The sequence below is a fragment of the Bos indicus genome, chromosome 2, assembly GCF_029378745.1.
Source record: "Bos indicus isolate NIAB-ARS_2022 breed Sahiwal x Tharparkar chromosome 2, NIAB-ARS_B.indTharparkar_mat_pri_1.0, whole genome shotgun sequence".
In the NCBI taxonomy this organism is placed as follows: domain Eukaryota; kingdom Metazoa; phylum Chordata; class Mammalia; order Artiodactyla; family Bovidae; genus Bos; species Bos indicus.
In genome coordinates this window covers 120670491-120731821 of record NC_091761.1, presented here as the reverse complement: position 1 = coordinate 120731821, position 61331 = coordinate 120670491, and the positions used below count along the sequence as shown (strand labels likewise).

General features: G+C 43.9%; 1 protein-coding gene across 3 annotated transcripts; it reads right to left on the bottom strand.

The window, feature by feature from the left end:
* Window positions 1–18044: 18044 nt before the first annotated feature.
* Window positions 18045–41700, bottom strand: RNF19B (ring finger protein 19B). Of its 3 annotated transcripts, none has more exons than XM_070774300.1 (9): window positions 40945–41696; window positions 29531–29736; window positions 28207–28351; window positions 25730–25892; window positions 24960–25074; window positions 23573–23713; window positions 22441–22648; window positions 19858–19989; window positions 18045–18877 (listed from the first exon to the last, which is right to left on the bottom strand). In XM_070774300.1, the coding sequence occupies exons 1-9, from the start codon at window positions 41562–41564 to the stop codon at window positions 18409–18411; spliced, it is 2199 nt and encodes a 732-aa protein (XP_070630401.1). In that variant the 5' UTR covers window positions 41565–41696; the 3' UTR covers window positions 18045–18408. The 3 variants fall into 3 exon arrangements, with proteins under 3 accessions (XP_070630401.1, XP_070630409.1, XP_070630413.1); XM_070774308.1 differs by having other exon boundaries at window positions 28207–28348; XM_070774312.1 differs by lacking the exon at window positions 19858–19989 and having other exon boundaries at window positions 40945–41700.
* Window positions 41701–61331: the final 19631 nt, after the last annotated feature.

Genomic DNA, 61331 nt, shown 5'->3' with positions numbered 1-61331 from the left:
AAATATCAATAATGTAACCCACATCAACAAAAATCTCTTTCAGGTCTTCAATTTTTCAGAGTGTATAGGGGTCCTGAGACCAAAAAGCTGGAAAACACTGCTATAGATGAGCAATAAATCTGATCAGTCTCTAACACCTTGGTACATTGACAAAGGGGTAACAAAGTCATTGTAAGTAAACAATCTCATTTTGAACAGAAGAGGAGGGGCAACGACACCTACTGGTCTGCAGTGTGCACTGGGTGTGGCAACCTGCACATTAAGAGCAGCCAGAATCCCCTGCCCCGGTAGAATGAGGCAGACTGGGTGCTCTGCCATGCTGAGAGATCTCTCTGGCTAACATAACTGCGGACACATCTCACGAGGATTTTGAGCATTTCTAGTATTGTTTGGAGCCAGGACACTGCCTCAGGGATTGATCAATTACAGGATTCCATGTGACAACGAAATGTAGCCGGACACTATGTTCCTTCCCCAGACGGCCTCCATCTGCCTTTTGTCTGTAGAAAAACTTTGGCCTAAGAATGAGTTTAATATAACTACAGAAAAATTAATAATCATAATCAAATAAAACCAATGAATTAAAATAAGTAAGTACAAATGGGCTTCCCTGGTGGCTAAGTCAATAAAGAATCTGCCCACAATGCAGGAGACCTGGGTTTGATCCCTGGGTGCAGAAGATCCCCTGGAGGAGGGCATGGCAACCCACTCCAGTATTCTTGCCTGGAGAATCCCCATGGACAGAGGAGCCTGGCAGGCCACAGTCCATTGGGTCGCAAAGAGTCGGACACAAAAATAAAACTATATACGATCTAAATTTCTTAGAAAAGGAGTAAGTTTAATCAGAGAAGTGAGAAAATGAAAGAAAGGAAAACCATCAAGGGAGACCAGATAATAATAGTTTAGTCATTAGGCAAAGTCAAGGACCTTTATTCCTTCTCAAGGACTGTAGATAAAATTCTGAGCCATATCCTGTGAACTGTCTTGTAAATACTGAGACTCCCACCAGGTGGAAGAAGTTAACTACATGATGCCCAGACTGCAGCCATGACATAAAGCTGCCACAATGCAGACAGTTGGCATTCAGAAAATGGAAACAAAAGAGAGCCTGGAACTGAAGATTAGTTGTACTTAAAACAATCAAAACGACGCTGGTCAGACCACCACGTGACCAATTTCAAGAGGACTGTCAGAGCTGACTGTACTGTGTCTACATGTAGCCCCTCCCTCCATCTATAAAAGCTTTTGCCCCCGATTGTCAGTGGGGTGGGTTCTGCCTTTGGACGGGCGTCTGCCCTCCCCCTCCTTCCATTGCTGGCTTTGCTGAGAAAGACAGCCTGAAATAAACTTTCCTTTCCACCAGCCTTACCTCTTTATTGGCTTCTGAACGGTGAGCAATTAAACCCCACTTTCAGTTATACCAGGACTGGGGTTTCTCTCACAGAACCACTCCTTTAAAAGATGTATAAGTTTTCTGGGTATTCGCATTTGGGTAATTCCATGGGTTAATAACCAAGTCAGAAGAATGATGAGGGGCTTTTCTGGTGGTCCAGTGGCTAACACAATGGGTTCCCAATGCAGGGGGCTGGGGTTCGATCCCTGGTCAGGCAACTAGATCTCACAAGCCATAACTAAGATTCTGCATGGCACTATGACCCAGCAAACAGCCAAATAAATAATCTTTTAAAACAGAATGATAAATTATAGCCCCTGAATCTAGACTTTGATCTTGGTATACAGGGTCTTAGCAACAGGAGCTCCCAGTCCTCAGCTCAGAGACTCCAGCTTCACCTCTGCCTTGGAGCCATTGAACACCAGGCATGGGGGCTTGGCACAGCTGGCTGCCCCCATCCCTAGGCTGCATCCCATTGGAAGGCTCTTTACATAGGGAGACTGTCTTTTTAGTAGGCAGGTAGGAAGGGCTTGGGAGGGGTTGTATTTCCTGCCTCCCTGTCTTTATTCCCACTCACTTTAGCTTTGACATGAATAGATGAGCTTTTTCAGTCTTGCAAAGCATGTGATCATCAGACTCTGCATCAGCTTGGATCGCTGGCTACAGGCTGTCTTTCTCAGCAAAGCTGTAGGCACTTAAGTTCAGAGGTCAGGCTGCCTGGATTCAAGGCAGAGCTCTAGCCCTGTCTAGCTTTATGATCTTGGGCAAATCCTTTGCACCTCAGTTCCTCAAATGTAAAATGGGAAATAACAATGGTATCCATTTCTTTGTGTTCTTATGAAGATTAAATGAGTTAATGTGTGTGAAGCACTTAGAGCCTGGCACATGATGAATGCTTCAGAAATGTTAGCTTTTATTCTTGATTATTCTTTCTGCAGAATTTATCTCTTTGGCTCAAGGCTTGGGAAAATAGCCAACACACACAACCTCCTGACATCTCTTTACCAAGTCTCCTGAACTCCTGCCTTTGTTAAACACATGGTCTGAGATTCAGGGGCCCTTGGCTTTGCAGCTGCATTACAAGGAATGCTTACCTCCTAGCCTCCTGGGAATGGAAAATCCCAGGTTATTCCCAACAGTTGGAAAATCTGATCTGTACCCCACCTCAGCTCGGTCAATTCTGCGTGTCAGGGACATCACTAGCAACACTCCACTTCTTATAATAGTCAGAACTTCACTTGCAGGTGACAGAATCTTGACAGAAACGGGCTTTGGGTAGGAGGAAGGAATTTGTTGGATTACAGGAGGCCTTAAGCATGGTTAGATCCTGGCATTAAAACAATGTCATCTAGGGAGTTCTCTGCTGGTCTGTTAGGATCTCGTTTTCACCACTATAGCCCAGGTTCAATCCCTGGCTGGGGAACTGAAATCCTGCAAGCCGCACAGCACTGTCAAACAACAACAATAACCAAAAAAATCCCAGTGTCATCTGGTGCCTCTGTCTCTTGTCCTCACTCCATTTCTCAGCTCTGCCTTCCTCTGTGCTGGTGGCAAGATCAGGCTGTCCCTGTCCATGAAGTGAAAGATCTATGCTTACAATTTCCCAGATTTGGAACCTTAGCAGCAAGCATCCTCTATTCCCCTGGAATTCCAGAAAAGCTTGGGACTGACTGCCTTTAACTTCTCCAGCTAGAGGTGTGTTCCTTAGCCTTAGTAACATCCCAGAATGACATCATATGTGGCCTCAGAGGACTGAAACAGCCAGGGAAGGGAGGAAAACTTGATATTTGTCAACCATTTATTCGGTGGCATCTCATACCTTCTCATGGTGAAGATGATCCCTTTTGGGGAAGGAAACTAAACCCCATGGTGGTCTCCACCTTCCTCCAAGCTGAGAGCAGATGGGCTCCTTCTCTTGTCCATGGCCAGCCCCTCTGCCTGTGCCCCTGGTCCCATTCTATCTTCCTAAAGACAGAGCATCACCAAATAGCTTCCTCTCTGTTTTTATTTATTTATTTTATGGCTGCGCTGGGTCTTCGTTGCTGCTCGGACTTTCTCTAGTGGTGGAGAGTAGGGGCTACTCTTCATTGCAGTGCTCAGGCTTCTCAGTGTGGTGCCTTCTCTTGCTGCAGAGAACAGACTCTAGGGATCTGGGCTTCAGTAGTTGTGGTGTGTGGACCCACTCGCTGGGGCTCCCAGGCTCTAGAGCACATGGGCTCAGTAGTTGCGGCATATGGACTTGGTCGCCCTGCAGCATGTGGAATCTTCCTGGATCAGGGATCAAACCCATATCCCCTCACTGGCGGGGGGATTCCTAACCACTGGACCACCAGGGAAGTCTTCTCTGATATTGCCACTCTCTCCATTTCTCCCCTATTTTCTCCTGAGCCTCCAAACGTGCTCAAGTCTCTTACTTAAAAAAAAAATTCTCCTCTTCTTAGGGAATAGTTGTTTACCACTCCACCTCCTCCCCTTTCACTCACGCCTCAACTAAATGCAATCAGTTTTCTCTTGCTGCCGTCTTCTGAAGTTGCTCTTTCTAAAGTCACCAATTACTTCCCCCACGACAAATCCAGTCTTCAGCCAGCCTGACCTGTCTCCAAACCAGCCCTGTTCTCCTTCCTGAAATCCTCACCCTACTTGGTTTTCGTCATTTTCTTTATTCCCGGTTCTCCTCCTCCCTTTCCTGGTTGCTCCTTTCCTGCACTCACTGGTTAGGTTTTATGAAAAGAGGAGGCCAATCGCCCATTTATTCCTGGCTATAGTTTCAAGAGCCATTTTTTCATCAGTGATTTCCCATCTTCAGGGCCTGGGTGTCTCCAGATGTCAATTTCTGTGCCTTGACACAGAGCCTGAACAGAGCAGCCATCCACATAGAGTGGATTTCCTTAAAGACTGGTGCCTAAGGAATGACAAGGCAGTACCCAGAGCTGGAACTCTGTCCCAAGCCACTCACAAAGGCAAATGCTCAAAAGTAAGAGGAGGAGAAATTCCCTAGTGGTCCAGTTGTTAGGACTCCAAATTTCCAATCCTGGGTGCCCAGGTTCATTCTCTGGTTGGGGAACTAAGATCCCACAAAATGTGTGACACGGCCTCCCAAAAAAAGTAAGAGGAGGGGTGGTTATCCCACCCTTGCTGTATCCTGATGACAGTTCAGCCACATAGCGCCCTTAGTCTTCTCTCCTTGTCACACTCCATTCATGAAGCCCTGTTCCTCATGTCTGCATGTGGGACAGCCATGTCGGAGTGGGAAGAGCATGCTATCTGAAATTCCAGATTTGCGTTTGTGGCTTGCTTCTTTTTCTCTTTTTTGATCAGGCTTCAGTCTCCAGAAAATCATCGGCTGTGGTTGGGTACATTCATTCATGAGCTTCTGTAGGTGCTCAGGTGATTTTCAGGAATGGGAGCCATGGTGCAGATTCAGAGGAAGTGGGGTGTCAGGGGAAGTCATCTTAGGGGGCCCCAAAGCAGGTCCCTGGAGAACAGGAATAATGACACTCTGGGTATGCTCCTAGCACTGCAGCCTCTTACACCAGACGGTCTTTCACGGGTGCGTGGCCACCATCACATCCAAGTGGTTCACAGCAGCATCTGGCTCGGGCCCAGATCCCGTGTCCAATCAGCTGCAGTAAGGTTGGCAGGCCTAGCCTCACTGGATTTACGTGACCCACGTCCCACTGATTTCATGAAGCAAGGTCAGCTGAGGTCTGCCAGCCCTGGGAGATGGCAGACAGAGGTGCAGGCCCTCAGCGTCAAGGTTTTTGTGTCTTCCTCCTTGGGTCTCCATTTCCTTCCAGTGTTTGACAAACGAAGGGTTCGGACCAGTCGATCTTCAAAGGTGTTTCCAACTTTGACTTTCCAGGAATGTATTATTATTATAGTTTGGCTGTACATCAGCTCCTACAAAATGACATGTCACATCTCTGCTCGAAGGTTTCAAGTTGTGAGATTTATTAACCAGAGAGCAGCTGCAGGAAACAGAAACCTATTTTAAGCAGAAAAGGCTTTGATACAGGGAATCAGATGTTTAAAAAAAATAGTTGGGAGGGCTGGAGGAGTGGGCTCCAGGGATGAGCCCCAGAAAAAGACCCCAAAAGAGCTGCCAATTGGTGCAATCATGAAGTTGGTGAGACAGGAGGCCGCTTCTAGAATTCTTGTGTTAAAGAATGCACCAAGTAAAAAGACAACCCACAGAATGAAAGCATTTGCAAATCATATATCTATCAAGGGACTCATAACCAGAATATATAAAGAAGTCTTTATAAATCAACAATACAAAAATCCAAATTAAAAATGAGCAAAGGATTTGAATAGATATTTCTTAAAAAAAACTTTTTCTTTCTTTATGTTTCTCTTTGGCCGTGCTGGGTCTCATTGCTTTGTGCAGGCTTTCTCTAGTTGCGGTGGGCAGGCTTCTCATTTCGGGGCTTCTCTTGCTGCAGAGCATAGGCTCTAGGTGCACAGGCTCAGTAGCTGCAGCAAGCAGGCTTAGTTGCCCTGAGGCATGTGGAATCTTTCTGGGTCAGGGGTCAAATGGTGTCCACTGCATTGGCAGATGGAATCTTATCCACTGCACCACCAGGGAAGTCCTGAATAGATATTTCTTCAAAAAAAGATATACAAATAGCCAAGGAGTACATGAAAAGATGTCAACATTATTAGTCATTAGGGAAATGTAAATAAAAATCACAGTGAGGTACCACTTCATGCCCAGTAGGATGGTTATGATGAAAAAGACAATAACAAGTGTTGACAAGGATGTGGAGAAATTGCTGTACTGCTGCTGGGTAAAATGGTATAGCCCCTGTGGAAACAGGATGGTGGTTCCTCAAAAAAATAAACATAGAATTTCCCTCTGATCCAGCAACTCCACTTCTGGGGTACATACCTGTAAGAACTGAGAGCAGGGTTGAACAGATGTCTGTGTACCCATATTCATAGCAGCATTATACACAATAGCCAAAAAGTGGAAACAAACTAAATGTCCATCAACCGATGAATGGATAAGCAAAATGTGATGTATACATACAATAACTTTACGATATCCAATGGAGTATTACTCAGCCAAAAAAGAAATGAAGTACTGATAAGTGCTACAGTGTGGATGAACCTTGAAAACCTATGCCAAGTGAAAGAAGTCATACACAAAAAGCTACCTAATATGATTATATGAAATGCCCAGAATAGGCAAATTCACAGAGAAAGTAGACTAGCTGTTGCCAGGCCTGGAAAGAGGGGGGAAATGGGACTGACTAATAGCAAGCTACTTCAGGGGGTGATGGCAATGATCGGGAATTAGTAATGATTGTTGTACAACTTTCTGAATACATTTAAAATCTGAGTTGCACACTTTAAAATGGTGAATTTCAGACCTTCCTTGGCAGACCAGTTAAGCCTCTGTGCTTATACTGCAGGGGCCTTGGGTCCCATCCCTGGTCAGGGAACTAAGATCCCGCATGCTGTGCCAAAAAAAAGTAAAGTGGTGAATTTCATGTTAGGTGAGTAATATCTCCATCGAGAAATAGGATGGTTAGCAAACACACACGGCACTGTGGCTGCAACCCGAGGATCAGGGGTCAGAAAGCTACCTCTGCTGCTGCCGCCGCTGCTTCCCAACGTCACGAAGCTAGTGTTTGGACATCAGGATGCTCTGTCGTTACTCAAGGTTGCCACAAACACGAAGCAACAACCACACAGCTGGGAGATGGCCTTCGCCTTACTTTTTCCTCCCAGCTCTTATATAAGTGGATGCAATTTATAGACCCTAATTTGCATGTAAAATGTTAACTGCAAGGGATTCTGGGAAGTGCAGCATTTAACTCTGTGGCTTTGGCAGTATGAGAAAAAGATTGGAATGCATGCTGATAACCAACTCACCACATCTACACAAATTCATCCTTTGACCAGTTAGGAGTCTAAACACCCTTCCTAGAAGGAGAGATCCAAAATTCTGTTAGTCCTGTATCCAGCTCTGGGTGATAGTCATTCTAGCTCTGTTACAATCCTGCCTCGTCAATCTGTAACCTAGGGCTTCCCTGGTGGTCCAGAGGTTAAGAGTTTGCCTTGTAAAGCAGGGGAAAGAGGTTCAATCCCTGGTCTGGGAAGATCCCACTTGCTGCAGGGCAATGAAGCCCATGTGCCACAACTACTGACCCCGTGCTCTAGAGCCCGTGCTTCGCAACAAGAAAAGCCTCTGCAATGAGAAGACCCCGCACCACAGTGAAGTGTAACCCCTGCTCACTGCAACTAGAGAAAGCCTGTGTGTAACAACAAGGAGCCAGCGCAGCCAGAAACTGACTTAAAAAGAAACAAGCTGCAACCTAAAGACTAACTGATCAAGTTACCAACACACTTGATGATACTAGGCAAAATGTGGTGGGAGTTGGGGGGAGAGAAATGGGTGGATATCTATAAATATATATATGCCAGAGAAAGGTAAAAATGTGAAATGCTAATATAGTCCTCACTTCTCTACCTTTCATGAATTCTTTACATTCATAAATATCTTTCTTTACTACTTATGAAGTTCCTTTTCCCACAGTCAGTACCTCAGCTGGATGAGGCTCTTTATCTGGTGTGGTGACCCAAGTCTTCATTTCTAAGGGACTTAAGCCCTCACTGGAATAGCCTTTTAACCTTGACTCCTGAATACAGCAGTACCAGAAGTAGCCCTAGTGGCTCAGTTGGTAAAGAATCTGCCTGCAATGAAGGGGACCACTTGCAATGCAGGAGATAAGGGTTCGATCTCTAGGTCGGGAAGATCCCCTGGAGAAGGAAATGACAACCCACTCTACTATTCTTGCCTAGGAAATCCCATGGACAGAGGAGCCTGGCAGGCCCCAGTCCATGGGGTAACAAGAGTTGGACACGACTTAGCAACTAAACCACCAGAAGTAGCCCATAGGGCCCTTTAAATTCTAGACATAATCCTTCCTGCCCTCACCGAGCAACAACAAACCTATCTCTCTTGATAATCAGGATCAATGACTGCATCTAACACAATTGTCCTTTTTTAGGCTATTAGTTCAGTGGATGAGGAGCACAGATTTGCCAAAAAAACTTACAGTTCAGTGGACTCATTATTATTAGCCCTGGTGGAAGTATTTCCCCTCTGGGGATTAAGACATCTTAAACTAACAAAGACCAAAGTCACAGGGGCAAGAAGCAACTTCCGTGAAGGGGTTATACGTAGATCACTGTTTCAGAACACATACCGCATTCTATAGGACAGAACTTCCTTCACAAGGTCTTGTCTTTCAATAGTGCCATAAATGAGTCTTTAGTAAACCATTTAACTGTTGTGTGAGGCCAGCTGCTTTGGGGTGATCACATGGGTCTTAGCCCATTGCCTCACTTGATGAGAGGAGGTGTTATGTGGAATACAGGATGAATAGACATTCAGTAAATTCATGGATAGTGATGATGATGACGATGATAAGCATGGTAATAATAAGTGAAAAGAATGACACTAGCTAATGTATATAGCTCTTACTACAGGCTGTGCCTGCTGCATGCTAAGTCACTTCAGTCGAGTCCGACTCTTTTCGACCCTATGGACCATAGCCCAGTAGTTGGCTCCTCTGTTCATGGGGATTCTCCAGGCAAGAATACTGGAGTGGGCTGCCATGCCCTCCTCCAGAAGATCTTCCCAACTCAGGGATTGAATCCATGTCTTTTCTATCTTCTGCATTGGCAGGCAGATTCTTGACCATTAGCTTCATCTGGGAAGCCTACAAGCAAGGCATTGCTATTTGCATTCATTTAATCCTCATAGTTCCAAATGAAGACATGGAGATAGAAAGAGTTAACAATATGCCCAAGGTCATAAGCTACTACCCTGCAGAAGGAAATGGTAACCCACTCTGATAGTCTTACCTGGAAAATCCCATGGCCAGAGGAGCCTGATGGGCTATAGTCCATGGGGCTACAGAGAATTGGACACAACTGAGTGACTGAACATGTATGAGCATAAGCTGTTTAAGTAAATGGTGGAGTTAGAATTCCTACCCAGGCATTCTGGCTCTGGCATCTATCCTCTTAACCACTGTGCTTGTCAAAGTTAACAAATAATCAAATTTAGAATAATTGGGGTGGGAGGTCTTTGGTTTGATAATAATTGGTATTTTTCTCATGTAGGATTTTTTCTTTATATTTGAGGCTCGGTATACATGGAAACAATTCATATCTTGAGTGTCTTTTCCAGTGAGGACAAATTCCTGACTACTCTGTGATGGAAGGGAGCTGATCTGATATTAAGTGCCCAGCTGGTCCCTCCAGAGCTTGGAGCAGGGCTCAGTTGTGAGCCAACATCAGCTTCTCAAAAGGAGAATTGCCAAAAATAGCCTGGCTTGACTCCAGAATCTGAAAGCCCTGTGCTGTTTTTCTCTTATGTTTGCCATGGCGTATATAAAGTAGCCCCATTTGCCAAGGCATGTGCACACTACTGGATGTGCTAGATCATAAAATTCAAACTGCTTACACAGCACCCTATACCAACTGGCGACCATCCTCTTTTTCTGGGCCCATTGAAGTTAGTAGCCCTCATGGGTTACTTGGAAATTGGGTCAGTGCAGCATAATCAAACGTGGTATGCTACCTCCAAAACACAGAAATCCACCAAATGCTTGGGATTTTTCTTAGTGGGAGGCGATGTACAATGCAACAGCTTATCTTTCACTTTAGATAAATTGTGATCACCTAGGATTTCCCTGGTGGTCCAGTGGCTAAGAATCTGCCTTCTAGTGTGGGGGATGTGGGTTTGATCTGATCCCTGGTCTGGGGGGAATTAAGATCCAGCATGCTGTGGGGCAGCTAAGCCCATTTGCTGCAACTAGAGATGGCAAGGAAGACCCAGTGCAGCAAAAATAAAAAACAACAACAAAACTAAAAAACCAACAAATAAAAACTGCCATCCTCCAGATTCCTGTTCTGGATTCCTAAAAATTTCATGGAGGTAGAAGTGCCCTTAAATGTCTCTTATCCTCCAGAACACATGTGTTTTCCATGGCATTTAGATATCTGCTACTTCTTGCTTATTAGGTCCAAAAACACATCATCACATAACAGAGTGATGTTCTGGGAAATGTGAAATGATTAAAATGCCTGCACATTAGATTTCAGCAGAGCTGGAAGGAAAGTTATGACCAACCTAGACAGCATATTAAAATGCAGAGACATTACTTTGCCAATAAAGGTCCATCTAGTCAAGGCTATGGTTTTTCCAGTAGTCGTGTATGGATGTGAGAATTGGACTGTGAAGAAAGCTGAGCGCCAAAGAATTGATGCTTTTGAACTGCGGTGTTGGAGAAGACTCATGAGTCCCTTGGACTGCAAGGAGATCCAACCAGTCCATCCTAAAGGAAATCTCCTGAATATTCATTGGAAGGACTGACGTGGAAGCTGAAACTCCAATCCTTTGGCCCCCTGATGCGAAGAGCTGACTCATTTGAAAAGACCCTGATGCTGGGAAAGATTGAAGGCAGGAGGAGAAGGGGACAACAGAGGATGAGATGGTTGGATAGCATCACTGACTCAATGGACATGAGTTTGAGTAAGCTCCAGGAGTTGGTGATGGACAGGGAAGCCTGGCGTGCTGCAGTCCATGGGACTGCAGAGTTGGACACAACTGAGCGACTGAACTGAACTGAACTGGAGAGGTGCTACTACCCAGAGGTATGGCAGTAAGCAGTACTGTTGACTTTGACAGGTAAAAGTAATCTGCTTTTCACAGTTTCTATTCTTTGGGTGAGAGAAAAACATCATATTCCAGGTCAATAGCTGTATGGCTGCAGGTGCTGGGGCAGGTATTGATTTGCTTCAAAGTGATTATATCTGAAATAACAGCTACAAGTCAAGTCTTGCAAATAATTTAAATATAGATAAGATTTTCCAGGCAAGAGTTCTGGAGTGGGTTGCCATTTCCCACTCCAGGGGATCTTCCTGACCCAGGGATCAAACCCAGGTCTCCCACATTGTAGGCAGAAGCTTTACTGTCTGAGCCACTGGGGAAGTACCACAGATAAGATAGGGATCACCTTTGGAATTTCTCAAGTCTTTGATAGTGGTGGTAGTATTTATCATGCCCTCAGGGATACACTATTGCTTTTGGCTTATAGTTCTGGTGGAGGAGAGTTCCAGGGGCTTTCCTTTGCTTTTCTTCTCACAATAACTTGCACTCTATAGGTCAATGTGAAGATTCTGCCCGGTGCCAAATACACCCATTACAACTGTGCTTATAGGAACTGGGAAATAACCAGGGTGGATATGTGAGATAGATCCAGGCTGAGATTCCTTATAAATTACATGATCCTTGTGTATTACTTTGCTAGGTATGCAACAAAGGACTACAAATTGACTGACTTAAGCAACACGAATTTATTGTCTCACAGATCTGGAGACTAGAAATCCAAGATCAAACTGTCGACAGGGCTGGTTCCTGCCGAGGGCTGTTAGGAGGAATCTGTTCCATGCCTCTCCCTAGCTTCTGGTGGTTTGCAGGCAATCTTTGGAATTTGGTGGCTGGTTCCACCACATCATCCCGATCTCTGCCTTCATCTTCACATGGCATTCTCCTGGTGTGAGTGACTCTTTGTCCAAAGTTCCCCTTTGGCCCAATCATATTGGATTAGGGGCCCACTCTGCTGCTGCTGCTACTGCTGCTGCTACTGCTGCTAAGTCGATTCAGTCATGTCCGACTCTGTGCGACCCCATAGACGGCAGCCCACCAGGTCCCACCGTCCCTGGGATTCTCCAGGCAAGAACACTGGAGTGGGTTGCCATTTCCTCCTCCAATGCATGAAAGTGAAAAGTGAAAGTGAAGTCGCCCAGTCGTGTCCGACTCTTAGCGACCCCATGGACTGCAGCCTATCAGGCTCCTCCATCCATGGGATTTTCCAGGCAAGAGTACTGGAGTGGGTTACCATTGCCTTCTCCATAATTATATCTACAACAACCCAATTTTCAAATAGGGTAACACTCTGAGGTATTGGAGATTAGGACTCCTACATATGAATTTTCAACCCATAATACCTCATAAGGATAAATATATATATATGGCTCAGACGGTAAAGCGTCTGCCTACAACGTGGGAGACCTGGGTTTGAGCCCTGGGTCAGGAAGTTCCCCTGGAGAAGGAAATGGCAACCCATTCCAGTATTCTTGCCTGGAAAATCCTATGGACGGAGGAGCCTGATGGGCTACAGTCCATGGGGTCGCTAAGAGTCGGACACAACTGGGCGACTTCACTTTCACTTTTCACTTTCATGCATTGGAGGAGGAAATGGCAACCCACTCCAGTGTTCTTGCCTGGAAAATCCCATGAACGGAGGAGCCTGGTGGGCTACAGTCCATGGGGTTGCAAAGAGTCGGACACGACTGAGCGACTTCACTTCATGTTTGCTTGCACCGTATGACTTGCAGGATCTTAGTTCCCAGACCAGGGATTAAACCTGTGCCCCTGCAGTTGGCTTACCTCATAGCTCAGTTGGTAAAGAATCCGCCTGCAATGCAGGAGACCCTGGTTCGATTCCTAAGGGCTAGTCTACCCACTCCAGTATTTTGGGGCTTCCCTTATGGCTTAGCTGGTGAAGAATCCGCTTGCAATGCAGGAGACCTAGGTTCGATCCCTGGGTTGAGAAGATCCCCTGGAGAAGGGAAAGGCTACCCACTCCAGTATTCTGGCCTGAAGAATTCCATGGACTATACAGTCTATGGGGTCACGGAGTCGGACACGACTGAGCAACTTTCACTTCACCTGCAGTGGAAACTCAGTCTTAACCACTGGAACGCCAGGAAGTCCCAAGCCTCTATTTTAAACTAGTGGTCCACAAAGACCTTTTAGTTTCTTTGAGATTAGTACTGGTTTAGGGTTTATAGTTTCCAAGTATTTCCTAAAGGCTTGGGTATTTTCATTTCCTTAAGCACAGCACATAGTTAATTGACTTAAGATTCCTTTGGGGAAGACTAGAAGATTAACAGTTTAGTTACGGTAATAGTGCTGGGTGCTTCCCTCAGAGCTTTGGTCTGAGAATTCAGTGAGTGTCTGTGACCCTCCACTTAGTGACTTAAAACAGGCCTCCCTTTGCCAGACTTCTGCTTTGTGTTCAGCACACCGAGTAGGACCTTGGTAGGTTATATTTCCTCACTCCTGCTCTGCTGCCTTTGCACTGCTTCTTGGCCCCTGCCGCTCTAGGATCCTGTCATCTCTACTGATATCAAGGATTCCATTTCAATGGCAACATCTCTAAGCTTCATCCCCGGCCTATAGGGGATATACACTATAGCATTTTCAAGGTGAAAGTGTCCCCTTATCTATGTACTTTGTGTGTGTGTGTGTGTAAGAAATGTCCTCTGAGCAATTCTAGAGGCAAAATTAGGAGACGAGTAGGTACACATGATAAACCTCCACCAACTCTACTATCGCTATGTTTCTGCATTCATCTTCTAATACTATAGTAAGAAATTTTTAGTAAGTGTTCAGTTCAGTTCAGTTCACTCAGTTGTGTCCGACTCTTTGTGACCCCATGAAGTACAGCACTCCAGGCCTCCCTGTCCATCACCAACTCCCGGAGTCCACCCAAACCTATGTCCATTGAGTCGGTGATGCCATCCAACCATCTCATCCTCTGTGTCCCTTCACCTCCCGCCTTCAATCTTTCCCAGTATCAGGGTCTTTTCAAATGAGTCAGCTCTTAGCAAGTGTAGACCCCTCTTAAGTCCAGGTTTCATCCAACCAACCAGCTAAGAGCCACTTTTAGCTGCTAACGCCAATATACTAATTCCAGAATCTCTAGAATGCCCATATTAATAAACTCAACCAGATGAAAATAAAATTATGTTAGTTTCTTCCTGGTCTAATACCTTTAGAATCCAGTCCACACACGTTCATTCCCCAGGTTTCTACTGATTCAAATGAGCAAAATCTTATAATTCTGTAACCTTTCCTTCTCTAAGGTCAGATTTTGTGGTTACCCACTCCAGTATTCTGGCCTGGAGAATTCCATGGACTGTATAGTCCATGGGGTTGCAGAGTTGGACACGACTGAGTGACTTTCACTTCAATATGCTTCAGAAGCATATTGGGATCTGACTATAGCCACAGATCTGATAGCAATAAGGGGCAGCAATAAGCATTTCCTTTCAACTCAACTACCCAAGGTCTCCAAGTAAGATAGCACTAGCCCTATCAACAGGGGAAAGAAGGGCTGCTTCTGCTGGTAAGAGAAGCAAAGTGTAGAGTTTGTGGGTTCAGAACACTAGGATTTATCCAAATCTACTCAAATGTCCCGATTTTCACTTTACTCTTTCCCAAACAGGATCCTAATTTTCACCTAAGAGACCTGGTAAGCTAAGAATTTAACTTATGTTGTAATTCAATAACCCAGAATCTTGCCTTGATTTTTCATGTACATCAGCCTTGTGGCTACAAGACAGCCCTGAGCTGAAAATTTAAAAGCACTTGAGACTTTCATTTTCTTTTTTTAACCTCTCTAGCAAAAGCACCACCATTTAAGTCTTCATTTCTTACACAGTGGTCCATTCTGGCAGCCACTTGGTCTATCAAAGTCTTTTATCCATGACAGTTCATTTAACATGACCACAAGTGTAAATAATCTTTACCAGTTTACCATTTTCCAATGACAACTAGATTCTCACTTCCTTCAAATCCAACTTAGTCATAACTACGCAAAAATCTCATTTTTTAGGGCCTGTTATCTATAACCAGTTTTGGAACCAAATACTGTATCAGTTAGGGTTCTGAAACTTCAGGAAACAAAACTGTTCCACCTATTTTAAGTAGAAGAGAATTCAATACAGGTAAATTAGGTGCTTACAGAAGAACTGGAAAGCTGGGCAAGTGGGCTCTAGGCTGGGCGTCCAGGAGACTCCCAGATTAGTCCACTACGGGAACTGCTCCCTTTGCCACCACCGGGAAGAGGAGGAACCAGGAGGCGAGCACTGGCTCACTGTGAGGACATACATCACAAATGGTTATTTATGGGTCAGGAAGCCCTTTGACACCCACACAGATACTGATGGATACTGGTGTACCGCTGGAGGGAAACCTGTCTTCTGTGTCTTTGCAGGAGCAATAAGGTTGCTAAAGATCCCTGAATCACTTCCTCCTTCAGCATCCTTGTTTGTACATCTAACTGGCAAAACAGATTACATTCAGAACCTTGGTTTCAAGGAAGTGTAAGACGTGCAGTTTTATACAAAAAAGTACATTAGAAAGTGGTCAGAGTGAATAAGTACCCATTTATCATTTCCATAAATTTCTTTCATTGACCCATCCAAGTAGGGTTGGTGACCAGACATGCCCTCTCCCAGTTTTAGCCTTTTAAAGTTGACCACAAGCACCCCATCTGTCTGGCTTTGAAGATGACTTCTCCTGGCCTCAGAGGAACCTAAAATGTCCTTGTCTACACAATCTTGTCCTCAGCCACCTTTTCAACCTTTTACTACCCTCCTCCTTGGTCCACTCTGTTCCATTCATTTAGGCCTCTATGCTGTAGGTGTGTGTATGTGTTTAAACAGACTAAGGATGTTTCATCAAAAGGTGTTTGTACTTTATTCTTCATGTCCGGTATATTCTTGCCTAGACACATGGTTCTTTCTCATTCAAGCCTCTAACAAAATGTACCTTTATCAAAGAGGCCCGCAGTACCTACCTAATGTAGCACCATCTACTACTCTTTTTGCTTTCCCTGCTTTCTTCACTGCATTTATCCTCATCCAGACTTTATATCGATTGCCCTTTCCCACTACAGGGTGAGTTTCACAAGGTCAGGCATTTTTGTGTTTTCCTTATTGCTGCATCCTGCACCTGAAACAGGTATTTCAGAATGAGTGAACACTGCTGTACAAAGAAATTCAGCTTTCCCCATTTTCTAAGCCGAGCATCAACTTTTCCCACGCATTACTCATGTTCTCCTCCAGGTGGTGCTGAGGGGTCTTTTTGTCTGCTAATGTCTAGGAGATACAACAACGTTCCAAAGGATTAGAATAAGCTTGGTTTTTCATGGCCTCTGGTCTAGAGTTGTGAGCTTTTTTTAGATGGCATCCATAATCTCCCTTAATTTTTTTCTTCTTATTCCTACCAGAGGAAAAAAAATACACATGGGCCTTTAACAAAAGCCATTTTTGGTACTCCATCTAACAATCTTTACAACTCCCCACTTTGGCTAAGTGAAAACACACTCACACAACTCTCACAGCAGTAAGAACTGGAATCTGGGTAAGAATACAGCTGTGGCTGCAAACTCCTGCCCCTTCAAAAGACTTTCTTGATCTTATCCTGTTAATTGCTCCCTTGATGAGGCTCTGAGAGAAATACAAGTCTTTGAGTTGATAATTTGCATTTCAGAGATTCCCATACTGTCTGCCCTTTTCCCAACAAGCTCCCTTTTTCACACAGACACCCTCTCGGGCATTCTTTCAGAGACCCAAAGTCCGCCAACAGCACTTCCCGGCCCAGGTGCAGGGCAATGTGCTAAGAGCTAAGAATCTTCCAAGCTGGCTGTGGTCCAGACTCATCCTCATCGTAGTAAAGCACAGGCCAGGAAGACAAAGAGCAGGTGCATCTGTGAAAGGAAACAGAAAGCCATCTGGTCCTCGGGGAAAGGATGTTTTCAATTCTTCCTCTGGGCCCAGGGTTAAAGTGACAGAGAAGTTTGGCACTGGAAGCTCCTTAAATACTCACTTACTGTCTGAGAGTCAGTAAATTAGGGGCATGAGAGTAACTGATTCAAACAGTCACAAAGTAAATTACTGCCAGATTTGGAAACTCACATCAGGTCTCATGAATCTTTTAATTTTTCTGCTATACTATGTATGAACATTCATTTCTAAGACCATTATTCTCGACAGAGCCAAAACCAAGGAGTAGCTCAATTCTGACAAATTTATAAGATGAGATAAAATTAAATATGCTGTGATTTTGACGGCATGTCTCCTCTCTCCTTTCATTACAAGTTCTAGTCAGATTCCTTTGTCCCTTACTTAAAACTAGATTGGCAAAACTAGAAAGTTGTTTTTTGCAACAGGGAATGTGTACTGGAAAGCATAACAAACACCTAGGTATTGCTTGGTGATTAAGCAGAATAGGTACATTTCTTCATCTAGGAAGAATCCTCTGTTCCCCAACGTACAACCATGCAACATTCACTGGGATTTCTGAAGAGCCAGTAGAACTGACACCCCTTCCCTCCTTGGAAGCACATTTCTAACAGTGAGTATAATGCAAAAAGGGGTAAATACAGCTTAACAGGAAAACTGCACAGCTGCCTCTAGAGGGCATCTGACTGACTCCAGCTAATTCTTCAGTCTGACTACACAGTCCAAGACAATCTTGGCTTTGCTTTCTGTCATGCTAGGAGTCGTGGGTTTATATATGAATGGCACCCCACTCCAGTACTTTCGCCTGGAAAATCCCATGGACAGAGGAGCCTGGGAGGCTGCAGTCCGTGGGGTCGCAAAGAATCGGACACGACTGAGCGACTTCACTTCCTTCCAGTCTGGTTAGAATACCATCTTTCTTCCCTGGGATTAGGAAAGTTCAGATTTATAGACTGTTAAAGATGTAGTGGTCTGTTTCAATCAAACACTTGGCTCTGGAGGACTATCCAAGCCAAGGAAAATGAGAGGAGCTGAATTACGACAGAAATTTTTATTTATTAAAATGTGTCCTTCAGTAATATGTTAGCATACATACAATATACACACATACATCTGTACACTCTTTGACACACCTCACGGATTGCCACCATAAGTTTAACCAATAAATTAAAACTAAAAAAGGGTAGGGGGGGCGAAGGAGATGTGGGGATGCATGGAACTAAGGGCAAAATTTCCATGTTTCATCTGGTAAGAAACTGCAAATTTCTCAGAATTTCCCTGGGGAAAACCTGTGACCAGAGAATCTCTGAAATAAAAGTACAGAAATCCCTGCCCCCCAAAAAGATTCCAAAAGATGCAGTTACAAGTGTGCTTCTCAAAACAGGAGCATTCATTCCACTTCATACTCTGGCTTCTGCATCTTCTGGCCTCAAGATAGTCTTGCCCTCAGCTGGGGCAGAGAGGTTCATATGGGCACTTGGGCTTGGTGCACCGGGGGCTCTGGGTGTTGAGGGGCAGGCTGCGGCTTGGGAGCGAGGGGAGCCACACTCATCTGAGGTGATGTCTGGCACGTCATCTGACTGTGTATCAGAGCTCTCAAGGTCACTGCGGATGCTCTCGGGCTGGGCCAGGCTGATGTCCCAAGGTTTGCTGGCCAGGCAGTCTTTCTGTTCACAGCTTTGGTGTTTGCAGGGGGGGTCCTCTTCACCGTTGCCACTGCTGCCGGAACTACCACCGCCGCCTTCTTCTTCATTCTCTGCCATCTGTGCATGAACATGGAGTGAGTCCTCTGTACTGCTGCCACTCACTAGCTGATAGTGACTTGGTTTGGCTTCAATGTCCACTTGGATTTCCATATTGTTGCATTCTCTGTGGAGACAAAATCCACTTTGCTGAATCATGCATGGGTCATGCTACACCTGTTGGTAAAAGCAGTTTGTGGGTTCAGGATTAGAAAGTCCAAAAAAATAGGTAAATAGTAGACTAGAGCTCACTTTTAGAGAAAATAAAATTTAATCTAGTACTCAAATAAGATGGAGAAGAACAATGAGATCTCCTTGCTGATTTAAAATACGCACACAAACATCTCTGACAATTTATTTCTTTTAAAATTTTTATTGGAGTATAGCTGATTTACAATGTTGCATTAGTTTCTGCTGTACTGCAAAGTGAATCAGTTATACCTATACACATAGCCACTCTTTTTAAAGATTCTTTCCCCACATAGGTCATTATAGAATATTGAAAAGAGTTTCCTGTGCTATATATCCTTATTAGTTATTCTGCCAATTTCTTTAAACAACTAAAAATGAGCTTCCAAAATTCAAGTAAGGATCAGAACCTCACACTATCTTCCTCAAAATATGAAAGTGAAAGAGTCACAGCTTTTTACTTCTCCGCTACAATGAGAAGAAACCAGAATCTCTCCAGTAGGGAGTGCTGTAATCACACCATACCAGATACACGAGCTTCTCAAAAATAGAGAAATAGGCTACAAGGAGCCACGTCAAGCAAGGATCAACGTAAGAGCAGAAACCATAGAGCCACAGACATCAGTGAATACCCATCTAGCCTGTTAAGTTCCATGTGAATAATTACACTGTTAAAACAGCCAAAAAAAAAAAGAAAAAGGAAGAAAAAACCTCTAAAAATCAAGTGCTAACAAGAAGAATCAATCAAGAGATGCCAAACACTCCCATACCAAGAATGTGCTCAATGAATTCACAGGGTATACACACCATGTATCCCACTGTATGGTACACAGAGCCCTAACATGAGGCATTGAGCTTCTAGGGCCAAAACTCAACCAAAAAATGCAACTTCTCCTAGGCATCTGACTGTTCACATACCTGTCCTGTGGGTTGTAGGAACTGATTATGGAACCGGCCATGGCACGAGTGCTTGCGTTGTCGCTAATTGCACCAAGACTGGCTGTGTCTTTAGGGAAAATTTCCTTTTGGACATCGGCTTGGACTTCTAACCTGTGTAAAGAGGGGACGTTTAAGTTAATATGAGACCTGGGTATTCCAAGACAGTCTGCTTCCTGGCACATACCTCTTACATTATTCTCTTGCAAATTGAGTTGATCTGATCTTCTCCAAATGCCAAATAGCTCAAAGAGATGCCCACACATTTTCTCTCTTAAAGTTATCTTTTGAAATCGTCCCCTCCTTTCCATCCCCACTGCTACTGCTTAACTTCAGGCTCTTAACAGCTCCCGCGTGGGTAACTGCAATTGTGCTGTCTCCAGTAGCCATAAGTTCAAGTCAAACAACTTTCAGATCAGTGCCAAAGTGGATAATAACCTGATCACTCTAACAGCCCCTCTCTTGGCTCCCTCTTGCCACTGGGCATTTAAGGTCTACCTGATCTGCCTCCAAGCTCTGTTTCCAGTTCCACCTCTAACCACAGATCCTAAATCCTAATCACATTGGATGTTTTCCCCTTACACACCTATACACATTGTATACCTCTCTGACTTTGCATATGCTAGTCCCTCTCTTTGAAGTTTCCTTTCTCTATGTGACAAATTCACACTCAGTTCTTAACAACAAAGGAACCTTTATCTCCCTCCCTTCTTCCGTCAAACCACTTTCTGCAAAGTGCTTCACAGCAACTACCTATGTATTAAATCAATTTACACATCTCTCTCACACTCAGTTGTGAGCTCCAAGAGGAAAGGCCACATCTCATTTACACTTTACCCTCCATGTCTTCCATGTACTAGGAACTTAAACATTCAGCTTCAAGGACACGTAAGAGTCAGCCTCCAACAACGGCAGCAAACTTTCCCAATGGTGTCTCAGAGGACCCATAGCTTTTCCTATCTTGGCTCCAATATCATTTGGTTGCACATTTAAGTATTTCCTCATAATGGGTTTCACAGTCAAACCCATCTGACTCATTCACTTCCTATAAAAGGCTTTCACAGAACTGGAACAGCTGGCCTGGCTAAGCTGCAGTTTCAGCAAGTCAGTCCCCAATTATGTCTGCTTATTTACAGGGGTGTTGGTTTTAACAAAGCACAGCAGTGAATTCTCCAGCATGTGGAGGCGGGATCCCCTAACAAGAGAGAACCACAGTCAGGAGACACCAACAGGTCAGCAGCAGCCTACAGCTGCACATTCAGTCAACCTCCATCCTGCTGTCTGAGTCTCTGCTCTGCTCCTCCAGCCTTAGATGCCCTTCAGGAATGTGCCTTAGTCCGGGAAAATGAGGCAGTGTAGTGGGAAGTGCATTGAGTCAGAGACCTGGGTCCTAGTTTCAGCTCTGCCACAGATCACTCTCAGAACTGGAAGAGGCCTTTCACAAAGGCCATCTCCTTGGGTGGTTCCCAGAAGCTGGTCTGTGCAATGGTTATGCTAGAATCAGCTGGGGAGAATTTTCAAAACAGAGATTCCTAGGTCCCACTCTGGGAGATTCTAATTTATTAATTCTGGGATAGGGCACTGCAATCTATTTTTAAAAGGCTCTCAAGCGAGTGACACGCATTCAGGTGTGGGATCCAGCCCATCTGCCAACTGCTGCTTGACCTCCTAATAGCCAGTTGGCCCTCTGGTCTCACTTCAAATACTTCCAGAGGTACAGAGCTCAGTATCTACTGATATAATCCATTCCTTCTTTGGACTTTATACAGATTTTTCCTACAGTCACTGTAATGAAACAAAATTTGTTTCCCTCTAGCCTCTGCCGAATCATCTTAATCTATCTCTTGGCATGAGGCAGAAGTCTTAATCCTTCTTTCCACTTCAAGGCCCTTCCGATACCTGAAGGTAAGCATCTCCTCTACCTCTGTACCTTGTTCTGTATCACCTTTACCCCTCCTCAGGCCTCTCTTCTCCAGTGCATTCAAATAACTGCTTCTCACGTAACATCTGCTATGCTCCTCTGAATGTGTTCTGTTTTATCTACCTGGTGAAACAACCAACCAAGTCACAACCATTTTAGTCATAAAGACTTACATATTCTGAACACAAGTGTATAGAATTGATTTTTCTTATCAAACGGGAATCAGAACAGGAAGGTTATAAGGTCACAGTACCAATAAGCCAACAAGATACAGCATAAATGCTGTTCAACTAAAAGCCAGTGACAAGCCTAATGGAGGGCACAGTCTTGGGAATTCTACAAAAATGCATGCTGCCCCTTCCTAAAAGAGGCAGCCTAACACAGTAGAGGGAGGATCTGAAGTCAAGATTATTCTTTATATGGAGTCACTATGGTACAGTGGGAAGAAAAACAGAATTTTTATGTTGTGTCACTCAACCTTTTTAGCCTGTTTTCTAATTGCAAAAGTTAAAAAAAAACCCAAAACCCCATTGATGATTAGATTAAAATGAGATGCTATATGAGACGTGCCTGGTACAGAGAAATGGCTCAACATGATATGTTACTTCTTATAATTCCAACTAGTTCTGTCAGAAATCGCTTACCTGCTGTATTTTCCCTTGCCACTGGAAAGAATGCCACCACTCAGTGTGCCCCCTGAGAGGGCTGCAAAGCTGGCTGTTTCGCTGTATGGACCTTGCATAACACTGAGTCCATCTGTAGGGCTTCCACTGGTGCTCAGTACGCTAGTTAGACCTTCAATGCTGCTTTCCCCAATGCTGGGATTCTTTAGGGCTCGCCAGGCATCTGCCACTGGGGATGGAACCAAACATCACAATTGAAGATAGCACAACATCAAAACAGGGTCTGGCATCTTCTTGCAATGACTCTTTAGAGTAGAGAACAGTCATATAGAAAAACACTCATTTATTCACTTAATGAATAGCATCTACAAGCAGCCACCATGTATCAGGTATTTTAACATATGCTCACATTTAATTTTCCCAAGAAATAGGGACTAGTAACCTCAATTTTAGATGAGGAAATGAAAGCTTAGAACTAAATGCCTTGTCTATGGTCAGTCACACAATACTACCATGTGATTCTGAGTCCACTATTCTTTCCATTATGCTACAGATGCCACCTAATCAAACATAAATATTTCCAAATACATTTAGGTCATGTGCTGATTCTAGTAGGAAGTCTGAAAAATCTCTGGGGATCTCTGTGTCTCAGGCTAGTTAATATGGTAAAGTGGAAACAATATCAAAGCATAAGTCAGAAGACCTGCTACAGTTCCAGCTCTTCAGAAGTTCTTAAACCCATTTAACAGATGTTGAGACAAAGGCATAAAGAAGTTCCAGTTAATCGGGGATAATAACAGCCCTAGTCCTCTCTCTTCAGAGCTGTTGTAAAAACCAAGTGAAATAATAACTGTGTAAAGTCTTCTGAAAATTATAAAGTATTGTGCAGATATAAGACTTTATTATACTTATATAATTTACTATTACCAGCATATTTAAGAGTTACTTGGAGTACCTGCCACACAGAGGCAAGTACCAGAGGAATTAACCTAATAACTCTGGAACAAAGAAATTAAAAGCTAAAAATACTTTACCTCCTATAAAGCTCATTATCCAAAGTAATCCAATGTCAATCTCTCTGTAAAATGTGCTGAATTTCACTGACTTTTATCTTGTGTCCCATAAATTCAAAGGGAAATGAAAATTCTTTTACCTGTGATTGGACCATCATCTTCATCAAACTCAATTTTCACTCCCTTTCCATTGGCTGTACTAACTCCACAGCCACCTCCTCGACAGAGAGAAATAGGCACAACCCCATAGACATAAGCCAGCATGATAGGGACGCCAATACCTGGGAAGAGAAGGAAACACGTCAGCAAGCCATCGGGTTGCAGCTGTCCTGAATTCTCCTTCCCATAGGTGAAGACAGACAAACCACTTTATAAAGGGTCAAAGAAAGAATATGACTGTGCTAAAGACGCAGCCTGGTCTAACAGAATGATGACTGGACTTGGAATCAGAAAGGCCTGGGTTAGCATCCTGGATTCAATTTACCAGCCATTACAACCTTGGACATGTCTTCCTTGGGCTGCCAACGATCAATGCATGCATAGGGCCCAGCACAGCACATGTATGTTGCTTTCGTTTCCCCACTTCCCTTCATTGCTGAGATGCTAATCCCAGAACAAATTAATAATCAAACATGAAATAAGTGACTGAGGGTTTAGGATCCCTGCCCCACCCCTGAGTGTTAATTCTAAAATCTTACTGCTGTGGAAGGCAGAAAGGCTTAATTGTTAAGAGCCCAGACTCTGAAATCAGACTGCCCTGATTCATGTCCCAGCTAACAGGACAACTTACTATACCTTCTGTCACAACTATGCTGTTGTGAGGATTAAATGAATTAATACAGGCAAACCCTCAGACCTGCTCCTGGCAAATGGAGTTATCTTATTATTATTCTAAAACAAACCCTCATGCCTCCCAAAATACTATGAGGCATTAAGTATATAAAAATTTTGTTTTGTGGGTTTTATGGCAAGTGGAGAGGGAAGAGAAAAGGTGAAAACCTAGGCCTTAAAGTAATATCCTTTAATTCAACCTTTTTTTATGTGCCAGATGGAGTTCTAGGTACTAACTTAAGAATAAAAGATCCCAAACTCTGATACTTTAGCGTGGCTGATAATAATAACGAAAGTGAAGTGTTATTTGCTCAGTCATGTCCGACTCTTTGAGACCCCTTGGACGGTAGCCTTCTAGGCCCTTCTGTCCATGGAATTCTCTAGGCAAACATACTGGAGTAGGTTGCCATTCTCTTCTCCAGGAGATCTTCCCGACGCGAGGATCAAACCCAGGTCTCCCACATTGTAGGCAGGTTCTGTACCATCTGAGCCACCAGGGAAGCTTGATAATAATAACAATAACAGTGCCTACAAGAGTTAACTCCCAAGGTGGGTCTGACATAAAAATGTAGGAGCCTCCAAAGGTGAAACATCTGGCCAGCTGGCTAAACTGTGAGGCCAGAAAGCTGACTGGAGTAGGTGGGGTGGGGTGAGGCCAGGTGGTAGAGGGAGTCGTAATCTTGGCTAGCTTCTTACCAACGCTAACCGCAGCAATGACAGGGGATGCGATGACCGACAAAGTCACTCCTCCTGTGATCGCCAAATTCCTCTTATGTTTGGAGGTTTTCCTTCCCTCATACCTGCTATGAATCTAAGAAGAAAGAAAATACCTGTCAGTGAGTTAGGACATCAATCTTTTTGCTGGGGAGAAAAAGGATAAGTAAATATTCCCTTATAAGTTATCTATATTAAAACATAGTCCCTCATCTCAAAGAGACATCTTTCTCACATTTTAATCTAACTCAGACCAGGAAGGTATAGTTAAGTTGCTCAGTCGTGTCTGACTCTTTGTGACCCCGTGGACTGTAGCCCACCACGCTCCTCTGTCCATGGGATTCTCCGGGCAAGAATACTGGAGTGGGTTGCCATTTCTTCTCCAGAGGATCTTCCAGACCCAGGGATCGAACCCAGGTCTCCCGCAATAGAGGCAGACGCTTTAACCTCTGAGCCACCAGGGAAGCCCCAGGAAGGTATAAACTAATATGAAAAAGTTAATACAAGAGACAATGTAGGGGAATGAAGTAAGCATTTCAACCTTTAAGTCACTGAGACAAACCAGGCCCAGGATGTTAAAAAGAACTTTTAGATCTCTTGGGGGTTTATGAAAATCCATCTAAGAAATTAATGTTATTATTCAAGAACCAGTTGGCTTTTAGGCAGCTCTGAAATATAAGCTCCTCCCCATTTCCTTCAAAACTCTACCAACAGATCTGAAGATGGAAGAGGGACAGAACTCAACATCTTACCTTCCTACCAACATAAACAGGAATGCCGATGACCATGGCAGGAATGGCAATGCCAGCAATGAGGGAAATCCCCACTGGAGCACCAATCAATGTGCCCAGCTGCCACAGAATTTTCTTCTTACGGCTCCATGGCTTCTTGCCCCAGAATGTACAGCCAGAGGGGCTGCAGAGGAAATATGCCAAAGTTAATGTCAATATTACAAATGCTGCTGTTGTTACCAGAGAGTTTGATAAGAGCAAGAGTTAATAGTTATAGAAGGTTATAAGAAATGAATATATTGCATGAGGGGAAACTATTTAGAGTTCTGGCTCTTTATTTTTTTTGTAAAGGCAGGTCTCTAAACTTGAAACCTCTTTTCCATTCTTTTCTGCTGGACTCCATCCTCTCTAACCCACCAAAATGAACCTACTTCTTTGTGTGATACTACACAGGAACCTGTAAGTCTATACACTTGACATCTCATCCAAACATTTTGTATTCTGCAGTGAAGGAACTCTCTTTGATTTGCATAGTTTTCTTGGCATATATAGATACTGCAAATCATGTTCCTGGGATAAGATATAAAAATATTTCATCACACCCTTTACAGCAGTTTCATACTCTGAGTTTGCCCACTTTTACACTTAGTCGTTCTGAGTCCAGCCATTTTTGTTTACTCCCTTTGTGCTGTCTTTTCTACTAGACAGGGTAAGCAATTTTGAAAGTTAGGGGTCACGTCTTATGTACTCCTAGGTCCGTAATAACTGGTATACTGTAAGTACTCAAATGTTTGCTAAATTGGAAATGAAAGTGTTTCATCTACACAATGAATGTTAAATTTGTAAATATTACCTCCTTCAGGACAATATTTCAATGACTACTACATCCAAGGTACTGTAAAAAGGTTAACATCGGCCTAAGATTCATAATATAGCTTAACAAAATTAGACATGTAAACGAAGTAACAGTCATAGTGTTTATAAAGGAACATGTAAAGAATGTCAGTAAAGAAGAATGAGGCAGAAGAAGCTGGGGGGAGGCATCACAGATGGAATGGCATTTAAAGTGGCTCTTGAAGACTTGATAAGAACTGAACAGGTTGAGATAAAATGGGGTTGCTGGGAGGTGAGGTGATTAGAAGGCATTCCAGGCAAAGGAAAGAACATGAACGGTCAGGGAGCTAAGAGCACAGAAGAGACACAGATAATCTGGGATACAGTATGTATGAAAGCAAAATGGAAAAAAGTAAAAAGTATATTGGGGCCAGACTGTAAAAAAAACCTTAAAAACCATCCTAAGGAAGTTGAACTCTATCTGGAAGGTAAGGGAAAACAGTCACTGGAAGTTGCTGAGCTGGAGAAAAACATGATTGGAAGGGTGTTTCAGAGGAAGTTTTTATAGCTTCCTTATGCTGTAATGGCATCTGGTCCCATCACTTCATGGGAAATAGATGGGGAAACAGTGGAAACAGTGTCAGACTTTATTTTTTTGGGCTCCAAAATCACTGCAGATGGTGACTGCAGCCATGAAATTAAAAGACGCTTACTCCTTGGAAGGAAAGTTATGACCAACCTAGATAGCATATTAAAAAGCAGAGACATTACTTTGCCAACAAAGGTCTGTCTAGTCAAGGCTATGGTTTTTCCAGTAGTCATGCATGGATGTGAGAGTTGGACTGTGAAGAAAGCTGAGCGCCAAAGAATTGATGCTTTCGAACTGTGGTGTTGGAGAAGACTCTTGAGAGTCCCTTGGACTGCAAGGAGATCCAACCAGTCCATTCTAAAGGAGATCAGTCCTGGGTGTTCTTTGGAAGGAATGATGCTAAAGCTGAAACTCCAGTACTTTGGCCACCTCATGCAAAGAGATGACTCATTGGAAAAGACTCTGATGCTGGGAGGGATTGGGGGCAGAAGAGAAGGGGACAACAGAGGATGAGATGGCTGGATGGCATCACCGACTCGATGGATGTGGGTTTGAGTGAATTCCAGGAGTTGGTGATGGACAGGGAGGCCTGGTGTGCTGCAATTCATGGGGTCGCGAAGAGTCAGACATGACTGAGCGACTGAACTGAACTGAATGCTATAATGAGAGGACAGATGATGTCTCTTTGACATCCTTTACCCTCAATCAGTAAGAGATGAAGATTATAAATAAAAACAATGGACCTACTGTTTTTATGGTCTTGTTCTCTTACTGATTTACGTAAAAGGATGTCAGAGGGAAGGGTGAGATGAACTGGGAGAGTAGGACTGACATACATACACTACTGTGTGTAAAGCAGAGAGCTAGTGAGAAACAGCAGTATAGCACAGGGAGCTCAGCTTGGTGCTCTGTGATGACCTAGATGGGTGGGACGGTGGAGGCAGAAGGGAGGTTCAAGAGGGAGGAGATATAAGTGTACATTTTAGCTGATTTATTTACTTCATTGTACAGCAGAGACTAACACATTGTAAAGCAATTATACTCCAAAAAAAAAAAAAAATTATTCTCATCTCACCTGAGGTAATGCAAATCTGAGATCTCTTTCATACAAAGCCAACAGAATTCACAGCCACACACTGCACAGGTCATATGATTACAGCTTCCATCATTCATCTTGATAATGTAAGCACTGCATCGTGGGCATGGCTTGATGTCATCTGCTGAGGGGAGGGAAGAAGAATGGGTAGAAAAATACCCCTATTTAAACCTAGTTTGGTTTTATTATTCCCAGGAGTATGCATAAGAAATGAGACAGTCAAGAATTTCTGACTGAGGATTCCAGATTGTGCAAACCCACTTCGCTGGAAGGCTGGCTACGTCTAGACCTCAGGAAATTTCATAAAATGGATCCTGTCTCATATTGAGCTGCCTATCCCCCAAACTGGCATCTTACACAGCACGTGAGCCACACTCTGAGCAAAGAGACTTCCCTAGGGAGAAAGATGGTTCCAAGAAAAATGGAATTTCAGCAGTCAATAGGCTGGCAAATTAAAAGCACAGTTCTACAGGAAGAACAGTCTGTAGCCTGCATTTGGCTTTAAGTCTTGAAAAATCTTAGTTCAGGAAACTCCTTTCACAGGTTCAACAAGTATTACTGTGGTTTGTTGTTAACACACTCCACAGCCTCTTGCCATGATACTTTAAAATTCAAAACCTAAAAACACTGTGTGTGCTAAGTAGCATACACCTGGTAATTTTCACAGCAAGCTAGGAACTAACCTATTAAAAACAAAAAGGAGATTAGGTTGTGCCAGGAAAAAGTGATTGGTAAATCTTTCCTACTAGCTTTTCCCAAATGACATCAGTGAAATAAAGCACATTTATAAAAGTTAGTAAGCCCACTGACATTTTAAAACAGGTTTCCTTTGACATGGCAAGGTTGAAACTGAATGTGTGATATTCCTCCTTTTAAGGTTAATCATTAATCCATACTAACATCATTTGCTTTCCTCAAATCTGTACCCTACTTCCAAAAACAGTGATGTACTTAAAGCTAGTAGGAAAACAGGATAGGTCTAATACTAAATGTCTTTCTGCTCATGATGAAAGGACTGAAAATGCCCCTAGCAAAAGTACCTAACTGCTCTCCAATTTGAGACATATTACTAAGAAGGTAGAAACTACAGAATTCAGTTTTGCTTTATTCCAATTCACCTGGGTTGGACAGCCTATAAACGGCCAGAGAGAGAAGCTACATATTAAATATAGTATTGAGAGTATTAGCAAATAGTTTCTGCTTTCTAATCCTTGAATCATACATTAAGGTAATCTCTCCCAACTTTGGGCTCACATTATGAAATATCAAATAAAGAGACAAATGAGACTACGCCAACTTATACCTGGTCCAGATTCTTGTCCATAACTGAGACCTGAAGTGTGCTTGGTGCGGACTCGCAATGTCTGTGCCCTCTGCTGACGGGCCATATCGCATGTCTGATTTGGATGCCATATTTGCTTGCAGTGGTAACAGAACTCAGTCTGGCAGCCTTCCCTCTCACAGGTCAGCTTTGGGCAGCTGGCACAGCCATAGGCAATAACTGCATACCTGGGTAAGGAAATAGGACAAGATATAAATAAGCTAAGACATTATGCATTGGTTCCAGTGGGGTAACACTGTTTGGTGTACCCCACAGTTCATATGATATAGAGGAAAGAACACACATATGTGTAACACGCACGCATATTCTGTGTGAGAAAGTTCCAACCAGAGTTTGAACCCATGTCCCCTGCAGTGGAAGCACAGAGTCTTAACAACTGGACTTTCAGCCTGAATTCCTAGCATGTATTCAGTCATAGTTTAAGCTGCTTTGGGAACAGTTTGTCATAGCAAGTTTCATAAATAAGGGTACAAAACTATTTCCTTTCGATGGTTTGCTATATTTAGAGAAATCAGAATTTATTTAAAGGACAGAACATTTGTATAATCAAGAACAATAGAAAAAACTAAAGCAAGTATACTTTTAAAAAAACTGTGGTATAGTTCATGTACAATATTATATGTTTCAGGGGTACAACAATGATTCACAACTTTTAAGCTGTATTCCATTTATAGTTATAAAATTTTGGCTATATTCCCTGTGTTGTACTATGTATCCCTGTAACATTTTAAGACATAGTAGTTTGTACCTCTTAATGCCCTGCCCCTATCCTGTCTGTCCCATATCCCTCCCCTCTCCCCCAAGGGTAACCGCTAGTTTGTTCTCTATATCTGTGTGTCTGTTTTTTAATAGTCACTAGTTTATTTTTTAGATTGCACATATAAGTAATATCATCTATATTTTTCTTTCTCTGGCTTATTTCATTTAGCATAATATCTTCTGGGTCCAACAATGTTGTTGAAAATGGCAAAATTTCATTTTTTATGGCTGAGTAGCATTCTATTGTATATGTACACCATATTTTTAAAATCCATTCATCTGTTGATGGACACTTACGTTGTTTTCATATCTTAAAAGTGAAAGTGAAAGTCACTCATTCATGTCCGACTCTTTGTGACCCCATGGACTATACAGTTCACAGAATTCTCCAAGTCAGAATACCAGAGTGGGTAGTCCTTCCCTTCTGCAGGGATCTTCCTAACCCAGGGGTCGAATCCAGGTCTCCTGAATTGCAGGCAAATTCTTTACCAGCTGAGCCACAAGAGAAACCCAAGAATACTGGAGTGGGTAGCCTATCCCTTCTGCAGCAGATCTTTCCAATCCAGGAATTGAACTGGGGTCTCCTGCATTGCAGGCAGATTCTTTACCAGCTGGGCTATCAGGGAAGTCTTATATCTCGGCAACTGCATATCTTGGCAACTTTCATATTTTGGCAACAGCAAATAATGCTGTTATAAATGCTGCTATAAAGGTGCATGTATCTTTTTCAACTGGTGTTGGGTTTTTTTTTTTTTTTTTTTCAGATAAATACCCAGGAATGGAATTGCTGGGTTCCAGGGGCTTCGCAGGTGGCACTAGTGGTAAAGAACCTGCCTGCCAATGCAGGAAACATAAGAGACACAGGCTCCATCCCTGGATTGGGACGATCCCCTGGAGGAGGGCAGGACAACCCACTCCAGTATTCTTGCCTGGAGAATCCCATAGACAGAGGAGCCTGGCAGGCTACAGTACACAGGGTAGCAAAGAGTTGGACATGACTGAAGCAATTTAGCATGCATGCACACATGGTAATTCTATTTTTAATTTTTGGAGAAATCTCCATACTGTTTTTCATAATAGTGACACAATTTACATTGCCACCAACGGTGTATGAGGGTTCCCTTTTCTCTGCATCCTTGCCGGCATTTGTTATTTGTGGCCATGTTGATGATAGCCATTCTGAGAGGTGTAGGTAACATCTCACTGATTTTAATTTGCATTTCTCTGATGATTAATGAATGATGCTGAGCATCTCTTCATGTGACTGTTGGTCATTTGTATGTCTTCTCTGGAAAAATGTCTATTCAAGTCTGCCCATTTTTCAACTGGACTGTTTTTGTTTTTTTGATGTTGATTTGTATGAGCTGCTTATATATTTTGGATATTAACTCCTTATCACTCATATCATTAGAAAATATTTTCTCTCATTCAGTAGGTTGTCTTTTTGTTTTGTCAATGGTTTCCTTTGTGGTACAGAAGCTTTTAAGTTTAATCAGGTCTCATTTATTTTTTTTAAGAAATACTTTTTAAAAAAATTACTTATTTTTTTTTTGGCTGTGCTGAGTCTTTGTTGCTGTGCACAAGCTTTCTCTAGTTGCAGTGAGTAGAGGCTCCTCTTTACTGCGGTTCAGGGCTTCTCACTGTGGCGGCTTCTTTTACTGCAGAGTACATTCTCCAGGGCATGGGCTTCAGGAGTTGTGGTATGCGGACTCAATAGATGCAGCTCATGGGCTCAAGAGCTTGGGCTCAGTAGTTGTAACAAGTGGGCTTAGTTGCTCCCGGGCATGTGGAATTTTCCAGAACCAGGGATCGAACCCACGTCCCCTGCATTGGCAGCTAGATTCTTATCCACTGGACCACCAGGGAAGTCCAAGGATCATTTATTTTTGCTATTGCTTCTGCTTTAGGAGACAGATGAAAAAAAAAATACTGCTACAATTTATGTCAAACAGTGTTCTTCCTATATTTTCTTCTGGGAGTTTTATGATTTCAATACTTTTTCGTTTTTAGGTTTCACAGTGAAATTGACCTGATGACAGACTGAAAGACAATTGAAAGCTCATTTTATCTTTCCATAATTTTTTCCAACTTGAATGTACACCTTGAAATATCTTCTTTCTTGACAGGTTCCAGAATCCAAGAATACCACTCATCAGTCTTATTAATCAACATGGAATATGGCGATTATTTCCTCCTAATCCCTTCTGATAAAATATTCTTAGTTATGAAACACAATTCAGAATCTATCAGCACCAACCAGAATTAACTGTTTCTTACAATTCATGTTTATTTAGCAAGAATTATTTTCCTACAAACAATCCAATGTATTTACAACTATTAGCCTTTCTAACTCTAAAAATCTCAACTAAATGCACAGGCTACCCTAGTAAGTGGATGCATTTAAAATAAGAATTTAAAAAAAAAAGTAATTTAAACAAACGAAGAAGGGAAGACAGCAGTAGTGAAAGTTCAAACAATTTTTTTTTTTTTTTTCAAACAATTTTTAAACAAGTCAACGATTGCAGGCTTGGTGTTGTCATCCCCTATTCCATGCTCTCCTCCAACAGCCAAAGACCTCAAACAACTTAAACAAAAGAATAATAGCATTTTCTTAGATCTATTTTACAGTTTGCTTATTTGATTGTACACTAGATATTTATGACAGCAACTTAAGTTCCAGGCTTATCATAGATTCTGCAAGTTGATTTGAGAATGACACTGAAAATATCAATGACAAGGTTTCATCTATGTTACACAATACAGGCTGTATTAAAACACTTTTCAAAAAGAGCAAAGTGAGTTCAATGTATAAATGCAAATGATTCATATCCTGTAGGAGTTCTGAGCAAATTTATCCCACCTAGTTGCAAAATAACTACTAAAGATAAACAACATTTTTCTTGAAGAAAGTGATTTGCTTGCTATTTTGTGTTAAATAAAAAAGGTACTAGGTGATCTCAGAAAAAAGTATTAAGTCAACTTCAGACAAGACAATACAAATTAGACAGATTGCCAGTCAGGAAGCCTTTGAACATTTCATGATACATTTCTACCTCACATAGTGGTATTAACAGATTTTTCTTTTTCTTTTTTTTTAAAGAACATTTGATAGGACTGACAATATCAATTTTGGGTGTGGAATTCTGAAGGAAGTAAAATAACCTCAAATACTCATGAACCTACAGCAACCTATTATTGTGACACAGAATTACTCAGGGCACGAGACTTGGCATTCCGGTTTTTGGGTGCCTGGTCTAGGCTCTTTGCCCCTGACTCATACTGCATGACACTGAGCTAATTAAAATCTCCCAACTTTAGATTCTATCCCTAAAATGGAAGTATAGGTGCTTGCCGCTTTCAAGTGTAACTAAACATGTTTTAAAACTGCATTTGAGATCTTGCCCTGAAAGTTATGGTATAAATACACAGCACATGTTGTCGTACTTCCTGGCCTTTGCATATTCTATTCCTTTCTGCCTTGAAATGCCCTTTGCTTACTTCTTGCCCTGGCAAATACTAATCTGTTTAAGAACCAGCTCAAATGTCATCCTTTCTATAAAATCCACTTAACCTCTCCAGGCAGTTGGTTGCCCACTTCCTGTCTGTGCATAATTACTTCACAATACTTAACACATTATACAGTAAATATCTGTTTTTATGTATGCTTCTCCCAACCAGACTAAGCAAGAAAAAATACCAACCATTTTTTAATCTCCAGGGTCTAGCACACTGATTCATGCTTAAAACACCTGTTTTGAAGGAATGATATAGAGACCCTCTCCTCTTTGGGTTTTTTATTTTACCCAGGTCTCTTCTCTTGGGCCATTACATTTCCCTAAAGCAATCTTTTAAACTTATCTATGTATCTATTGGCTTTCTATATGCCAATTATTGTAACTTAATCCTAAAATTCTGTATAAGCCCTTTTGAGGAGTAAATTCCTATATTCTGAATAGGGCAATCTCCTACTCTAGGTAGTCAAAAAAAGAAAAGAAAAAAAAAACTGTTTTGTTCTTTCTCTTCTCTGGCCTACATTGGATCTCTCTCCTACTCTGCTTTCTTAGCTCAACAGAGCATTCAGGTTTGCTAATTAGAAGCTAAATGTAAGGTCTAGGAAATTACATGATGCCAAGAAAACAGAAGCATCCTTTCTCCCTCTTAAGTTCATACAACTTATTAATTCTGTCAATTTGCCATCTTCAGAAACATTATAATGTGACAGGCTAGACCACAATACCTTACTCTAGCCTGGGGGGATGGAAATCCCATTAGTATAAATTTGATTAAGTGCCAACAAATCCTGGTAGTTAAAGAAATGTGTTCCTATATTATGTCTATACTTCACTGTTCCAGGCCATGTAACTTCTTTACAAACAGACTCTGAACATATATAAGGGTGGATGACACAGGCCGAGTGAGCCATACTATCACTACCTTCCTTTTTACTGCCCTAGTTCAAAACCATGTCATCTCTTGAACAGACAACTGTAAGACTATCTGGTCTGCTTATCCCTACTCCAATCCAAATTCCAATGCCAAAAGTTTATCTATCATAATGTTACTCTTTTGCTTAAAATCCTTCAAAAAAAAAAAGAAAGAAAGAAAAAATTCCTTCAAATCTATACTTCTTTGCATGGCATACTTAGACCTACCAATTTGAATCCAGTCTACCTTTTCAGATCAATCTCAAGTCACTTCCCAGATCATGCTCCCCACACTGTACATCCAGAGGCAAACCAAATTAGACCGCAGACTTAGTCCTGAATTTACATACCTCCACGCATTTGCTTGTAACATTCTGGTTTAAGACGCCTAATTTTCTCTACCCTCATCTTTGTTTGAAGTGAAGTGAAATGAAGTCGCTCAGCCGTGTCCAACTCTTTGCGACCCCATGGATTGTAGCCTACCAGGGTCTTCCATCCATGGGATTCTCCAGGCAAGAGTACTGGAGTGGGTTGCCATTTCCTTCTCCAGGGGATCTTCCTGATACAGGGATCGAACCCGGGTCTCCCACATTGTAGACAGACACTTTTACCGTCTGAGCCACCATAAATTTCTACTCATATTCTTCAAGCCCTGATTAGGTATCACCTCCTCCATGAAGTCTTTAGTGACACAATCATGCAAAACCTTTCATTCATCTTCTAAGAACACTTGTATTTTCTTCAATATCTATTACACTGCATTTATAACTATCTGTCTGTCTCCTCCACCAGGCCAAACATCCTGTCAAGAGGACCATGTCTAAGTTCTTTTTGCAATACTCAGACCTCACCTAAGGTTCAACACCATATGATTCCGAAAAGGACCGCTGATTACCTGTCTGTCCTCTTCTTGCCCACCCTTCTCTTATCTGTTTCTCCTCTCAAAACTGTGGTGTTTGTATTCTTTACCTCCATTATCAAAAATTTAACTACTCATACCATTCTTTTGGGACCTAATTGAAAGACTTTGTTCAGAGTTGTAGAAAAAGTTGGAACATAGATATCTTAGTCTAGAAGAGCTCTCAATTTACTCAGAGCACAAGATTTAGTGTTAAATAAGGACACTAACAGAAGACAGGCCAGAATAACTGTTAAAGGAGCTCAGAGAACTACAAACAACCAAAGTTTCAGGTCTGCTTTAAAGATGTCATCAAAAAACAAAAACAAATATGTTTCTTTACCCTGCATATTAGCATTAACAAGATTTACAGTGTATATCAGAATTGTTTAAAGGGTCTAAGGAGCTCAGAAATAAGGGTTGCTTTATTTTGTTCAATCCAACATTTCCCAAGCTTATTCAATCCCAACACATTTTTCTTTTCAATAATACCTATACCCTGAGGAAATACTGATGTAGGTGAAAAATAGAAAATAAGATCAAAAGATGGTTGGAAACCATAAAGGCTCTTAAATCATAAGGATAGATCATATAAATAATATGTTCTTAAAGACATAAGAAGTCATCTTATAGGTTAGGTATGAGCAGTTTTAAGCAGGCGACTGATATAAAATGTTCTGTTTTAGAATGAATACTTTGGCAAATATGAGAAAGATACATTGGGCTGGAAGATGATGTAAATGGTGGATTGTAGGGGATACAGAGGTGCAAAAATGAAGCTAAAGAGCTAAATTAAGAGAAAAGATTCAAGAAAGCTTCAGAAAGGAAAAATCCTCCCTCACTGACTGAGAAATCTGTCTTGCTCAGGGAGCTTACTCTTCTCTCATAAATGTATTAGGGACAAACAGAAGCTTCCTGTTTTTAAGATAATTCAGTCCAGTTGTCTAGGAAGGCCAATAGACAATACTACCTTCTGGGAACAGGTATGCAGGGGGACTCTGCAGGAGACAAAGGCAGCAATGAGAGGCTGAAGTGGTGGACTGCACAAAGAATTTAGGTCAAGACAGTCTTATCTCCTATTCATCTGTACAGAAGATCTGCCCCCTGTATGCCAGGAAATATTCTGTTGTCTCCTTTGCCAAACCCTCAAGTCTTCTAGGACAAACCTAGATAGTGTATAGTCGAAAAAGGTCCATATAGTCAAAGCTGTGGTTTTTCTAGTAGTCATGTATGGATGTGAGAGTTGGACCATAAAGAAACCCAAGCCCTGAAGATTTGATGCTTTCCAACTGTGGTGCTGGAGAAGACTCTTGAGAGCCCCTCGGACAGTAAGGAGATCAAACCAATCAATCCCAAAGGAAATCAACCCTGAATATTCATTGGAAGGACTTGTGCTGAAGCTGAAGCTCCAATATTTTGGCCACCTGATGCAAAGAGTTGACTCAATGGAAAAGACCCCGATGCTGCGAAAGACTGAGGGCAAGAGAAAAAGGCGGGTGACAGAGGATGAGAAGGTTGGATAGCATCACTGATTCAATGGACTTGAGTCTGAGCAAACTCAGGGAGCTAGTGAAGGACGGGGAAGCCTGGCGTGGTGCAGTTCATGGAGTCGCAAAGACCTGGACATGACTTAGTGACTGAACAACAACAACAACAATCTAGAGCTTCTGAAAGATTTAAAGACAGGGCACTTGAGAGGAAAACATTACATGTTTACATGATTTGGAGGTTTCTGAAAAGACCCTGTGCTTAAGTAGAGACTCTAAAGGATAGCAGATCAGTTGTACTATTTATCAACTGTGAGACACTGGGTCCCACACTTAAACTTCTCTGAACTGCCTTCTCCTTTATCAAATGAGTTTACCACCATCTACCTGCATAAAACAGTTACAGTCTGAAGATTATAAAGGACTATAAAAATGTCAGTTAACTGTATTCTGAATGAATTTTATCTCATTTGAAAGCATGTTTTAAAGGTTATACTTGGTGGGAATTGCCTGGTGGTCCAGTGGTTAAGACTCAGCAGCTTTCACTGCCATGGCCTGGGGTTTGATCCCTGGTCTGAGAACTAAGATCCCACAAACTGTGCATGCACAGTAAAAAAAGAAAAGAAAGATTACCTTCAGTAACACTGTACTTAATAATATTAATGTGAAAGTTTTCCCACAGAAATTGGTTTCCTTATTTATGAATATAATAAAATTGTATTCAAGTATAGGAAAAGAAAAATTCAAGACTTTTTTCTATGTTCCAAAAATATTCATAAGCAAATAATCTTTTAACATATAGTGCTTTTATCATGAGCAATCACAGAGAAACTAGTGATCAGAACTCTGTAAGATCACTCATATGCTCCCCTCACCCCACCAAATAGACACACACACACACACAGAGTAAAGAACTTGATAAATTTGGCTGACAGAAACTTGATCTGTGGTCAGTAAGATGATCAGGTATGAGAAGAAATAACTGGGGTCTTAGGCTTCTCTTCTAGTTCTCATCCATGACTTTTATCTGACCCAAAAGAACAACAGTTTGATTAAAACAAAACAACTATTTTTCTCATGACATTAAAAAGAGATGGCAAAACCACTGGCCACATCCCCACCTATTTGAGAAGTGATAGAAATACAAAGTTACTCCCTGTTTATCTAATATCTTCACCTGAATTCTCAAAACACTCTGAAAATATCAATTAGGCCTCTCAAGGAAGGAAAAGATTAGGCCTATATTAGATAAGAAAAATAAAAGTAGGTAAGAGGCAGTTAACAAGAAGAATCAGAAAAGAAACCAGATTCTAGCCTCTTTGGCTCTCTCAATGTTGTAGGCCACACTTGATGAAATGACCCAAACAGTAGCATCCCCAATAATGCTGATAAGCTTGTGCTTTCTAAAGCTTTGAGAGAGAAGCATACTGGCCTTGGTTGGAATTAACACCAGTGTTCCAAGCCTGGTTCCACCACCCACTAGTTGTATGACCCTAAATAAGTCACTCAATTCATTTAAACTTCAGTTTCCTTATCTGTAAAACTAGATCAAATGTATCTTATTATGTTGCAAGGAGCAAATTAAATTATGTATGCCTGGCACATGGATACTCAGATGCTAGTTTGCTTGCTCTCCCTACACTTCACCTTCTTTAAACCCACAGATTTAAAAGTTATATTAAAATTGTTATAATTTTTTAACTAATTAAAAAAAAACTCTGGATGATAATATGATAGTAATTCAATACTTGATTAATATAAAAATGGCCTAATACTTTAATAACTTCCAAGTCAGGAATGGTGTAGAGTTATCATCAAGATTGTAAGTTAATTCCTGTCCATTTTAATTGATGTGAGCAAAGACAGAGATTGACTCAGAGAAATAAACAAAAAGAGAACTTTCCCAGAAATAAAATGTCAGTGATCCCACATTTCTCAGTTAAAATTCAAGGAAATTCACATCTCAAAAAGGAGATAATATGAACCAAATTTGGTTCCAAAATGAACCAAATAGTGTTCTCTTAAGTAAATATTCCCTTAGTTCAGAAAATAGATCAATACTGTCTGTAAAACTTCAATACCACACAAATTAACCTCTTAAGGCTAGGAAGACTACCAGATCTCCAGATAAAAGCAAACTTTTCCAAGGGCCTACAAGGTTTTTTTCTGATACTTATTATTAATAACTGAAAGTGAAAGTGACCTACCATAGACAAACACCTCAACCTTTGACCACCACATTTCAAAGTAATTTAGAAACCTCATCTCAGTGAGCTTAAATAACACATACATTCTAAATAAGTTTGGCAGAATAGAAAAATAATAAGAAATTAACTCATCTTACCCCCCCTAGACATGGGCTTCCCTGGTGGCTCAGACGATAAAGCGCCCGCCTGCAATGCGGGAGACCCGGGTTCGATCCCTGGGTTGGGAAGATCCCCTGGAGAAGGAAATGGCAACCCACTCCAGTATTCTTCCCTGGAGAATCCCATGGACAGAGGACCCTGATAGGCTACAGTCCATGGGGTTCCAAAGAGTCGGAAACGACTGAGCAACTTCACTTTCACTTTCACCCCGCCTAAACACTCTATGACAGCTTCTTCTGAAGGAGACAAATAGCAGCATCATGGAAATCATGAAAGAGCCTTGATATATAGGCTATGATTAAAAGCCCTTAGTTCTTTTGAAAGAAAAGAACATACAGCTTTTTACTAGGAGTCCCTAGCCCCTTTCTGTCCTCAAAACATGACACACAAGAATAAAATGATCCGGCCAAGGTCACAGAGCAGGTAATGACACACTCTGATGTCCCTCTTTCCTGCAGGCAACCATTTATGGGATGTTATTATTAACTTACTATTACTGACAGTAACACAATCAGATTTTTAAAAGTAAAGGGTGGGGGCGGGAGGCGCCGGGGGTGGGGTGGGGGGCTTTCCACTGAATTCTCTAGATGGCAAAATCTGGTGGTATTAAGTCTCTGCATCTACACAGTGCAACATCAAGAACTCAAGATCGGAGGAGTTGGGAAACCACATTTTCTCTTAATCATATCAATCTCTGGGCATCCTTCTCAGTGCCCCCATTGCCTCTCTGGACAAAGAAAGGGTCTGTCCACTCCACACCCTGCCCAAGGCAGCAGTGTAAGGACCACTGGGGTGGCCACACAATAGCCAGGCACAGAAGACACACCACAATGCCCAGGTTGCCCCCAGAGCGCTGCCAGTGAGCTGTCCTTTCCCGCTAGAGCCATTTCAGTCACCTGCATCCCAACTTTCAGCAGTGGTGGTCTCAGCAAGAGCACACCTTCTCCTGCAACGCTGCGAAGTTTGCCCCTAGTCAACTGGACACACCCCTCCAAAGCGCTGCTCTTTCAGAATGATGTTCTTATTCCGTCCTTTGCCAGATATCCCCTCCCTGTCCTCATTCAGAGATTCCCGCTTCCTCTGGAGAGGGGCGTTCGCCGGACCAAAAACAGCCTCTGGCTGCCTCCTGACTTGATGGACAGCTCCCTTCTTACCCACTGCTCGACCCCCACCTCAAGTCCTCAGGCAGGGGTTGGGTACTGTGTGCGTTCACCTCACCCGTCTGGGCTTGCCAATGGTTACCGGTTACCCGCCGTAACTGCCGCCTGGCCTCCCTTCCTCTGGTCATCCCTCACCTCTCCCTCCAAGCTGGGACACGGACACACACACACACGGTGCGTGGAGGACCGCCCCTCACGGCCGGCCACACGCAGGGTCTAGCCTTCGGCCCCAGGTCCCCTCCGCCGCGGCCACCGCCCCAGGGCCACGCCCCCGCGCTCACCCGCAGTCCGGGGCTGGGCACCAGCGGCAGTCGGGGTCCGAGGCCAGGTAGCGGCGCAGCATGAACTCCTCGTACTTGTGCATGAGCGGCGGGTCGGCAAGCAGCAGGCGGATGTCGTGCGGGTTGAGTCGCTCGCTGCACTCGGGGCAGCTGATGGGGACCCGGCTCTCGCTGATCTCCAGGCGCAGGTAGTGGCGGAGGCAGTCCCGGCACGAGCGGTGCGGGCAGCTGAGGAGGCGCGGGGCCCGCTCGGGCGGCAGCCGCACCAGGCACAGCGGGCACTCCACCTCCTCCGGGCCCGAGCCACCGCCCTCCGCCGCCTCCTCATCGTCTAACCCGGGCCCCACTGTCGCCGCGGCCTCCGCCTCGGCCTCGGCGGCTGGCTCGGCGGGCAGCGCCTCGGGCGGCGAGGCTTGGGCCGGGGTGGGCGGCGGCGGCGCGGCCGGGGGCGGCGGCTCGGCCTGCGGTTTGGCTCGGGCGCGGCGGCCACGGGCCGAGGAGGAGAAGACGCTGTGGAAGGTGAGGCGCCGGCGCCGGCCGCCGCTGCGGCACTTGGGGTCGGGCGCAGCCGCGTGTAGCGATGTAGAGCGCGGCGACTCGGAGTCTTTCTCAGAGCCCATGGTCCCCAGAGGCCGAGGGGCGAGGGGCGCCCAGCGCCACCACAGCTCCCGCCTCAGCGCCCCCACAGCCGGCGCCCCGGCCGCCGCCGCCTCAGCCGCCCTCCCAGAGATAGAAACCGAGCAGTACCGACGAAGTGGTTATAAAGCCTCCGCCCCGCGCGCCGATGCCCACTGCGCAGGCGCTTCGCGGAGACACCTCACAACCCGCACCTCCCATGCCGGAGGGGGGGCGCTGGGCGGGGCCGAGCCGGGTGGGGCGTGCTGGGCGTGCTAGGGCCGAGCCCCGCCTCCTCGGAGGGCAGGTGACTCCAGGGCCGCCATCTTGAGAAGACGGTAACTCAAATAGTTTACTCGGCCTGTTTCGTCAAGATCATCTCCCTTAGCGGCATCGAACCTGCGGCAGAGCTTTCGGTTTGCCTTTCCTCGAGGTTGGGCCGACTGCTGCTTCCAGCAAATGATATTTCATTTACTCCATCTGTAAAAAGCTGATGAGGGTAAATCAGATAGTGATTCCCAACTGGTCTACCTTCCAATACATCTTTTGATGTATATTAAGCAGTAATTAATAAAGAATATATTCATTGAGCTTCTATTAAATGGAGGCATTACTAGGTGAAACAGACAGGATCTCCCTATCTGCGAGAGGTTTACAAAATCTAAATCCCTCCAATCTAGCATTCAGTACTTTCTGTGAGCTACTAAACTATTCCTAGGTCCACAGCCCATTCTAACCTTCTGGTAGTTTGGTTACTTACAAATTGTGGACGGATGCCCAGCATTTTGGGGGGTGCCTGGAAGTGCCTTTCTTCTGACCCCCCACTGGTCTGACTGGGGAAAGATACGGAATCAGCCTTACAAATGGGAGACATGGGAGACAAGCAAGCCGCTTTAACAGCAATGGGAAGGTGTCAGGTTAGGATTAGACTCAGTTGCAAATACCAAAAAAATAAATAAATAAATAAATAAAGGCTTATGATAGAAATTTATTTCTCAATTCATGAGAAATAATTCATAGAAGTTCAAGGCTGCTCTGCCATTCTCAGCAATTAGTTTCTAATCTTAAGGTCGACACATTATGGCCCACATTCCAGACAGTGGGGAGGGAAAAGAGAAGAAAGGTACACTTTTCCTTTTAAGAAGACTGACTTGAAAGCCCGGCACATATTTGCTTACATCTCACTAGCCAATGCATAGTCACATGGCTATACTGGGATATGTAGCACAATCCCAGTGGGGATTTTAACTGGGCACAATGTGTCCCTAAAAATAGGTGCTCTGTTATTAATAAAGATTGGTAGAAATTGTACTAAAAGATAACCAGCTGTCTTTCATGGGTGGTATTTAAAACCGTGAGAAAGGTCCCTAGGAATAAACCCTGGGAAACTTCAAACTTTTGAGGTAAAACAGTGGAAGAAAAGCCAGCGAAAGAAACTGAGAAGCAGGGGCTGTGACACAGGAGAAAATTCAAGCTGGCATGATGTCACAGACACCTAGATAAAAGGTTTCCAGGGGGAGTGGTCAATTATGACAAATCCCACTGAGAAATCAACGCAGATAAGAACAGGGAAGTGATCACTGGATTTAGCAATACCAAAGAGGTCCATAAGGAGGCGAAATGTTCCTCCTCAAGGAGGAAGGAGATTTGATGCTAGATGGCTAAAACAACAATTGATTTCTGTATACTGGTCAAAGTATGCTGGGCTCTGCTGTGGTAACAACCCGTATATCTCAATGCTTCAACACATTGGTATATTTCTCCCACTCATACAAAGCCTGCCTATTGGGGCAAGGCACTCTTCCAGTCACTCAGGGAGGTCTATGGCACTTTCTTCCTGGGCTCAGAGAAGGCAATGGCACCCCACTCCAGTACTCTTGCCTGGAAAATCCCATGGACAGAGGAGCCTGGTAGGCTGCAGTCCATGGGGTCGCTAAGAGTCCAACACGACTGAGCAACTTCACTTTCACTTTTCACTTTCCTACATTGGAGAAAGAAATGGCAACCCACTCCAGTGTTCTTGCCTGGAGAATCCCAGGGATGGGAGAGCCTGGTGGGCTGCCGTCTATGGGGTCGCACAGAGTCAGACACGACTGAAGCAACTTAGCAGCAGCAGCAGCTACCATCTCAACCCAAGGTGTTAAGGATGGCCTCAATAGGGGAAAGAGAGCTGGAGGGTGTGTGTGTGTGTGTGTGTGTGTGTGTGTGTGTGTGTACACACGCGTGTTCAGTCATGTCCAACACTTTGCGACCCCATGGACTGTAGCCCATCTGGCTCCTCTGTCCATGAGCTTTTCCAGGCAAGAATACTGGAATGGGTTGCCATTTCCTACTCCAGGGGATCTTCCCAACCCAGGGATCGAACCTGCATCTCTTGTGTCTCTGGCATTGGCAGGCTGATTCTTTACCACTGCGCCTCCTGGGAAGCAGGAGGGTTGTGCACCAGCAATTAAATACTTCAGCCTGGAAATGACATATGTAACTTCCACTCATAGACTATTAGAACTTGTGACACAGGCTCAATTTAATTGCAAAGGTGGCTGAGAAATGTAGGGGGGAGGCATGGACTATTTATAATAGTAAGTGACCTTATCTCAGCCACAGTTCCCTATAATCATCATTGACTCTGTTCTTGGTGACCAATGTTCTGAGCAGTTGCTTGGAGGAGATGTGTGCCTGTTGTAGGGATGAAAGATGGGGGAGAAGGCTGCTTTGTTCCTTGGGTTAGAGTGTGCTGAAGGACCTGGGGACCTGTGATTCCAGACAGACCCAGCTGGCTTTGAGATGCTTCCTCCTGTGCAGCTGACAGAAACAACTGTCAGAATTGTTGAATAGCTTGCTGAAAAGCTCAACACACCAAATGCTTGCTTGTCTTGGCTCTGGTTCTCAAACAAACCCTGCCTCAGCTCAAAGCTGCCACCACCAGTGCTTTGGCAGGAAAGTGACCTCTCATAAATATCACTGGACTTTGCTATGACCCCATTTCTTCTGGGTTTTGTCTCCTGAACCCATCACCCTTGAAGCAAGGGACTAAAGCAATTCCTGTCACTTTTTCCTCTGTCTCCACTTGATACAAGCAGAGCAGTGACTCAGGAAGATGACAGGAAAGAGAAGGACTCTCATCTGTTCATTCAGTAAACATTTATTATACTTACTTTGTGGAAGGCTGTTTGCCAAGCACTAGGGTCATGGAGAGGAACAGTCTAATGGAGTTGTAGATAAGAAAGCTTGTGTCAGCCCTTCCTCAAAACTTTCTACAGTTCCCACAACCAGCTGCATCTCCTTCCATGCTTCTTGCTTCTTTGCAAATGCTAATCCCTCTCCTTGTAATCCCATGCATGCTTTCAGGTTCATTTTCATGGTCATCACCCTCCTTTCTACTTTCAGACTCACCTCCTCTCATGTCCCCAGGACATGATGTAGATAATCCCAGTGTCAGTCAAACCTATTACCAGAATGACCACGTGATTTACTGTCCAAACCCAGGACACTTTTGAGACTGAAAAGTGAAACATGAAAGTGAAAGTGGCTCAGTCATGTTCAACTCTTTGTGACCCCATGGATTATAGTCCATGGAATTCTCCAGGCCAGAATACTGGAGTTTGGTAGCCTTTCCCTTCTCCAGGGGATCTTCCCAACACAGGGATCGAACCCAGGTCTCTCGCATTGCAGGCGGATTCTTCACCAGCTGAGCTATGAGGGAAAAAGCCCCATTTGAGAATGAAAGGGAATGCTATCATCAATTGCTTCAGCTCAACAGGTGTCAATCAATCTGTTCCAGGCAAACTAAAAATTATGGTCACCCACACCTATACCCAACGTCATAAAACCTGACACTTGATGCTTTCATGTCTCAGCCCTTTGAGATGATATTGCTATCCATATATTTTTAATTTTTTTAAAATGTGGACCATTTTTAAGGTCTTTATCAAATTTGTTACAGTATTGTTTCTGTTTTATGTTTTGATTTTTGGCCGTGAGATATGTGGAATCTTAGCTCCCGAGACCCTGGGTTGAACCCACACCCCCTGCATTGGATGGTGAAGTCTTACCCACTGGACTGACAGAGATGTCCCATTGTTATCCCCATTTTTAAGATGAGGAGATAGAGCCTGAGACAGAGAAGAGACTTATGGTCTCACACCAAGAAGGCAGCAAAACTGGCCTGGGAAGTTAGAACATCAGATTTCAAATCTTGGGCTCTTCTGACTCTAGAGATCGGTAGGTACCACCACACCCGACTCCCTAGTACCACAGAGTCTTACTAAGTTAGTCATGTGTGGTTCTCCCCCAGATCCAAGATGTAGAGGGAAGGTAGAAATGCAGTCTTACTTATCTTGTGCACCAGTTCCCCCCAGCCCTTGGTGTAGAAAAGGTCTTAGGGCATGTTTGTTGGACAGATGACTTCTTGAGGTTAGAGCTTTATGTTTCATCTTTTAAAAAATATTTATTTGTTTGACTGTGCTGGGTTGTAGTTGCAGCATGCGGGATCTTCCTTGTGGCACAAGGGATCTTGAGTTGCAGCATGTGGGATCTAGTTCCTTGGCCAGGGATCAAACCCGAGCCCTCTGCATTGGGAGCTCAGATTCTTAGCCACTGGATGACCAGGGAACTCTCTGTGTAGTTTCTTCTTAAAATCTGAGCCCCTTTTCCACACCTGGTACCTAGCACAGTGCTTGCTATGCATCTGTTCATTCCAGTAACACTTATTAATCACCTACCACGTGCCTGGTACTGTGCCGGTGATGCAGCAATGAACAAAATAGACAAGGTCCTGGTTCTCATGGGGCTTACAGTCCCGTGGGGGAAAACGTACAATCACAAATAAACACAGTTACAAATCAAGATAAATGCTAAGGAAAAATACTAGATACTGAATTTTAAGAGCTATTTTGGAGGTACATTTTGTAGGTTTTTATCATAGATTGGATGGCTGAAATAGATGAAGACAAAAAGAAGACGCAGTTTGGAAAGAGAAAAATGTCGGTTTGGATGTGTGGGGCTGGACGTGCCTGTGGGGTTTCTGTTTTAATCTTCCCACGTCTAGCCAGGTTAACTGATTTGCTCCAAACTGAAAAATTGTGGCAAGGGAAAGAAACCCCCTTCAGCCAGCCCAAAGAGAGCTGGCCTCCAGCTAGCATGGTGGTTCTAAGAGGGGCAGAAGGCAGAAGATAAGCAGAGAAAGGATGTGCTCACGGAAACAATAATCAGACCTCCCAAGCTGCAGTGAAGACCGCGGCAAGCAGCCAAGGACCGGGCTGCGTTACATCCAACGGAGAGAGCAGGATCGCCGCGCCACCCTCCTCCTCTAGGGGCCAGCGCACCCCCGGGCGCTCTAACGAGGGGAGGGGACTGCTCCGTGCCTGGAAACCCGAGCCGTGCGGCTGGCTCCGCGGCAGGACCCGCCAATCGGGCTGTGCCTGGTGGCGGCACCACGTGACTCGCCTCCCTATCTCCTCCCCTCCTCGCTTTCCAGGGAAGACGGGCATCCCCGTCATGGTGCCACCCCGGCCATCCCGCCCCCACCCCTCGCGTGCCGCAGCCGCGCGGGCGTGAGCTCCCGCGAGCCTCAGGGATTCCGCCGCAGTCCGCTGCGGCGCGGGGGAGGGGCGGGGAGGAGAGAAAGCTGCAGCCGCAGCGCACGCAATTTTTTTCCATCAAGGTCAAGCGTACCCACTTCCCGGCAAGGCTGCCTCGGGAATCCCTCCCAGCCATTACCGCCACTGCAGCCACGCAGGCGGGCCGCAGCATCCCTGGACCATCTGGACCACTGCCGCAGGCTCTCACTGGGCTTCCTGCAGGAACAGCGGGGAACAAGAGGGTCTCAATCTATCCTGCCCCACTAGCTTCCCAGTCACACACCTCATGTTGTGTCACCCAGCTTTAAACCCTAAACTGGCTCCCGATAACCCTATAGGGGAGCATTAAGGCCCCTCATAGCCAAGCCCGGGTTAACCCTTTCCAGTCCCACGGCCCCCTTGCATTAGAGACCCAGTCCCTCTGGATCTCCTGCCCTTTCAGGTCCAGCCATCACTTACATACTCAAGTGACTACTCTTACTGTACCTTGTGCCTAGGGTGCCCTTTGCGAACACAGCACATTTACAAGACCCAGCTTTATTATGTTGGAGAAGACTCTTGAGAGGCCCTTGGACTGCCAGGAAATCCAACCAGTCCATCCTAAAGGAAATCAGTCCTGAATATTCATTGGAAGCACTGATGCTGAAGCTGAAACTCCCAATACTTAGACCACCTGATGCAAAGAACCGACTCATTAGAAAAGACGCTGATGCTGGGAAAGATTGAAGGCGGGAGGTGAAGGGGACGACAGAGGATGAGATGGTTGGATGGCATCCCTGACGCTATGGACATGAGTTTGAGTAGACTCCGGGAGCTGGTGATGGACAGGGAGGCCTGGCATGATGCAGTCCACGGGGTCGCAAAGAATCGGATACGACTGAGCGACTGAACTGAACTGAACTTTATTATAATTCTATGGAGGGTGGGAACTGGTGCTGAAATGTCTCAACAAAGATCACAAAGTTGAAAGACTACAGGGTTAAGTAGGAGAAATAAACAGGGCCAGTGGGCAGAGGCATAAGAAAATCTTATGCCTAAAGGGCAGGGACCCAGCCCTCCACTGAGGCCAACACGTTCCTTGGGGGACTGTGGACCCTATGATGCCAGATATTATGAGTTTGCAGGAAAAACCACAAACCCAGATTTTTATGTGTAATCACTCACTTTTAAAATATTGATTTAAAATTTTTTAAACATCCCGTGGACCAGATGCAGCTCATAGACCTCAGTGTGTGACCTCTTCTCTTTAGGAAAGAGGATGCCTTTCGCTGGGAAAATACTTTGAAAAACTCTTTAAGAAGGTGTGATTCTTGAAACTTTCAGAGGCAGCTGTTGTGGAGGCAATGAGGAAGAGGATTTGGATTTGAATTTGTTCCTAAAATGATTCTAGATGTTTTAAGCTACTGAGGACTCAGAGAATCTATCAGAAACTGGAGGACTGAGTTTGGGAAATGGGCAGGAACCAAGAGTAGGGGTCAGGATTGTGGGAGGTAGAAGTGAGACAGCAGGAAGCCACCCTGGGGGACCCACCCGCCAGCATCAACCGCTGTGAATGATAGCAAACATTTCCTCCCATCCTCATGGGGGCCCGCATGAGGGCCAGGGAGGGGCCCTGCCAGGGAGGGGCTTGGACTTGCAAAGGGTGGGGTGAAGGGGGTGACCTGAAGACAGGAGGGGAAGCCAACTCCCCAACTCCTAAGGCTTCACACAGTGGGGTAATGCCTGGAAGGGAAATTGGAGCTTTCTTCGGAGCTCCATACGGCAGATACCCATGACCAGGAGATAGGAGTTGGCCACGGCTGAGGAATAGTGTGGAGGGAAGCAGAAGAGCTGTTAAGGCTGTCTTGGGAACCAGTGTATTACTAGTTCACCCCAAGATCTTTTTTTTTTTTAATCATTTCTTAAAAACCATTTATTTGGGCACTAAGTGATGGTCCAGTGATTAAGAATCCAACTTGCGAGAAAAAAAAAAAAAGAATCCACCTTGCAATGCAAGGGACACTGGTTCAATCCGTGGTCTGAGAAGATCCCACATGCCATGGAGCAACTAAGCCTGCGTGCCACAATTACTGAGCCTGTGTTCTAGAGCCTGTGAGCTGAAACTACTGAGCCCCCGTGCTGCAACTGTTGAAGCCTGTGCACCTAGAGCCTGTGTTCTGCAACAGGAGAAGCCACTGCTATGAGAAGCCCACACACTGCAATGAAGAGTAGCCTCCCTCACTGCAACTAGAGAAAGCCCAAGTGATGCAATGAGGACCCACCACAGCCTTGGCTGTGCTGGGTCTTAGTTTCGGCATGGAGGATTTAGTTTCCTGACCAAGGACTGAACCCAGGCCCCCTGCATTGTGATTGTGGAGTATTAGCTACTGGACCACCAGGGAAGTCCACCCTGAGGTCTTTTGTTGATATAACTATGATGTGGTCTCTTCCTCTGTCTCCCATTCCTGGAAATCTTCAAAAAATCTCCTGTATTCAGAGCCTGCCTCAACTGGAGTGTTTGTGAAAAGGGCTGAAGGGGCCAAGTTTTCCATCTGTTTTGGTATCGTGCTGACCAAACACAGTACAGGCTGAATCAATAGCTGGACCACAAGACATAAAGCCTCCCAGGAATTTGCAGTAATCTTGGAGAGGGTTTTGGAATAGGTACTTGGATTCGTCCCATGATCTCAAGGGGTCAGGAGATCCCTGGCTGACATCTAGGTTACAGTAATAACGAACCAGCTATAATTTACTAAGTGGTTACTTGCACCGGACATTGTGCACGTACATACATTATCTCTACAATCCTCACAGTGACTGTATGAGATATTATCATAATCTTCATTTTACTGATGAAGAAATTAAAGCTCAGAAAGATGAAGTGAGTTGCCCAAAGTCACAGAGATAGGAAATGGTAGGCTGGACTTGCTCTCCAGCCGATTGCCCTGAGCAGAAGAAATAATCATCTTCTTTGGGGTTTTTCTGGACGGCACTTAGTATGCAGAGTTATAATTATTGTTTTAATTTGTGTGTCTGTCCTTCTCATTCATCTATAAGGGGACAGGAGCCAAGCCAGTAATTTCAAGTGCCTGACACACAGAGGGGGTGTTGAGTACACGTTAAATCAATTCGTTTAAGGAAGACCAAAAGCAGCGCCCTCAAGTCTAAGGTGTTCGTGCTCTTAAGGAAGTGATTCACCCTTTCTAGGTCTCAGTTTTCTTGCCTGTGGAATGGGGATTATAGATCTCACAGGTTTATTGTGAGATTTAAATGAGACCAGGTCATGGAATTTCCATACAACTAGCAGCTGATGACAATGATAACATGAGGATGATGCTGGAAAAAGGAGCAGGGAAAGAAGCTATCCAGAAATGATTTTGATAGATAAAGAAACTATTCAGAAAAAAAAAAAATCCAGAAATTCCAGAACTGTATCAGTTCAAAGAGGAATTCTTAGGAGGCCCAGCCACTGTGCAGTTTCCAAGACTACAGTGTCTTCATTCGTTCATCATTGCTGGAACACATACTATGTGCCACTGCTTGATTACATTTCATCTGAAACTCTGCAGAACAGATACTCAAGTTATTCTCACTCTACAAGTGAAAAAAAGATGAGGTAAGAAATATGATGTGACTTCCACAAAGAGAACACAGCTACGGAGTGGCAGAAGCGGGATTTGAAGTTAGATCTGTGTGGGTCTAAACCCCTTGTTCATTCTGCTTTCGATGCCACAGCTTCTTCAGTCTTCTCCTGATTCACCAGCACATTTATCAAACATCAGCTAAGTACTAGGGGATACAAGGCCTAGACTATCTGAAAGTCTTTTCCAGGACAAGCTGGGAGGCAGACAACTCAGTGGATATTTAAAAATTCAGCCTGATAAGCTCTGTGTTGGGTCAAGTGTGAGTGATAGAGTTGCAAGGGGAACCCCTTCCAGGGTCCAAAAGTGGGCCCTTGTCTAATATTCAGAAATGAATTGTCCAAAGAGACACATGTGCTGACAATGCAAGAGACTTTATTGGAAAGGGGTGCCCAGGCAGAGAGCAGTAGGGCAAGGGAACCCAGGAGGACTACTCTGCCACACGGCTTGAAGTCTTGAGTTTCATGGTAATTAGGCTAGTGCCTGGGTTGTCTCTGGCCAATCACTCTGATTCAGGGTCCTTCCTGGTGGCATATGCATCACTCAGCCAAGATGGATCCCAGTGAGAAGGGTTCTGGGAAGTTGGTAGGCGATATGAACTGGAGTCTTCTCTCCTTTTGACCTTTCCTGAATTCTTCCAGTTGGTGGTAGCTTGTTAGTTCCACATTCCTTACCAGGACCTCCTATTTAAGATTGCTCATGCAAGCGGTTACTCTGGTGTCTGGCCAGGGTGGGCAGTTTCAGTCAGTAGTTCCTCTAACAATAGAAGAGAGTGCTACCTGCCATTCTCTTTGGTCTGCGGACCCCAGGTACATCTCAAACTCACTAGGTTGTTCCCTTCAAGTCTACCACCTCTCTCGGGTGGAGGGGGTTTTGCAGTGGGGACCAGAGAATAACCAATAATCCTCTCCAAAAGAAATCCCTACTAACCAGCCTCTCCTCTCCCTTCATCTCTGTTTCTGTCTCTGTTTCTCACTCTCTGTCTCTCACAGACACACAACCTCTCATGAGGTGGGTGATGGGGTACTGCTGGTAGAACCGGTTTCTCCACCCTTCAGGCATGCCCTGCCTGGGTGGTCCATGGTTCATGGCATTTGTTACCTCTGCCAGAATGACAGGAAACTGGCATTTAACATCCTGTTACACATTCATTAAAAAGAAATCAGGAAGGAAAGTCACCCAATCAATAGTGATTATCTCTCCGTGGTGAAGTTATGTGTAATCTCTATTTTCTTCTTCTTACTTACTTGCTTACATTTTTTTCTACCATGGATTTACTACTTTTGTAATCAGTAAAACTATTTTCACAATTATCTGTGGCCTCATAGGTGTGGGGGAAGGTCTATAAGAAGCAGTCTCAGAAGGGGATTTGCCCTGAGTACAGAAGGGACTGGACAAGGTGACACATGGGAGAGGTGAGGAAGTGAGAGGTCATCGAGGATTAAAAACAAGGGCCACCGTTCCTTGACGTGCGATTCTCAGTTAACCCTCAAAACCAGCTTAGGAGATAAGCTATTATTTCACAGCTGAGGAAACCAAAAGCCAATTTCACAGAAAAAGAAACCAAGACTCAGAGAGGTTCCATTACTTGTCCAGGAACACACAGCTAGAAAGTGATGGAGGCAGGATTTGAATCCAGATCAAGGTATTTTTAACTTCTGGACTCGGGGGCCATTTCAAGACCTTCCAGTTGCACAACATTTGCATATTCCCAGTTCTTCACACACACTAACTGATACTAGTACAAGGCAGAGGGGTGGGTGAGATAAAGATCACTGTCCTGTTTCCCAAATGAGAAAAGGCCAGAGAGGAGACTTGCTCAGCATAGAGTCACAACGTGGCGGCGCTCCGAGAATCCTCCTTTCTCTCTTTGGGCAGCCTTCCTCCTTCCGCCACCTTCTGCCAACTGCAGGGGCTTCCTTCTTGAAACAAGTGACTTAAGGTAAATTGCTGGACTTCCCCTTTCTCAAAACACAGGAAGTCTGTGTTGTTTGCAGCAGTGAGAGAACAATTTCAGGTCAGTTACAGTATAGGCGGGGCCACGTAGAAGACTGTGTCTTGTGGGGGTGGGGGAGTGGGGGTTGGGGGAGTGGGGGTCTGAAGGGGGAGGCAGGGCTTCCTGCCACCAGGGCTGTTCAGAGGGACCTGTATTTTTCCTTCCTGAGGGTCATGTTAGTGTGTCTGCCCAGGCTTGAAGTCATACCCCAGATCGCTGGATGAACTATTATGGAGTTTAGAAAAATGAGCCCACGAGGAAAGAAGACGGGGCCCCCCTCAATAATAATGATGCTAATAATGATGGTGATGATGGCGATGATAATGATGGCCCATGTTTATGGTACAAAAACCTTTATACCAGGCACTAAGTGGCTAACACAAGTGAACTCATTTGAGTCTCATAACTGCCCTAGGAAGAAGATTCTATAGCTTTGGGGTCAAATAAAATCGGGTTCTAACCACAGTCATGCTGCTCCCCAGCTGTGTGACCTCAGAGACCTTACTGACATTCATTCAATAAATGTTTTTGAACACCTACTATGTGCCATACTTTGTTTAGTGAACAAAACAAAGATCTGTGCTCTCACGGTGCTTACAAGGGAAAGCAGACAACTTGTAACCACAGTCAGTAAATTATGTCAGAAAATGATAAGGGCTAAGCAGGGTGAGGGGGTCGGGGAATGCTGAGGAGGAAGGAGGGTGCAGTGTTAAACAGGGGTGTCAGGGAAGTGAGCCTGAGGAGCATCCCCCCGGTGCACGCTGCCCACCCTGCACCATGTGCTTGCATTCTGAGGGTGTTGTTTCTTTGCCATGTAGCCTCCCAGCCTGATTTTCTGGCCCTTTTCTGCTAGATGACCTAGAGCGGACTTGTTTACAATTAATAAAACTAACTGATCCAGGTATCATTCTGAGTACCCACTTCCAGGCCTGGTACTTTACATTCATTATTTCATTTGCTCTTTATCCAGATGTGAGAGATAGATATGATGAACCCCACTTTACAGATGAAGGAACCAACTCAGAGAGGTGGAGTGACCTGACTAGGGTCACTTAGCCAATGAGGCACTCTTCGTAAGGTGCCTCACAGTGGTGATGGAAAGGCCCTGGCTGGCTTTTCCTCTCCATCACTTGCTGCTGTGTGTGCTGACAGCCCACAGCTCAGCTCTGCCTAGAGGGAAGGCATCGTGGGAGTCTGACCCTGAGCTGGAAAGACAGACAAGTCTGCGATGCCTGGGAGGACCGCTAGAACCTGGAAGGGAACTGCCTGTGCCTTGCCCTGGTCAGTGCTTCAGAAAGAGAAACCTTCTTGCCAACTGTCCCGTAAGCTAGAGACTTCTCTCTGAGGTCTGAGCCCAGTCACTGGGTGGCCTGATTCCCATGGACGTGTGGAGATAGAAAACATGTGGGACTGCTGCAGTTGCCAGGCAACCACCAGCTACACACTCTCTTGACCGAGTCAAGAAGGCTGCCTGATGCAGTCAGAGATTCTTGGATCTGAAACCGAAAGATGTCAATTCTAGTTCTCATTTGCTGTGTGATCTTGGGCAAGTCCCTGTCCTTTTTGGGGACTCAGTTTCCTATCTCTTGTATAAAGCACAGTCAGACTGTCTAAGCTGCAATATGAATAGACACCAGATGGTCAGAATCAAAGTGGGGTGGGACCAGAGGCTCAGGAGCTGGTCATCGGTGAGTGAAGACTCAGTCCTCCTCCTGCCCATTCTGTCCTAGCTGTCCTGGCCCTGGTTACCAGCTGAGGGCATAGACATTTCCTTTCCCACCCTGAGCTATTTCAGGCCACCCAGACTCCATCCCAGGCCCACTCCTACAGCTCCGTCTGGGAATCATCTTTGTACTCACAAGTTAGTGCAGCCACCGCCCACCCATCATAACTTTCCCCGTGGGGAGTTTCCTCTGTTCCTGCCAAATGCAGCTACCCAGTTCTGGGTGTTTCCCTGAATATCCATCAGAGGACCTTCTGACGCTGTTTGCCGAGATTGCACTGGTGGTAAACCCTGAGGGTGGTGCATTCTGCAGAAATCAGCAGAGTTAACTCATTCCATTTCACAACCATAACAAAAAATGACTGCAGCTGCAAGGGCAACAAATGCTTTATGTCCCTGATCTCACTTAATCCTCGTACAATCCAGAGGGATGGGAACAAAGGCCCCTGTTTTACAGATGAGGAAATGGAACCTCAGAGAGGTAAAATGACTTGCCCCAGGTCCCAGTAAATAGTGGAGTCAGGACTCCCATTCAGAGCTAGTGCCACAGCCTGGGGTTTCAAGCCACTGTAGGGTGCTATTTCTCCACAATCCCAGAGGAGGGCTCAACCCGCTTTACAGATGGACAAATCAAGGTCCAGAGAGAAGTGACTGGCCCAAGATCACTCGGCGAGTTAATGTTAGGACAGATTCTAGGACCAGTCCCTGCAGAGCCTCACCACACAGTAGAAAACAAACAGTTCCTCATGTGTGAGCAAAAAATCCCTAGTCTTAAGAAGTCCCCAGCAGTTCCTACAAAGTGGAACATTGCCTAGGGTTCACTGACAAGGATCTCTAAAAGTCTCAGTGTTAGGACAGCGTGTCCCAGAGTTTCTTTGGGCAGCAAAAGACTGTGGGTGTCACTGTCTTGAGTCTACAGAGGAGGTCTCAACTCTAGCCACATCTGAGGTACTTTGGTGTGTCTGGAATATTCTCCCAGTTAGTGGTATTGCCTGGTTAATGTTCACCTGTCCACCTGACCTGTAGGTATCAGTTCAATGTCACTTCCTCTGGGAAGACCTCTGTGGGACCCCATGCTTCCCCTACCATAGATTTTCATGGGTTCAGCTCTTTTCTGTAATAATGCTGACCACAGTTTGCCCTGTAGATTCATATCCAAAGCACATTTAAAACATCAACTTACCCTCCCTCCATCAGGCTTCCCTCGTGGCTCAGACGATAAAGAATCTGCCTGCAGTGCAGTGCAGAAGACCAGGATTTGATCCCTGGGTCAGGAAGATCCCCTGGAGAAGGGAATGGCAACCCACTCCAGTATTCTTGCCTGGAGAATCCCGTGGACAGAGGAGCCTGGCAGGCTACAATCCATGGGGTTGCAAAGAGTTGGACACACTGAGCAACTAACACTTTCACTTCAGTTTCATCCTCCAAGTGACCCCTAAAGATGCAACTCCAGAGTTTGTATTATCCTCATAAAAACAAACTAATCTTTGAACATTCACTAAGATGATAGATGCTTAATATAAAGACAGATTGGAATCACCCAGCAGCTGCCAGGAGCACTCCCAAATTCTCTGCCCAATCTCAATTCACCCGTAGAGATAGGGTCTTTTTCTTAAAGGCAGAGTGGCTTCAATGTGCAGATATCTTAAGACAGCCTTTGCTTTAGTCACTCCCTTTGGCTGAGTTCTAAGATCTAGGCATACAAAAGAATTACTGTGGGGAGTTCTTTGGTGGCCTAGTGGTTAGTTTATGGCACTTTCATGGTGGAGGCCTGAGTGAGATTCTTAGGGAACCATCCTGGATGCCACATGGCACGGTCAAAAATAAATAAATAAATAAATAAAGCTGCCATTCCTGGGGGAAAAAAGAACAATCAGGCAATCAACATCATCAGTTTAAAAAAATTATTGTGCATTATAGGTAATTTAAGGGTTTTCAAATGTAATTGTGAATGATATATGCTTTCCACATGGGTGCTGACTTTTGAATCGAGCCTGCTTCTGAGACACCCACACTATAATTACGAACGTGAAAGAGTATTGCACCTCTGGACCGGAAGCCCACGAGGATTTGATTGCCTCATCTCTCATACCCATATCCAGCATGAAACTGGGCACAGAGCAGGTACTCAGTAAATGTTTATTGAGGGAATGAATCACCTTTGCTTTCTTACTTACTGAAAGACAGACCAGAAGAGGTCTGTGTGGGTCCAGATGGCTATGGGTTCTCTCACTGTTTGAGGCCAGAAGCCACTGAGGCACCTGTCTGCACCTGCTCCTCTACATGCACAGGGCAGAAGCCATGTGAGTGTGAGTTTGGATGTGTGCATGTTTATTGGCTCACACATTTCTGTGACAACCAGAGGCAGTTTTCTATTTGCAGCACTTAATTTCATAACAGTTTCCTGTAGCTTCTGTAACACATTACCATAAATTTAATGGTTTAAGACAATATTTTTATCTTAGAGTTGGAGGTCAGAGATCCAAAAAGGGTCTCGCAGGGGTTAAAATCAAGGTATTGACAGGGCTTGCGTTTCTTCTGGAGGCTTTGGGGAAGAATCTGCTTCCTTGCTTTTTCAATCAAGCTAGAGCTGCATTCCTTGGCTTGTGGCCTTTCCTCCATCTTCAAAACTAGCAGCATCACATCTTCCAGTCTCTTTCTCTGTGCTTGCCTTCTCTCCTGGAGGATCCTTGCGACTGGTATAGGTCCACTGCGATAACCCAGGATGATCTCCCCATTTTAATTTTCTTTTACAAGAATTTATTTTTAATTTGAGGATAATTGCTTTACAGTGTTGTGTTGGTTTCTGCCATACAACAACGTGAATTAGCCATCACTATGCATATGTCCCTTCCCTCTTGAACCTCCCTCCCACCTCCCAGCCCTCTAGGTTGTCACAGAGCACCAGGCTGAGCTCTCTGTGTTATACAACAGCTTCCCATTGGCTGTCTTGCACAGGGTAATGCGTATATTTCAATGCTGCTCTCTCAATTCATCCTACCCTCTCCTCCTCCCGCTGTGTCCACAAGTCTGTTCTCTACGTCTGTGTCTGTGTTCCTGCCCTGCAAATAGGTTCATGGGTACCATCTTCCTTGATTCCATACATATGTGTTAATACATGATATTTGTTTTTTTCTTTCTGATTTTCCTCACTCTGTATACAACAGGCTCTAGGTCCATCCACCTCACTACTCATCCACTGACTCAAATTCATTCCTTTTTATGGCAGATTAATATTCTGTTGTATACATGTATCACACCTTCTTTACCCATTCATCTATTGATGGACAGCTAGGTTGTTTCCATGTCCTGACTGTGGTAAATGCTGTGGCAATGAACATTGGGGTACAAGTGTCTTTTTAAAAAACATTTATTTGTTTATTTTAATTGGAGGCTAATTACTTTACAATACCGTGGTGGTTTTTTGCCGTACACTGACATGAATCAGCTACGGGTGGATATGTGTCCCCCATCCCAAACCCTGCTCCCACCTCCCTTCCCACCCCATCCCTCTGAGTTGTCCCAGTGCACTGGCTTTGAGTGCCCTGTTTCATGCATCGAACTTGGACTGGTCATCTATTTCACGTATGGTAATACACATGTTTCAATGCTATTCTCTCAGATCATCCCGCAGAGTCTAAAAGTCTGTTCTTTATATCTGTGTCTCTTTTGCTGTCTCATGTATAGGGTTGTCATTCCCATCTTTCTAAATTCCATATATATGTGTTAATATACTATTTTGGTGTTTTTCTTTCTGACTTACTTCACTCTGTATAATAGGCTCCAGTTTCATCCACCTCATTAGAACCGATTCAAATGCATTCTTTTTAATAGCTGAGTAATATTCCATTGTGTATATGTACCACAACTTTCTTACCCATTCTTCTGCTGATGGACTTCTAGGTTGCTTCCATGTCCTGGCTATTATAAACAGTGCTGCGATGAACATTGGGGTACACGTGTCTCTTTCAATTCTGGTTTCCTTGGTGTGTATGCCCAGCAGTGGGATTGCTGGGTCATATGGCAGTTCTATTTCCATTTTTTTAAGGAATCTCCACACTGTTATCCATAGTGGCTGTACACTGTACCACCAACAGTGTAAGGGGGTTCCCTTTTCTCCACACCCTGTCCAGCATTTATTGTTTGTAGACTTTTTGATAGCAGCCATTCTGACTGGCATGAGATGGTACCTCATTGTGGTTTTGATTTGCATTTCTCTGATAATGAGTGATGTTGAGCATCTTTTCATGTGTTTGTTAGCCATCTATGTGTTTTCTTTGGAGAAATGTCTGTTTAGTTCTTTGGCCCATTTTTTGATTGGGTCATTTATTTTTCTGGTATTGAGCTGCATGAGCTGCTTGTATATTTTTGAAATTAATTCTTTGTCAGTTGCTTCATTTGCTACTATTTTCTCTCATTCTGAAAGCTGTCTTTTCACCTTGCTTATAGTTTCCTTTGTTGTGCAAAAGCTTTTAAATTTAATTAGGTGCCATTTGTTTATTTTTGCTTTTATTTCCATTACTCTGGGAGGTGGGTCATAGAGGATCTTGCTGTGATTTATGTCAGAGTGTTTTGCCTATGTTTTCCTATAGGAGTTTTATAGTTTCTGGTCTTACATTTAGATCTCTAATCCATTTTGAGTTTATTTTTGTGTGTGGTGTTAGAAAGTGTTCTAGTTTTATTCTTTTACAGGTGGTTGACCAGTTTTCCCAGCACCACTTGTTAAAGAGATTGTCTTTTCTCCATTGTATATTTTTGCCTCCTTTGTCAAAGATAAGTTGTCTGTAGGTGAGTGGATTTATCTCTAGGCTTTCTATTTTGTTCCATTGATCTATATTTCTGTCTTTGTGCCAGTACCATACTGTCTTGATGACTGTAGCTTTGTAGTATAGTCTGAAGTCAGGCAGGTTGATTCCTCCAGTTCTATTCTTCTTTCTCAAGATTGCTTTGGCTATTTGAGGTTTTTTATATTTCCATACAAATTGTGAAATTATTTGTTCTAGTTCTGTGAAAAATACCATTGGTAACTTGATAGGCATTGCATTGAATCTGTAGATTGCTTTGGGTAGTATACCCATTTTCACTATATTGATTCTTCCAATCCATGAACATGGTATATTTCTCCATCTATTTGTGTCATATTTGATTTCTTTCATCAGTGTTTTATAGTTTTCTATATATAGGTTTTTTGTTTCTTTAGGTAGATTTATTCCTAAGTATTAAATATGTCTTTTTGAATTACAATTTTCTTAGGTCATATGCCCAGTAGTGGGATTGCTGAATCATATGGTAGTTTTATTCCTAGTTTTTTAAAGAATCACCATATTGTTCTCCATAGTGGCTGTATCAGTTTACATTCCCACCAACAGGGCAAAAGGGTTCCCTTTTTTCCCCATCCTCTCCAGCATTTATTGTTTGTAGATTTTTTTTTTTTTTTTTTTGGTGATGGCCATTCTGAAGAGTGTGAGGTGATACCTCATTGTAGTTTTGATTTGCATTTCTCTAATAATGAGTGATGTTGAACATTTTTTCAATGTGTTTATTGGCCATCTGTATGTCTTCTTTGGAGAAATGTCTGTTTAGGTCTAAGATTCTTGATATAAACACATCTGTTAAGTTCCTTTTGCCATATAAGGTAACATTCATAGCTTCTGGGGATTAGGACCTGATATCATTGGTGGCCGTCATTCAGCCTACCCTGCTCAATCGAACAAGATGGTCAATGCACATTTGGTATATTGCATCCTAAGAAAGGGAAGAACAACTGCTCTAGCAGAGAACCCACAGCACAAGATCCTGAAGCTGTAAGAACTGAGAAAACTTGGACAAGGTATATCCAAAGTCCCTCTTCCTCCCTCAAGGCATTGCTCTTTCTGTACCTCTGAAACACTGGCAACTCCTGTCAAGCTTCTTCTGGGGATCAAAATTTTGACTTTTTTTTTTTGATAACTCCAAGGAACAATTTATAAGTTTGTTACCAAACCATAGAATCTTTTTAAAAATTTTATTGAAGTATAGTTGATTTACAATGTTGTGTTAATTTCAAACAATGCAATCTTGATTTCTACTTATCAATTAATTGAAAAAAAAGAACTGATTGTTTTTGTTAAGCATGAACTTTGGAGTCAGGAAAGCCTAGATTCAAATCTAGGTTCTGGCACTTACTAGCTGTAAACAGTAATTTTGCCTCTGTAAGGAACCTCAGATGATGTGTTTTGTTTTGTTTGTTTTTTGATCTGTAAAATGGGGATAACAACAGAATCTCTACTGCAAGGTGGTTGTGACAAATAATAAGATAAAGTATATTGTGGTTCTCAAAGTGTGGTTCCCAGACCAGCCACATTTAATCACCTGTGAATTAGCCCCGCTCCTGACATACTGAATCTGCAACTCTTGGAGTGGGACCCAGCAGTCTGTGTTGCAAGAGGCCTTCCAGAGGAGTCTAGTATAGATTGAATTTGAAAGCCACTGATTATATATACCAACCAGGCCCTTTATGCCTAACTACACACACACACACACAGACACACACTTGTGTTCGTGCTAAGTTGCTTCAGTGGTGTTTGACTCTGTGTGACCTTCTGGACTGTAGCCTGCCAGGCTCCTCTGTCCATGGGATTTCCCAGGCAAGAATACTGGAGTGGATTGCCATTTCCTTCTCCAGGGGATATTTCCCACCTAGGGATCAAACCTGCATCTCCTATATTGCAGGAGGATTCTTTTACCACTGAGCCACTTGAGAAGTTCCAATTACATAACATACCATGTATTATATATAATAATCAACATAATTAGTATTATATATTGTATATAATTACATATATTATAATGTATTATATATAATGTGCTAGGCA

What these genes read in the sequence shown, in the direction of transcription:
- RNF19B (XM_070774300.1), bottom strand. Translation starts at nt 41,564, where the DNA reads ATGGGCTCTGAGAAAGACTCCGAGTCGCCGCGCTCTACATCGCTACAC. An exon ending in TGCCCAGCCCCGGACTGCGG is followed by an intron (nt 29,737 to 40,944) that starts GTGAGCGCGGGG and finishes TTCCTTACCCAG; the next exon opens with GTATGCAGTTATTGCCTATG. An exon ending in AGATGATGGTCCAATCACAG is followed by an intron (nt 22,649 to 23,572) that starts GTAAAAGAATTT and finishes TTCCATCCCCAG; the next exon opens with TGGCAGATGCCTGGCGAGCC.